This window comes from Oncorhynchus keta, chromosome 7, assembly GCF_023373465.1.
Source record: "Oncorhynchus keta strain PuntledgeMale-10-30-2019 chromosome 7, Oket_V2, whole genome shotgun sequence".
In the NCBI taxonomy this organism is placed as follows: Eukaryota; Metazoa; Chordata; class Actinopteri; order Salmoniformes; family Salmonidae; genus Oncorhynchus; species Oncorhynchus keta.
In genome coordinates this window covers 20,443,399-20,515,487 of record NC_068427.1, presented here as the reverse complement: position 1 = coordinate 20,515,487, position 72,089 = coordinate 20,443,399, and the positions used below count along the sequence as shown (strand labels likewise).

At 44.0% G+C, this 72,089-nt stretch overlaps 1 pseudogene; it reads right to left on the bottom strand.

Moving 5' to 3' along the window:
* Positions 1-14,027: 14,027 nt before the first annotated feature.
* LOC118385815 (UDP-glucuronic acid decarboxylase 1-like) lies at positions 14,028-65,366 on the bottom strand (annotated as a pseudogene).
* Positions 65,367-72,089: the final 6,723 nt, after the last annotated feature.

The following is a 72,089-nucleotide window of genomic DNA, read 5'->3' as shown; positions in this document are numbered from 1 at the left end:
ACTGTGTCTTTTCTCTGTTGACCGTTTTTGTTTTTGGGGTGAATATTGAATTGAATGGCCTCCAAAGGCACACTTACAGGCATCCTATATGATAAGTAGGTCCGCTGAACCTGTATTGTGCAGGAAAAGTCTTATGGATTCCTTAGTTTCTTTTTAGTGTCAGTCAATAAATCCTGGTCAAATATCCCCGCCCTCGTGGAATGTCTGTCATAGTTACATGGAGGGCTATAAGCTGTTGTTCTGATTGCATTCGATCCTCAATCCATACTCTTTTCACTTTTGGCACCATAGAAAAGGATACCGGAAAATAATCAATCCGACTAGCTTGATGAAGCCTCCTGAAAATATATCTTTAGAGATACAGGTTTTTCAGCCTCCATCGATTCCAAATGTCCTTAATATTCGTAATCTCTTCGAGCACCAGATGGTGATAGTTGGTAGTATGATTGCCTTTACGTTCCATTGACGTACTTCAAATTGCATTGTAGTCCCCTATCATTATAAAAGAGTTATTTGTATCTTGGAGACTAATTGTATTATTATAAATGTTTTCAAAGAATCAATCAGCAGTGTGTTCAGCTCCCATTCCCAACCACTGCAGAGTGAATGTCAGCACTATGTGTCCTTGCTCTGTGCAGTCAACTCCTATAATTAGTGTTTATGAAAGTGTCCTGTCTAGGGCTGGTGATGCCTACTGAGACAGATGAAACACTTCTAAAGTATAGGCCTATATTGATCATTTGTCCTAGCGTGATAGGCCTACCTCTTGTTTTCTTTTTCTTTTGCAGAAGGAAAGGAAGAAGTTAGCCCTCTCAGGGTCAATAATGTAGTGAGGTAATATTTGACATGTAAGATATTATATATACCTCACATGTGACTCGTAATAACACTAAGCAATTAGTACATTACATTAATCATCTTTATCTGACTCCATTTAACATTGTACCAGGCATACGCTTAAGCTACAATAGCTTAAGCTATTCAAAGAAACCATGGCTTACACCATAGCTCATATGAGAGAGAGAGAGAGAGAGAGAGAGAGAGAGAGAGAGAGAGAGAGAGAGAGAGAGAGAGAGAGAGAGAGAGAGAGAGAGAGAGAGAGAGAATTAAAGAAAGAAAGAGTATCTCACCACAGCAGTTCGGGAACAAAAATAGAGAGGGGCAATGAATCTAAGACCCGTTTATAACATCTAAGTTGTAAGGGATTCAAAATCTGAGTTGTTGACCAATCGCATTACTGTAAAGTTAACCTCTAATCAAATATCAGACTTGTAAAGACAACAGGTGTGACAGTGGAGGTTGTATCTCATCAGAATGCTGAATACTTAAGACAACAGGATTTTTTTTGACATCGTTGGATATTTTCTTCATCTGCTTAGACAGTTTCTCATTGCCAGCGCAAATTGCCTCTCAACTCACTTTAGTCGAGTCAGCAGCTACTTGGTCCATGGCCGCGTTATTTCGTTATTTTTGTTTGTCTCTATTTCTTGACCTAGTATTTGCCTTAACATGCAGTTGCCAACTTAATGTTTCAGTTCTTTCTTAACTTTAGAGTCAAGTTCTTTCCTATTTAAGAGGCATATTTTAGTAGAGGGAATGCTAAACGGATCACTTTCACCTGACTACCTCATGGTCGCCCCTCGTCATCTCTGTACAAATGCTTCTTGCAATGTGTCAAAAAGCCATATAAAACAGTTCAATTAATCATTAAAGAGTTATTAAACACCAATTTAAATACCAGCCATGAACCCAAAGCCTTGAATGAAGACTATGATTCATTAATTAGTATCATCAGGCAGGCTACTGCTTGGCTGGAGTTAAAGACTGCAGTCCACCAGCCCTGGCAGGGTTAGTTTGAGCAACCTTGGTCTGCACTTCTAAACAATGGCTCTGTCTAAGTCTCAGGCTGACATCCTGGTGCCAGCCTCTCCTAAAGGCAATAAACAGTCTTCTGACAGACCAGATAGAAGAGAGAAATGGCAGGATGCTTAGTTTCCTATCTCTCATGACTCATGCCAGTCTCTGTGTGTCTGTCTGGTCTCTGTGTCTCATCCAGTCTGTGGGCTCTTTCTCTGTCCCCACAAAGTAAATATACAGATGAATAAATCTGTTAAATCTTCTAATATTGCTGTCGGCTGGTGTCAAGGGCCCGTCTGGATACAAAGTGTGAAGAGTTCTGGACTGGCTGTGTATGTCACGCCCTGATCTGTTTCACCTGTCCTTGTGCTCGTCTCCACCCCCTTCCAGGTGTCGCCCATCTTCTCCATTACCCCCTGGGTACTTATACCTCTGTACTCTGTTCGTCTGTTGCCAGTTCGTTTTGTTTCATCAAGCCTACCAGCGTTTTCCCCTCTGTTCCTGTCTATTCATTCTTCCTGTTTTTCCCGGTTTTGAGCTTTTCTGCCCACCCTGACCCTGAGCCTGCCTGACATCCTGTACCTTTACCCCACTACTCTGGATTACCGATCTCTGCCTGACCTGACCCTGATCCTGCCTGACGTCCTGTACCGTTACCCCACTACTCTGGATTACCGATCTCTGCCTGACCTGACCCTGATCCTGCCTGACGTCCTGTACCGTTACCCCACTACTCTGGATTACCGATCTCTGCCTGACCTGACCCTGATCCTGCCTGACGTCCTGTACCGTTACCCCACTACTCTGGATTACCGATCTCGGCCTGACCTGACCCTGAGCCTGCCTGACGTCCTGTACCGTTACCCCACTACTTTGGATTACCGATCTCTGCCTGACCTGACCCTGATCCTGCCTGACGTCCTGTACCGTTACCCCACTACTCTGGATTACCAATCTCTGCCTGACCTGACCCTGAGCCTGCCTGACGTCCTGTACCGTTACCCCACTACTCTGGATTACCGATCTCTGCCTGACCTGACCCTGAGCCTGCCTGACGTCCTGTACCGTTATCCCACTACTCTGGATTACCGATCTCTGCCTGACCTGACCCTGATCCTGCCTGACGTCCTGTACCGTTACCCCACTACTCTGGATTACCGATCTCTGCCTGACCTGACCCTGAGCCTGCCTGACGTCCTGTACCGTTATCCCACTACTCTGGATTACCGATCTCTGCCTGACCTGACCCTGAGCCTGCCTGCCATCCTGTACCTTTCCCCCACTACTCTGGATTAACGACCCCTGCCTGCCTTGATCTGTCGTTTGCCTGCCACTGTTGCTGTAATAAACATAGTTACTTCAACACAATCTGCATTTAGGTCTTACCTGAAATGTGATAGTGTACTCTCTCTCTCTCACACACTCACAGTCTATTGTCTTTCTCTCTCTCAAATTCAAACTGCTTTATTGCATGAAATACAATTTGTAGATATTGCCAAAGCAATATAGTGGTACAGCATTTAGGAAAATACAGTACAATGCAATGAGGATAATGAAATACAGTTATTTTCAGTAGCAATAATAATAGTACATATAATCATCATCATCATCAATTCAAGACAAAAAGGAGATGTTTGTGGACTACAGGGAAAAGAGGACTGAGCACGCCCCCATTCTCATCTACGGGGCTGGAGTGGAGCAGGTTGAGAGCTTCAAGTTCCTTGGTGTCCATATCACCAACAAATTAACATGGTACAAGCACACCAAGACAGTCGTGAAGAGGGCATGACAAAACCTATTTCCCTTCAGGAGACTGAAAAGATTTGGCATGGGTCCTCAGATCCTCAAAAGGTTCTACAGCTGCACCATTGAGAGCATCCTGACTGGTTGCATCACTGCCTGGTATGGCAACTGCTCGGCCTCCTGCCATGAGGCACTACAGAGGGTAGTGCGTACGGCCCAGTACATCACTGGGGCCAAGCTTTCTGCCATCCAGGGCCTCTATACCAGGCGATGTCAGAGGAAGGTCCTAAAAATTGTCAAAGACTCCAGCCACCCTAGTCATAGACTGTTCTCTCTGCTACCGCATGGCAAGCGGTACCAGAGCACCAAGTCTAGGTCCAAAAGGCTTCTAAACAGCTTCTACCCCCAAGCCATAAGACTCCTGACCATCTAGTCAAATGGCAACCAGACTATTTGCAGTGCCACCCCCATCATCCCATCACCCCCTATTTACACCACTGCTACTGTCTGGATGCAGGAGCTGACAGCCCAGGCCGGTTACGACCAGATCCAGGACCTGGCCAGAACCTACTGTGCCCACTTATAGCCAGCAACCTGGGTTACCACAGCCCAGACCAAGACACAGCAGAATCTGAGGGGACTGCAAAATAAAGTTTGGGTCAAACAAAATCCTTAGAGAATATTTCAAATCACCACCTTTTCACCATTGTCTGACCATTGCATTGATAAAACTATACCCTGGAAATGTTTAGGATCAAGCATGCATGTGTGACAGTTTAGCTTCCGGCCCTCTCCTCACCCCTACCTGGGCTCGAACCAGGAACCCACATTGACAACAGCCACCCTCGAAGCATCGTTACCCATCACTCCACAAAAGCCACGGCCCTTGCAGAGCAATGGGAACAACTACTTCAAGGTCTCAGAGTGAGTGACGTCACCGATTGAAATGCTATTAGCGAGCACCACAGCTAACTAGCTAGCCATTTCACATCGGTTACACATGCACGAACACACAGTTAATGCTATACATCTTGTTAAAACTAATTGATGTTTGATAAAAAAATGTTCTTTGTCATTTAGTCAAAGCAGGAAAGTTTGCAAAGTAATTATCTTTGAACAATTTGATTCTCGTACATTCAGAACCTGACTTTTTGATGTAAAACGTCTGATCATGGCATGGCTTTCATGAAGTCTAATTTCACAGTGTTGATTGAGTTGGTTAGAGAGTAATGCTGGTGGACAGCAGAGGGGAGACAGGTGCTGCTGTCTCCCTCTAGGCTTCTGAGAGGAACGGAGAACTGAAACACAGTTCGTTGGACATCCGCCACCTATATCCTATCTTGGGCCTTGCAGAGCTACAGAGACGGAAGGAGAGACAGACGGAGATGGAGTTGGACCGGGCTAAAGTCGAATCATTCAAACTTAACGTCATCCTTAACCCTCCCCCATCTGCCTTGAAGTAATCACTGCTCCAACACACTAGATCAGTAGTTCAAGTGACAAAAGTAAAGAAGTGAAGGGCTCAGTGAATGTTATTGGAACAGGGCCCTATTCTGTGGACAATGTAACACAATAAAGAAATACCTTTAATCACCCTGCTCCAGACAAAACACGTGTGTTGTGGTTGTGTTGATGTATGATGTATGATGAAAGCACACAGCAGATACAGGAGCTTTGCATACCGATTTGGAGTAGTTATTTTTGCCCCTGCACAGATGTCATTCGTGTACATAATCCAACCTCGATACATCACACCTGTGATCGCTGACCTTCCAGTGACCCCTCCTTCCCAAGTCATTTTCTGAAGTTATTCCCAACTGTTCCCAATGTTATTCCAGAAAGCACTGGCCCTGGGTTCATATACAACAGAGGTCCTCATCAGAAGATTGCTTCCCCAACTCTGTTGTCGTACGGTACTACAGCAGAAATCCTCTCTGCTCCGCTGCCACAACATTGAATCTCATTTCATGGTGCAGTGTACTGGGAATGGAGCGTAAATCTCTACCCCCAGAGGGAAGCTGCAGTGTCCCCCAAGCTTTACTGTTCTTCGGGTGGCAGGTGCTGTGGTTGGACGGAGACTTGAGGCAAATCCAATGTCAGGTTGAGGGTTTGATGTGAAGAAAGGAGCGGTGTTTAATGAAAAGCCATCCTCCGCCCCTTTCATTTACTCTCCTTTATCACCCATGCAGCCCTTTCTCCTCCTCCTGTTCTGTCATCCTTTTATCTGTTCTCTAGATGTGCCATAGATATGCTGTACTACTGTATCACACACCTCAGGGGAGGTGATCTGTCGTGTGTGCGTGGGTTAGTGCACGCCTATGTGTCCTTGCTCGCTCACTCACAGCTCTGCGCGCGCGCGCGCGTGTGTGTGTGTGTGTGTGTGTGTGTGTGTGTGTGTGTGTGTGTGTGTGTGTGTGTGTGTGTGTGTGTGTGTGTGTGTGTGTGTGTGTGTGTGTGTGTGTGTGTGTGTGTGTGTGTGTGTGTGTAATTCAAACCAAACGTTTTCCAATCTCACTACAATATTAAATGAAAAGGAAAAAAAAACATCATATATTTTATCGCACAAATCCAGGGCCATCTGTTTTCCCTCAGGTGGATTTGTTCCATCTGCATAGAAATATGTGCCTGGAGATTCACATGCTCTGTTAGTGCAACCCCCTAGGAGAGAAGCTCATGCTTTTAGTTCAGGAATAACAAAGGTAACTACAGGGGGATTTCAGCATACTGAACAGATCTTTATTAAACCTGTTTACTCGCTAGCACACCTCCACACACATGACTGCGCCGTACAAAACCTTTCTGCAGCCTTCTATCTGCAGGGGAGGGGGGCTGCATTGAAAGGAGGTTGGTAAAACCAGCAGAAAGGAACGGTGCGGGGGGGAATGGTCTAAATCTTCTGGATGCACATCCTTCTTTTGCTGACTAATTGTCTTGAGAATGTGTGTGGGAACAGGGAGGGAGTGCAGCTCTAGTCAGGCAGGTTATTGTTGTGTTACTGTGTATGATGGGTTTATGTCTGGCTCAGACCATTGTTGTAAAGAGAGGGCGAGCACTTATTAAAGCTGCTTCTGAAGAAGAACCAACAAAAACTGGGATATGAGTCTGACACTTCTCATTCCTCTGTCTAGCTCTCTGCCCCCTGTCTATTTCCTCTCGTTCATTCGTTCTTTTGCTTTCTCTCTCTCTCTCTCTCTCTCTCTCTCTCTCTCTCTCTCTCTCTCTCTCTCTCTCTCTCTCTCTCTCTCTCTCTCTCTCTCTCTCTCTCTCTCTCTCTATAGTCCCTTTATCTTCTCTCTCCCCTTCCGTCCCTCTGGCCTTCTCCCTCGTCTCTCTGTCTCTCTCTGCCTTCTCCCTCGTCTCTCTGTCTCTCTCTACCTTCTCCCTCGTCTCTATGTCTCTCTCTACCTTCTCCCTTGTCTCTCTGTCTCTCTCTACCTTCTCCCTCGTCTCTCTGTCTCTCTCTACCTTCTCCCTCGTCTCTCTGTCTCTCTACCTTCTCCCTCGTCTCTCTGTCTCTCTCTACCTTCTCCCTCGTCTCTCTGTCTCTCTCTACCTTCTCCCTTGTCTCTCTGTCTCTCTCTACCTTCTCCCTCGTCTCTCTGTCTCTCTCTACCTTCTCCCTTGTCTCTCTGTCTCTCTCTACCTTCTCCCTCATCTCTCTGTCTCTCTCTAACTTCTCCCCCACTTTCTCAGTCCCTCATCTTGTAGCACTTTTGTGAGTGCTTTAGCCTGTGCCAGTTTCCCATGTCCCTGTCCAGCCATAGCAAGACAAGGAGCTGTTGTTTGCTGCTCCAAAACCAGTGGTGGAAAGTACTTAAGTAACTAAAAGTACTACTTAAGTCATTTTTTGGGGGTACCTGCACTTTACATTCCAAAATAAAATAATTTACTTTTTACTCCATACATTTTACCCTGACACAGAAAACTATTATTTGCATCTGAAATGTTTAGCAGCACAGGAAAATGGGCCAATTCATGTGCTTATCAACCCATCCTGCCTCTGATCAGGCGGACACACTAAACACAAATGCTTGATTTGTAAATTATGTCTAAGTGCTGGATTGTGCCCCTGGCTATCCATAAGTTAACAAATATCGATATATATATATGCTTAATATAAACAATTTGACATGATTTCTACTTTTGATACTCAAGTATGACAATTGGATACGTTTTACACCACAGTCACGCACGCACGCACGCACGCACGCACGCACGCACGCACGCACTCACTCACTCACTCACTCACTCACTCACTCACTCACTCACGCACGCACGCACGCACGCACGCACGCACGCACGCACGCACGCACGCACGCACGCACGCACGCACACACACACACACACACACACACACACACAGAGCAGAACAGAGCCTCAGGAGCATTTTCTGCATCTCTGAATCTCCCTTCTAGACAGGTCAGTGCCATGTCATTAACATTAAACCTTCAGTGGTAGTAGACTGTCTGGTGTGTTTGCATCTGCAATGCTTGCTGTCTATTGACTGACTGAGGATCAGTTAGGCCTACCACAGTTGACTGGGACTCATGCTGGTTTAATTAGCATTCATTGGCTGTGATGTTGTCGTGCACTGTCTTACCTTTGAAAAGTTGGGAAGGATTTTTAGAATGAAAAGAGTCATTTAATAGAAAAGATAAAAGGGATATTCACGGGGGTCTTCACAATCCGATGCCTCATTTCTGCTGGCAAATGTTTTTGTGAAGGTGTGTATAATGACAAGAACAGAGACGGAAAGATACATGTTTATGAGGAGAGAGAGAGAGAGAGAAGAGAGAGAGAGAAGAGAGAGAGAGGGCAACAAGAGTCTTCTGAACTAAAGCAGCTTTCTTAATGCAACTCAGTTTGAGAGAATGTTCTCTGTGTTGAGAGGTTTACCAACATAGCCGTGGTACCATGTGATAGAACCTTCTCCTCTGGTATTTGTTTGAATCATTTTAAGAGACAGAGAAAGAGCCTGAGATAAAAGATATTGAAGTTTACATAACAGCCAAGTCTTCGGAGTGTAGTAGACCCACATTATGAAAAGTAAAGGTCCATATGGTTGAATTACATAACCTGACAGATGTCTTGTAAAGGTCACATCAGTGTCACACTAAACTCTGTGACCTAAAGTTTCTCACCTTAAACTTTGAGGCCTAAAGGTGACCTACAGTTTTTGAATGTCATCAGTGGTGTAAAGTACTTAGGTAAAATACTTTAAAGTACTACTTAAGTCGTTTTTGTGGGATCTGTATTTTACTATATATAATTGGATAACTTTTACTCCACTACATTCCTAAAGAAAATAATGTACTTTCTACTCCATACATTTTCCCTGACACTCAAAAGTACTGGTTACATTTTGAATGCTTAGCACGACAGGAAACTGGTCCAATTCACACACTTATCAAGAGAACATCCCTGGTCATCCCTACTGCCTCTGATCTGACGGACTCACTAAACACAAATGCTTAGTTTGTAAATTATAGTGGTACTTATTTTTATACTTATTTTCCACCATAATTTGCAAATAAATTCATTAAAAATCCTACAATGTGATTTTCTGGATTTTTTTTCTCATTTTGTCTGTCATAGTTGAAGTGTACCTATGATGAAAATTACAAGTGGGAGAACTTGTACAATTGGTGGCTGACTAAATACTTTTTTGCCCCACTGTAACTATACCCAGGGGCATCATTTGGGTTCTTGCATTGGAATTATATTGAATTATGCTTATATCACGCTATACCACACTAAACACAAACGTTTGAATGCTGAGACCATTGAGTGCTTTTGACCAAGAAGTGACAGGCTGGCGCAAAATCTCTGCTGCAATCACGACTCCAACACCGTGATTAAGTTTGCCGACGACACAACGGTCATTCTTCTCTGCAGATCCTCTCAAGCTCTGTCAGATTGGATGGGGAGCGTCGCTGCTCAGCTATTTTCGGGTCTCTCCAGAGTTGTTCGATTGGGTTCTTCCTCGATCCTGACTAGTCTCCCAGACACTGCCGCTGAATAACATCGCCACAGCCTGATGCTGCCACCACCATGCTTCACCGTAGGGATGGTGCCAGGTTTCCTCCAGACGTTGGCATTCAGGCCAAAGAGTTCAATCTTGGTTTCATCAGACCAGAGCATCTTGTTTCTCATGGTCTGAGTCCTTTAGATGCCTTTTTTCAAACTCCAAGTGGGCTGTCATGTGTCATTCTGGCCACACTACCATAAAGGCCTGATTGGTGGAGTGCCGCAGAGATGGTTGTCCTTCTGGAAGGTTCTCTCATCTCCACAGAGGAACACTGAGGCTTCGTCAGAGTGATCATCTCTGACACCTCTCTGACCAAGGCCCTTCTCCCCTGATTGCTCAGTTTGGCCGGCTGGCCAGCTCTAGGAAGAGTCTTGGTGTTCCAAATGTCTTCTATTTAAGAATGATGGAGGCCACTGTGTTCTCGGGGACCTTCATTGCTGCGGAAATGTTTTGGTACACTTCCCAAGATCTGTGCCTCGACACAATCCTGTCTCGGAGCTCTACTGAAAGTTTCTTCAACCGGATAGGGCTTTGGTTTTTGCTCTGACATGCACTGTCAACTGTGGGACCTTATATAGACAGGTGTGTGCCTTTCAAAATCATGTCCAATCAATTGCATTTACCATAGGTGGACTCCAATCAAGTTGTATAAACATCTCAAGGATGATCAATGATAACAGGATGCCTGAGCTCAATTTCGAGTCTCATAGCAAAGAGTCTGAATACTTATGTAAATAAGGTATGTTTAGTTTTTTTTGGCAAAACAATTCTCAAAACCTGTATTCATTTTTTTATTATGGGGTATTGTGTGTAGATTGTTGAGGAATAAGGCTGTAACGTAACAAAATGTGGAAAAGGGAAGGGGTCTGAATACTTTCCAAATGGGGGGGGTCTGAGGCTGGCCCTGAGAGAGGTAAGAATTGAGAAAAAGATGTTAGGATTAAAGTAATAAATGATGGAGAAAGTTGTTTCCTCCTCAGTTTTGCAGACAGTTGACAGCACTGGGAAGACTGGAGCAACATCACATGCACACTAGCACTCAGTGCGCACAGGGAGCAGCGACGACATCATCACGTCATCCAAAAACATAGCAGACATGTTTAATATAAAGTGGTTATATCTCCGGCTGTGAGTGATGAAAAATACATTTGTCTTAGTGACAATCATTTGAATAATTCAATGGATGTTTTGTGCACAAAGGTGATGACTAAAGTATCTTATTAGAAATGTTCAAATCTGACTTCTCTATGTGACCGTGTATAGAAATTGTCTTTCAGGCGCTAGTTAAACTGCAGTATAGAAACCGTGCTTGGCCCCTTGCTTGACAGCTCCTGTAAGTCAGTTGGTAGGATTGCTTTAATTACTTCCTGTGTATATGTCATTTCCTGTTCCCTGGACTTGCCTCTCTGACAATTTAAACAATGTTGGTCTATACATAGTGTACCAGCCATCTTCTTCGAGTCATCTCCTCAACATCTGCTGAATCCCAAATCCACCCCATAGTGTCTTACCCACTAAGCCCTCTAGTAGATCTGAAAGGATCTGATGGGTATGAGAAACAAGTTAATTTCTTAACCCTCTAAAAGGCTGAGTATTTTCACCACTGGCACCTTTCCAATGTTTATGATCTTTTGAGTTGAGGTTGCGTTCTAACTACAGTTGAAGTCAGAAGTTTACATACACCTTAGCCAAATACATTTAAACTCAGTGTTTCACAATACCTGACATTTAATCCTAGTAAGAATTCCCTGTCTTAGGTCAGTTAGGATCACCACTTTATTTTAAGAATGTGAAATGTCAGAATAATAATAGAGAGAATGATTTATTTCAGCTTTAATTTCTTTCATCACATTCCCAGTGGGTCAGAAGTTTACATACACTCAATTAGTATTTGGTAACATTTCCTTTAAATTGTTTAACTTGGGTCAAATGTTTTGGGGAGCCTTCCACAAGCTTCCCACAATAAGTTAGGTGAGTTTTGGCCCAGTCCTCCTGACACAGCTGGTGTAACTGAGTCAGGTTTGAAGGCCTCCTTGCTCGCACACGCTTTTTCAGTTCTGACCACAAATTTTCTTTGGGAGTGAGGTCAGGGCTTTGTGATGGCCACTCCAATGCCTTGACTTTGTTGTCTTTAAGCCATTTTGCCACAACTTTGGAAGTATGCTTGGGGTCATTGTCCATTTGGAAGACTCATTTGCGACCAAGCTATACCTTCCTGACTGATGTCTTGAGATGTTGCTTCAATATATCGACATCATTTTCTTTCCTCATGATGCCATCTATTTTGTGAAGCGCACCAGTCCCTCCTGCAGCAAAGCACCCCCACAACATGATACTGCTACCCCTGCTCTTCACGGTTGGGATGGTGTTCTTCGGATTACAAGCCTCCCCCTTTAAACCTCTAAACATAACAATGGTCATTATGGCCAAACAGTTTATTTTTGTTTCGTCAGACCAAGTACGATCTTTGTCCCCATGTGCAGTTGCAAACCGTAGTCTGGCTTTTTTATGGTCGTTTTGGAGCAGTGGCTTCTTCGTTGCTAAGTGGCCTTTCAGGTTATGTCAATATAGGACTCGTTTTACTGTGGATATAGATACTTTTGTACCTGCTTCCTCCAGCATCTTCACAAGGTCATTTGCTGTTGTTCTGGGATTGATTTGCACTTTTCGCACCAAAGTACATTAATCTCTAGGAGACAGAACGTGTCTCCTTCCTGAGCAGTATGACAGCTGTGTGGTCCCATGGTGTTTATACTTGCATACTATTGTTTGTACAGATGAACGTGGTACCTTCAGGCGTTTGGAAATTGCTCCCAAGGATGAACCAGACTTGTGGAGGTCTTCAATTTTGTTTCTGAGGTCTTGGCTGATTTCTTTTGATTGTCCCATGATGTCAAGCAAAGAGGCACTGAGTTTGAAGCTAGGCCTTAAAATACATCCACAGATACATCTCCAATTGACTCAAATTATGCCAATTAGCCTATCAGAATTGTTTAAAGCCATGACATCACTTTCTGGAATTTTCCAACCTGTTAAAGGCAGTCAACTTAGTGTATGTAAAATTCTGACCCACTGGAATTGTGATATAGTGAATTATAAGTGAAATAATCTGTCTGTAAACAATTGTTGGAAAAATTACTTGTGTCATGCACAAAGTAATGTCCTAACTGACTTGGCAAAACTATAGTTTATTAACAAGAAATTTGTGGAGTGGTTGAAAAACTAGTTTTAATGACTCCAACCTAAGTGTATGTAAACTCCCGACCCCAACTGTAGGTCGTTGTGTTCTTTCCCTCCCCAGAGACTGGAGATGGACCTGTCCTACTGAATGGACCACACACAGTCCAACGATCAGGGTCGTCAGCACCATTATGACGAGAAATCTCCCATTGGATCCAGAGACAGAGGGGCAAGCCGTCATGGAGCCAATGTCAACTATGACTACTACTAACTCCACAGGCTCGCAGTCTCACTCCCCAAACTGAACTTCTCTCTTTATCTCCCCTACCTCTAACAGCAACAGCAACCTCTACCTTACACCTACTACCATAACCCCAATGAACCACTCTCCTCCTCTACTAACCTCAATCGACCTCCCGCTCCTCCTCTACTAACCCTAATGAACCTCCCTCTCCTCCTCTACTAACCCCAATGAACCTCCCTCTCCTCCTCTACTAACCCCAATGAACCTCCCTCTCCTCCTCTACTAACCCCAATGAACCTACCTCTCCTCCTCTACTAACACCAATCAACCTCCCTCTCCTCCTCTACTAACCCCAATGAACCTCCCTCTCCTCCTCTACTAACCCCAATGAACCTCCCTCTCCTCCTCTACTAACCCCAATGAACCTCCCTCTCCTCCTCTACTAACCCCAATCAACCTCCCTCTCCTCCTCTACTAACCCCAATCAATCTCCCTCTCCTCCTCTACTAACCCCAATGAACCTCCTTCTCCTTTTCTACTAACCCCAATGAACCTCCCTATCCTCCTCTACTAACCCCAATGAGCCTCCCTCTCCTCATCTACTAACCCCAATGAACCTCCCTCTCCTCCTCTACTAACCCCAATCAACCTCCTCTCCTCCTCTATTAACCCCAATGTATATCCCTCTCCTCTACGAACTCCTTCTCCCACATCTCCCCAGCCTAACACTAATCTAATGACCCCTGCTCCTGCTAAACATCTGTCTCTCTTCTTCATATCACTTTGCACCAGCTGTTGTTGTGTGATGTTTGTATTGTGCATGTATTGTTTGTTTGTGTATGATCTTTGGAGGATCAGTGTAAATAAAGACTTATCGCTCAGCTCAGCCTCACATTATTGACTAACCTCCTCACTCCCAGAATAGCAACAGTGATGCCAAGGTTTTAGAAGTAACCCATGGGAGACATATTATTGGAAATATTTTTATTAAAATAGCATCTTCACCTGAAATTAATTATATAAGATTTCCGGATTTCCATTTTGACAGTAGAGCTTTCACAAAGGATACTCGGATAGAACCACAACACGCTCACAGTGACGCAGAAACACACTCCTGGTGTGTGTTTGTGTCCAGGCAGACAGCTCACTGAACGGCACCAGGGCAAATGCAGAACGGGGGGCAAAGCACAACACTGAGGCTCACTGTCCTTCACCCCTCCTCTCCTCCAATGTACAAATGGTTGGAATACAAAGCAGTATTTTACTTAAGAGACAGGAAACAAGAAAGATAAAATAGATAACGTCAAACAAACAAAACATAACAGACACTGCACAGAGTAGATAACGCAACAAAACACAAGCCTGCTCTTAAATATAAAAACATTTCTATTGACAAAAAACCCAGAGTGCAAACTGGATTCTGATCGTTGTCATGTTTGTGATTCCTATTCTTTCATTCAGGCATGTCTATCTGCCTGAAAATAAATCTCCCACAGTAGTGTCTCTATGGTGGGACAGTTTGAGTTCTCATGTCACAAACGTCACAGCAAAAAAAAGAAGATACAGGACATTTATATGTTGTCTTTGTCTTCGCTCCTCTGAGGAGGAGGGTCCTGAGTCCTCCAGTGACCCAGCAGCCTATGGGGATGACGTGAACCTTGACCCCCTGAGCTCAGTTGTGGTGTCTGGGTTGTCCTTTCTTCTGGCGGGCTGCCTTGGGCTTGGGGATGTACTGGTTGTTAGCCTGGTGCTCCAGCTCCCGGCTGAAGTACTGGATGGTCTTGTTCAGGCCTTCCTCCAACGGTACCTGGCAACACAGCAACATACACATGAACACACACATATATAGACACATACACTACATGACCAAAAGTATGTGGACACCTGCTCCTCGAACATCTCATTCTAAAATCATGGCCATTAATATGGAGTTGGTTCCCCTTCTGCTTCTATAACAGCCTCCACTCTTCTGGGAAGGCTTTCTACTAGGTGTCGGAAACATTGCGGTGGGGACTTGCTTCCATTCAGCCACAAGAACATTAGTGAGGTCAGACACTGATGTTGGCCGATTAGAACTGGCGTTCCAATTCATCCCAAAAGTGTTCGATGGGGCCAGTCAATTGTCTACTTCAGTTTATTTTAGTAAATACTTAAACATTTTTTGTCTTAAAACTGCATTGTTGGTTAAGGGCTTGTAATAAGAATTTCACTGTAAGGTCTACACCTGTTGTATTCGGCGCATGTGACAAACAAAATTGGATTGATTGATTGATAGTGAATGTTGCAAAAAAGGACAGATGATTTTTACGCACTACGAGCTTCAGCATTCGGCGCTCCCATTCTGTGAGCTTGTGTGGCCTACCACTTCACGTTTCCACTTCACAGTAACAGCACTTCACAGTAACAGCACACGTGACTGGGGCAGATCTACAATAGCAGGGCAGAAATTTGACGAACTGACTTGTTGGAAAGGTGGCATCCTATGACGGTGCCACATTGAAAGTTACTGAGCTCTTCAGTAAGGTCATTATACAGCCAATGTTTGTTTATGGAGATTGCATGCCTGTGTGCTCGATTGCATGCCTGTGTGCCCCTGTCCGCAACGGGTGTGGCTGAAATAGCCAAATCTACCGATTTGATGGGGTGTCCACATACTTTTGTATATATGGTGTTTATGCACAGAAACACACACGCACAATATCACATGCACATCCAAGCGTACGTAAAACACAAACAATCATAGTAGTCTCAAAGAACATCACCTGGGGATCCCCTATATCCAACCCCCAGACAGTGTCAAACTACATCCCCCATAATGCACCACCCCTCCACCTCTCTGGGCAGTGTGATGTGACAGCAGTGCATTGAGTAAATGGTGAATCACTGGTGAGAGTGAGTGACAGGCATGTTTCAATACTGAGTGGTATTATATACTCACCAGATAGTTTATTAGGTATACCCATCAAGTACTGGGTCGGTACCCCCTTTGCCTCCAGAACAACCTGAATTATTTGGGGCATTCTACCTGGTGTTGCAAATGTTCCACAGGGATGTTGGTCCACGCTGACGCGATGGCATTCATGCTGGGAACAGCCCGTTCCATTTCATCCCAAAGATGCTCTATTGGGTTGAGGTCTGGGGACTCCATAGGCCACTCAAGTAGACTGAACTCACCTTCATGTTCCAGGCAATGTTTTTCAACTCCTCAATTGTCCAGTGTTGGTGATCCCGTGACCACTGGAGCCGCTTCTTCTTCTTGTTTTTAGTGGACAGGAGTGGAACCCGGTGTGGTCGTCTGCCGCAGTAGCCCATCCGTGACAAGTATTGAGTTGTGCGTTCAGAGATGCCGTTCTGCACACCACTGTTGTACTGCACCGTTATTTGTCTGTTTGTGGCCCGCCTATTAGCTTGCGCGATTCTTGCCATTCTCATCAATGAGCTGTTTTCGCCCACAGGACTGTGGGCCCAGACCCTCGTCGTGCCTGAAAAACCCAGTAGGACAGATGTTTCTGAGGTACTGGAAGCAGCACACATGGCACCGTCAATCATACCACGCTCAAAGCTGATTAGGTCACTCGTTCTCACCATTTTGTTCAATGGAATAGTAACTGAATGCCTGTCTGCCTGCTTTATATAACAAGCCACGGCCACGTGACTCACTGTCTGCAGGTGTGGTGTACCTAATAAACTGTCCGGTGAGCGGTTGTATACCTCCCTCAGTGTACTGTGTTTTCATTCATGTCATATAAAATATGTTCAATGTTTAATACAATATGTACAGCCAACCCTGTGTGAGCTATGACACAGCAATTCACTCCTTTGACATTACGCACAAGTCTGATGGAATATTGTTGTGTGTAGTAGTGTGATCGAATGCATTGAGAGTATGTCTGTCTAGCCGCATGAGTGTATGTGTGTGCATGCAGTCGTGTGTGTGTGTGTTTGTGTCTAGCGTGAGTCTGTATCTAGTGTGTGTGTGCGTGCGTGCGCCTGTGTGTGTGTCTAGCATTGGCATGTGTGTTTATGTACTGACCACAGGTTCCCAGCCTTAGCATCATCTTGGCTTTGCGGATGTCGGGCCGTCGCCTCTGAGGGTCGCCCTGCCCCTCTGGAAGGAACTGGATCTGACTGCGGCTCACTGTGTGTGTGTGTGATTGTGTGTGGTGAAAAGTGGGAGGTAGAGAAGGATACAATTAGGTACAAGTCCAACCTAGAACAGCGGCAATCTATTATATTTTCAGAGAGAGGAAGAAAGCTTGAAAGAGAAAAAGTAAGAAAGATAAGGAGCAAGGGGAAGGATAAGGAAAAGTGTTGTTGCAGAGGGCTTGTCTATTGATCCGACACTCACCCACCAGACTCCTGATGAGCTCAGCATTTACATTACATTTACATTTAAGTCATTAAACTCCAATATGGTGTGTACTACTGTCACATCTCTAAACATTATGTCAGAGTGAACTGGCTGAATAGCTACCATTATGTAACTTCCATTGCCTGAGAGGTACTATAGAGAACCGTCTGAATAGCTACACAGCTCACAGTATGACTAAAACAACAATAGTCAGATATGTTAGTGTATTTTTTCTTTTTACTAATCATCATCCATTTGCTTTGACAATTCAAAAATATATTAAATTACACACAGATATAGATGATACCGTTATAATGTTTGGATTCAAGAGTAACGGACAAACTCACCAGGTTGACTGGGCTGCTGATGTTACTGTTCATCAACGACACCAGACCGTTCACGAGATCACTAGAGAGAGAGAGAGAGAAAGAGAGAGAGAGGGAGAGAAAGAGAGAGAGAGGGAGAGAGGAGAGAGAGACGTGACAGAGAGATTCATATCATCAGGCTGTGCGAGTGAACACAGATAGGCAGCAGAGAACAAATGTTACACCAACTGCCATGGAGCTAATATGACTACCTATACACTGGTCTACATAGCCCCTGTCTCTTCCCCTGGTACCTGGTCTATGTAGCCCCTGTCTCTTCCCCTGGTACCTGGTCTATGTAGCCCCTGTCTCTTTCCCTGGGACCTGGTCTACATAGCCCCTGTCTCTTCCCCTGGTACCTGGTCTATGTAGCCCCTGTCTCTTCCCCTGGTACCTGGTCTATGTAGCCCCTGTCTCTTCCCCTGGGACCTGGTCTACATAGCCCCTGTCTCTTCCCCTGAGACCTGGTCTACATAGCCCCTGTCTCTTTCCCTGGGACCTGGTCTACATAGCCCCTGTCTCTTCCCCTGAGACCTGGTCTACATAGCCCCTGTCTCTTTCCCTGGGACCTGGTCTACATAGCCCCTGTCTCTTCCCCTGGGACCTGGTCTACATAGCCCCTGTCTCTTCCCCTGGTACCTGGTCTACATAGCCCCTGTCTCTTCCCCTGGGACCTGGTCTACATAGCCCCTGTCTCTTTCCCTGGTACCTGGTCTACATAGCCCCTGTCTCTTTCCCTGGGACCTGGTCTACGTAGCCCCTGTCTCTTTCCCTGGGACCTGGTCTACGTAGCCCCTGTGTGTGTGTGTGTGTGTGTGTGTGTGTGTGTGTGTGTGTGTGTGTGTGTGTGTGTGTGTGTGTGTGTGTGTGTGTGTGTGTGTGTGTGTGTGTGTGTGTGTGTGTGTGTGTGTGTGTGAATGAGTGTGTGGACAAGGCGTGTGTGCTGATGATCCTGAACAGACTGGTGATTATAAAATTGTCACATTTGAATGGATGAGACAGAAGTGGAAACCAATGCGGGGTTAACACGTCTCAGAGTAATTAAGACTCATGAGCGCATTAGGCACGGCTTGTTAAGGACCCTGGTTTGCATATGAATTGAGAATGCTGACCCCTCATTTCTCCTCCTCCCCTACCCTGCATCAACAATTTCCTTTATTCATTAGGCTACTCCCTCCCCTGCTCCAGACACAGCGATTTATCATAGCGTCAGACATCGTTGTGGTGTGAGGAGGCCTGGTAGAGCCGTGATGCTGTTTCAGCATACTGAGGAGTTTGTCTCTATCTCTCTCTGTCTAGACGCAGACAGCTAATCTCTGATTATAGTGTGTGTTTGTTATTGTGTGTCCACAGGAGTCATGTATTCTCTTTAAACTAAGTTGCTGCCATCATCTCCCCTCAGCTCTCACGGGTCAGAGAGCCTATCTAGGTCTGGGTCTGGTGTTTGGGTCTGGTATCTGGGGCTTCAGTGGTCCATCAACAAAGCAGTCCACTGGCTGTTATGCCAGAAGAGTCACAGGATGAGCTGAGTGTACGAGGGGAAGCAAGTCAGAGGTTTATTACGGCACATCCATAACACACTGTCAATCTCCTAGGCTCGCATTCTATTAACACAAACTCACTCCAACACATTAACACACTGGTGCAAGCACGTACATGCTCTCTCTCACTCTCTCCACACGCACACACACACACACACACACACACACACACACACACACACACACACACACACACACACACACACACACACACACACACACACACACACACACACACACACACACACACACACACACACACACACACACACACACACACACACACACACACACACACAATAAAACTCTCACAACCATCACATTGGGAAAAAGGCAGCGCTCACTACAACGGCTTTCAACCAACTTTAATGTGGACATCTTTGCCAACCTCTGAGGGTTGTACGGAACACCATTAAAGCCAGAGTTATTAGCCTGGTTTGTGAAGTTCTACTGAGAGATATAAAACAGGATGGAACAGAGAAGCTAACATCATACAGATAATATACAGACAGACACGTCCATCAGAGAGATCCAACACAACACAAAGACACACAGAGGAAAGGAAGACCAAAGGACCATGCGGATGGGATGAGTGAATGCTTGCATGTGTGGTTCTATAAATGTCAATATGTGTGAAAGAGAGAGAGAGAGAAAGGGAGAGCATACGTGTATATTCTACTACAGTATCGTAAAGTGGGAGCGGGTGTGTGTGTGTGTAAGCCCCCAAGGCTAGGTTAATATATCACAAGCGGCCAAACACAGCATGTCACGTCTGTCAGTTAGAAAAGCGAGTAGGTGGGCAGTCCCTATAGCACCAAAGAGGCTTTGGGTGGAATTAGAACTCGGGGAACACAGTCTTTGTCGACGGGAGATTAAAACCCAGCCAGCAACAATCTAGCAAAACAACATTTACCTTTGTCTGCTTATTTATCCCAGGGCCAGAGAAGTACTGTCTGGAAACCAGGCTCACATTATGCACACCTTGTAGCCGGAAGGAGGATCAAAACCAGACCTAATGCAGCGGACATTTTAACACTCCCATTATATCAATTGTGAATGAATTTGAGGCTGTCTAAAACCATGCATCCCCTCCAGGTACACCAAACTGAACCAAACTCCACTAAATAACCTACTTTTGTCGATTTCTCCTTCCCTACGTTTGTCTCCGAGTCTACAGTGATATTGGGAATTAGTCATGGGGAAACATTTATACAGTTACACATCTGGATATTCTTTTTTACGACATATCATATCGTTTTGACAATATCGCAATATTATTTCTGCGCTAGTTGGCTGTACCTGAACAAAAACTCCAGTACCTTTCCTTCGTAGCTTGTCCTCCATCTTCTAAAATAGAGAGACAATTTGTGTACAGCGCTTTTATTTCCATGACTGATCAGAACTCGTTCTCATCCAACTGCAGCAGACGTGCGCTGAACAACATGTTTGGAACATCGAGTCGCAGTAAAATCACAGCCACCAAACGCAATACATATAGAATCGTGAGAATCGCAATACATATCGTATCGGCACCTAAGTATCATGATAATATCGTATTGTGAGGTCCCTGGCAATTCCCAGCCCTATTGCTAATGCCGAGTGTCTCCGGTGTTGTTCTCACAAACAGGTTTTAAAGAAGAGTCTAACATGATAAAACAATTGGATTGAATACTATCTGCGAAAGTATTCGGCCCCCTTGAACTTTGCGACCTTTTGCCACATTTCAGGCTTCAAACATAAAGATATAAAACTGTATTTTTTTGTGAAGAATCAACAACAAGTGGGACACAATCATGAAGTGGAACGATATTTATTGGATATTTCAAACTTTTTTAACAAATCAAAAACTGAAAAATTGGGCGTGCAAAATTATTCAGCCCCCTTAAGTTAATACTTTGTAGCGCCACCTTTTGCTGCGATTACAGCTGTAAGTCGCTTGGGGTATGTCTCTATCAGTTTTGCACATCGAGAGACTGACATTTTTTCCCATTCCTCCTTGCAAAACAGCTCGAGCTCAGTGAGGTTGGATGGAGAGCATTTGTGAACAGCAGTTTTAATTTCTTTCCACAGATTCTCGATTGGATTCAGGTCTGGACTTTGACTTGGCCATTCTAACACATTATTATTATTATTATATATTACTAACACCTCGATATGTTTATTTTTGAACCATTCCATTGTAGATTTTGCTTTATGTTTTGGATCATTGTCTTGTTGGAAGACAAATCTCCGTCCCAGTCTCAGGTCTTTTGCAGACTCCATCAGGTTTTCTTCCAGAATGGTCCTGTATTTGGCTCCATCCATCTTCCCATCAATTTTAACCATCTTCCCTGTCCCTGCTGAAGAAAAGCAGGCCCAAACCATGATGCTGCCACCACCATGTTTGACAGTGGGGATGGTGTGTGTTCAGTGTGATGAGCTGTGTTGCTTTTACGCCAAACATAACGTTTTGCATTGTTGCCAAAAAGTTCAATTTTGGTTTCATCTGACCAGAGCACCTTCTTCCACATGTTTGGTGTGTCTCCCAGGTGGCTTGTGGCAAACTTTAAACAACACTTTTTATGGATATTTTTAAGAAATGGCTTTCTTCTTGCCACTCTTCCATAAGGCCAGATTTGTGCAATATACGACTGATTGTTGTCCTATGGACAGAGTCTCCCACCTCAGCTGTAGATCTCTGCAGTTCATCCAGAGTGATCATGGGCCTCTTGGCTGCATCTCTGATCAGTCTTCTCCTTGTATGAGCTGAACGTTTAGAGGGACGGCCAGGTGTTGGTAGATTTGCAGTGGTCTGATACTCCTTCCATTTCAATATTATCGCTTGCACAGTGCTCCTTGGGATGTTTAAAGCTTGGGAAATCTTTTTGTATCCAAATCCGGCTTTAAACTTCTTCACAACAGTATCTCGGACCTGCCTGGTGTGTTCCTTGTTCTTCATGATGCTCTCTGCGCTTTTAACGGACCTCTGAGACTATCACAGTGCAGGTGCATTTATACGGAGACTTTATTACACACAGGTGGATTGTAATTTATCATCATTAGTCATTTAGGTCAACATTGGATCATTCAGAGATCATCACTGAACTTCTGGAGAGAGTTTGCTGCACTGAAAGTAAAGGGTCGTTCCACTTCATGATTGTGTCCCACTTGTTGTTGATTCTTCACAAAAAAATACAGTTTTATATCTTTATGTTTGAAGCCTGAAATGTGGCAAAAGGTCGCAAAGTTCAAGGGGGCCGAATACTTTCGCAAGGCACTGTACATTACAACGTTTTTAACTTACTGCTTGTGCACATTGATCTACAATCAATTTCTAAATGACTTCAAAGACAAGGTTGGGCTAGCTGCAGAGACAGGGTCTAGTGTGCCTGTGTGTGTTTATGCGCAAGAGAGTGTGTGCCCGTGCCTGGAAGCATGAGCACGAGCGTGTGAGTGTGTCCGTCTGTGCATGCGTCTGCTTGCACGTGTGTGTCTTGGCCACTGTGATCAGCAGCGTGAGGTCCCTGTAGCTTGCTGCATAGAGAGAAATGTAGTGTTGTGACCTTTGTGTTAATGCCACTGAAGTTCACCAGGCTGAGTCACTAACAACCACTATGCTCCTATTGGGAAGAGAGTACAACTGGCTCCCTTCTCACCAGCCATCCATCAATATAGACCTTTTTCTCCACAGTTGTTCTTTCTTTCTTCTTTCTTTTACCAGAAAAGAGACGAGGGAAAGGCGTTGTCGTTTCCTCTCTCACTCTCAACATCATCCACCTCCACAAGATGACATCAGTTTACCCCAAAGAGGACAGGGTAACAAAGTCTGGATCACTCGTTCTGTCATGTCCTCCAAACTAAATTACCTCAGAGAGAAATATTCTAAATCCCTCATACTAATCCTCTGTCACAAGCCCAAGCCTAACTGCTGAATCATTTTGCTGTTAGTTTGAATGAAGACGTACCAAGACATGTACACTTACTGTATTTCCAACTAAATGTATTTGTCTCACCTTTTATTTTGTTTGGATTATTATCTTCCTTTTGGAGCAGCCTTGTTTAAACTCCTGCTATCTCGTATATTCTTTCCCCATTACCACACTAAAGCTTGAGAGCTCGCTGACAAAATTGTTTTTTTGCTGTGCGATTGTGTCTGGAAGTTTGTACTGAGCAAAATACCAAATTGGCAAAATAAAACAGATTCCAACGAAGAAAGGAATTATGCTAAAATAATTAGCAAAACCCTCCGGTGTTATTATTCAAAGTGTTTCCTGCAGGGAAGTTGTAACTAACCGAGAGACCGAGGCCCTATAAATAAAGACAAAATAATAACAGAACTACGCTGGAGGCATGAATTCAGATTAAACCAAAAAACGCTTCAACAAATGAATACCTTTGGGTTCATTGATGAAATACACAGACAATGCTGTAAGCACCTGTATTGATGAGAAAACATTTCCCCACAGATCACAGTTAAACTAAGCAGGGCTAAAGGGCAAGACAACATTCATGGATTACACTGTCAACTCACTCTTTAGTTTACTGCACCTCCTGCAAGAAAAACTATCCTTAAAGCAACAAGACAGTACTCAAATTTAGCAGCAGATTAGAGAGAGGAGAGACAGAGACAGTCCACAAAAATAAATAAAAGAAAGTGTGCATGAGAAAAAGAGTGCCCATTCCACCCGCCACTTGACACAATCATATAAAAAGGTCCACATCTCCCCCTCAATTTCTCAGGGTGTCAATTGTTCCACTGAGAAGAGATATGAGTGACATCACCTCAACCGAATCAGCTCGGTCAGGTGCTAAAGTATCGGAGTTGTCGTTGTCTCCCTCCGGCCCTCTGAGGCCTCGGCCGTGTGGGTGAAATGCACCCTGGAAAGTGATGAGAGGTCTGCTGTCTTGACTTACTGCTAGACAGAGAGGAGGTGGTGATGATGTCCTCAACGTGGGACAGGCTCAGTAGCCGTTCATCCCGAAAGGTGTTCGATGGGGTTGAGGTCAGGGTTCTGTGCAGGCCAGTCAATTTCTTCCACACCGATCTCAACAAAACATTTCTGTATGGACCTCGCTTTGTGCACAGGGGCATTGACATGCTGAAACAGGAAAGGGCCTTCCCCAAACTGTTGCAACAAAGTTGGAACCTCTGCAATGTCATTGTATGCTGTTGCGTTAAGATTTCTCTTCACTAGAACTAAGGAGCCTAGCCCGAACCATGAAAAACAGCCCCAGACCATTATTCCTCCTTCAACAAACATTACAGTTGGCACTATGCAAATCAAATCAAATGTTATTAGTCACATACACATGGTTAGCAGATGTTAATGCGAGTGTAGCGAAATGCTTGTGCTTTTAGTTCCGACCATGCAGTAATATCTAACAAGTAATCTAACAATTTCACAACAACAAAGGAATTAATAAGAATACGTACATATAAATATATGGATGAGCGATGGCCGAACGGCATAGGCAAGATGCAGTAGATGATATAGTACAGTATATACATAGGAGATGGGTAATGTAGGGTATGTCAACTTTATTTAAAGTGGCATTGTACAAAGTAACTAGTGATACATTTATTACATCCATTTTTTAAATGATTAAAGTGGCTAAAGTTTTGAGTCAGTATGTTGGCAGCAGCCACTCAATGTTAGTGATGGCTGTTTAACAGTCTGATGCCACTCCAGCCGACGCTTGGCACTGCGCAAGCAAAAAAAGAAACATCCTCTCACTGTCAAATGCATTTATTTTCAGCAAACTTAACATGTGTAAATATTTGTATGAACATAACAAGACTCAACAACTGAGACATAAACTGAACAAGTTCCACAGACATGTGACTAACAGAAATTGAATAATGTGTCCCTGAACAAAGGGGGGCAAAATCAAAAGCAACAGTCAGTATCTGGTGTGGCCACCAGCTGCATTAAGTACTGCAGTGCATCTGGTGCAGTCCATGAGGGCTCTTCGCTGGCCATGACAGAACACTGGCATTCCTGTCTTGCAGGAAATCACGAACAGAACGGGCAGTATGGCTGGTGGCATTGTCATGCTGGAGGGTCATGTCAGGATGAGCCTGCAGGAAGGGTACCACATGAGGGAGAAGGATTTCCCTGTAACGCACAGCGTTGAGATACTGTTACACACCGCCCCAGACCATGACGGACCCTCCACCTCCAAATCGATCCCGCTCCAGTCCTCGGTGTAACGCTTATTCCTTCGAAGATAAGCGCAAATCCGACCATCACCCATGGTGAGACAAAACCGCCACTCATCAGTGAAGAGAACTTTTTGCCAGTCCTTTCTGGTCCAGCGACGGTGGGTTTTTGCCCATAGACAACGTTGTTGCCGGTGATGTCTGGTGAGGACCTGCCTTTACAACAGGCCTACAAGCCCGCAGTCCAGCCTCTCTCAGCCTATTGCAGACAGTCTGAGCATTCCTGGTGTTGCCATCCTGTACCTGTCCCGCAGGTGTGATGTTCGGATGTACCGATCCTGTGCAGGTATTGTTCCACGTGGGCTGCCACTGTGAGGACGATCAGCTGTCCGTCCTGTCTCCCTGTTGCGCTGTCTTAGGCGTCTCACAATACGGACATTGCAATGTATTGCCGTGGCCACATCTGCAGTCCTCATTCCTACTTGCAGCAAGTTCACGGAGATGAGCAGGGACCCTGTGGGCATCTTTCTTTTGGTATTTTTCAGAGTCAGTAGAAAGACCTCTTTATTGTCCTGAGTTTTCATAACTGTGACCTTAATTGCCTACCGTCTGTAAGCTGTTAGTGGCTTAGCGACCGTTCCACAGGTGCATGTTCAGTCATTTTTTATGGGAAACAGTGTTTAAACTCTTTACAATGAAGATATTTGGATTTTTAAGAATTATCGTTGAAAGAAAAGGGTCCTGAAAAAGGAATGTTTCTTTTATTTAATTTTAATTTTATAGTGTATGTCTGTGTGTGTCACGACTTCTGCCGAAGTCGTTGCCTCTCCTTGTTCGGGCGGTGCTCGGCGTTCGACGTCACCGGTCTTCTAGCCATCATTGATCCTTTTTTCATTTTCCATTGCTTTGTCTTGTCTTCCCACACACCTGTTTTCAATCCAATTCATTACCTGTTGTGTATTTAACCCTCTGTTTCCCCTCATGTCTTTGTCAGAGATTGATTTGTTGTCAGTGTAGTGTTATTGTTTGTATAGGTGCGCGTCGGGTCCTCGTACCCATGTTTTGTTTGTTTGTACATTTATTGTTATGGAGCATACTCTTGGAACTTTATTAAAAGACTCCATATTTACACTCCATTTGACTCTCCTGCGCCTGACTTCCCTGCCACCTATTACACCTATGCATGACAGTGTGGGGTAAGTCTGTGAGGCATGTTTATGAGATAGGTATGTGAGTTAAGTCTGTGAATTATATGTATGGGGTAAGTCTGTGGTAAGTGTATGAGGTAAGCCTGTGGTAAGTGTATGAGGTAAGTCTGGTAAGTGTATGAGGTAAGCCTGTGGTAAGTGTATGAGGTAAGCCTGTGGTAAGTGTATGAGGTAAGCCTGTGGTAAGTGTATGAGGTAAGCCTGTGGTAAGTGTATGAGGTAAGTCTGGTAAGTGTATGAGGTAAGCCTGTGGTAAGTGTATGAGGTAAGCCTGTGGTAAGTGTATGAGGTAAGCCTGTGGTAAGTGTATGAGGTAAGCCTGTGGTAAGTGTATGAGGTAAGCCTGTGGTAAGTGTATGAGGTAAGCCTGTGGTAAGATAAGGTGAGGAAAGTCAGTCATGTGTAGTAACGGTGGGTTACAATATCATGCTTTTCCAAAAGATGGAACATGACTGATTTTGAGGGTAATTTTATTCAATAACACCTTTTGAACAATTGCTACATCCCCTTTTAAAAAATGTTAAGGCTACTTAGTGCAGTTCCTGTGTTATTTTAGGAATAAAATATCAACCTGTGTCTTGACCTGTGAACGGAACTCAGAGGGTAGATCGAGTTTTGGTCGGTTTCGACCAAATCCACAAAATGTGCTGATTCACAGACTATGGAAGTCATTTAGCAAAGTCTGGCTAAGTCTTAGGAAGTGGATGAGAGAAGAGGAAACTTAGAAGAGAGGTCACGTGAAGGTCCTAGCTCCCCCACTGTTTATGCAAGCCTAATTAAAGCCATTCAGGTTCCAGGTAATGTTTGCTCGGAGGAGATAGGAGAGCTTCAAATACCCATCTGCCTCTGATCGCTCCCTTTCTACAGTGCAGCATGTGTGTTGTGTTGTGAGATGATCAGATGGCACCGTCGATGAAAGCAGGCCTGATTAAATTATCCCCCCAAAATCATTCTCACACACAAGCACAGCAATCGGCAAAACCTCTTTGAAGACGGCGGATGTGGATGAGGTGGTGTATTTGTGATGAAAAGAGAGAGATAGCGGGGGTGTTAGTATTGTATTCCATGACCTTTGTAAGTAAAGCAAATCTAACTTGTTTTTTCCCCTCCAAACACTCGTGGCCAGAGCTCACATGACCAGCCAGCCGCATGTCCATTGCCTCCAGATTCTTGCGAGTGTTACTACGTCGGCATATCCAGGCCCCTCCACCCAAGGCCGAGTCTGCGTTAGAAATACCTTGACCTTCATTCCTAGAAAGCATTATTAAGCCCATCAAAGCTTGGGGATGATTCCCTCCATGGTTATCCAACACTTCCTTAGAGGAGAGAGCATGCTTAAAGGTCTGGGCCTATAGAGCACATAATAAAATAACACTAACACATACTGCCACAATTTTTCCCTTACAGACAAACACCTTTTCTACTGAGCAACATTTTGTTTCTTCAAGAGAGAGTGCCCTTTAAGCTACTCAGTGGGCGGTCTGTCTTCCGCCTTTATCCACTAAATACAGAACTTGAATAAAGAAATCTTATGCAATCTGTCAAATACATTCACAGAAACAGCATGCAGAGATTCACAGACACAAACGGAGAGCAAAAATGGAGAGCAAATTAGAGACGAACAATGTGTGTGAAGTGTTCAAATACCATTTCAAATATTGAAATTACTTCATTCATTACTACATTTTGAAGTATTCTGATATTTTTCATTTGAAAAGACAAGTAGTTGAATATTGGAATGTACTGTATGTGGAAATATAGTTGGAAAGTATTGGCATGTATCTGAAAATACTCACATGCATTTAACTCAGGTACTGTATTTGAAATAAGTATTTGAAAATACTTGCAAATAGTAGGCTACTTATAGGAAATTATTGAAAATACTTTCAAGTAGCCTATTTCCAATGGAAATACACAAAAAAGAATACAGATGAACCCAGGCATGGTGTGAAGTGTGTTCAGTCAGGCTTAGCTCACATACTGGAAAGCCCTCGTCTGGGATCCGCTACCAAACACCTATAAAAAACAAGGTGAAATGAAACATAATAAGAATGTTATTGTCATGTCCACCATGTGCAGAGAAAAGTAGTAGATGCTGAATCATAGAGGGAGGGAGAGAGATTCAAGTCAGTCTGTCCATCTGTCAGACTGCCCAGAGAAAAATGAGTGAGAGTGAGCGAGTTGTTGAGAAGTGATAGTAACACTAAAAGGGGTAGAGTGTGTGAGAGCAGAAATATCGGTGAGGGACCAGTAGCGTCAGAGGAAAAGTGAGAGTGAGCGAGATAGTAACCGTGCTAGTAGTAGTGGACGTACGGTGATGGCCTCTCCCTGTAGAGCCTGCAGTATGAAGTTTCTGACCACGCGGCCATCATTCATGTTCATCCGGGAGCCAAAGGTGTTAAAGATGCGTGCCACCCTCACCTCCACTCCTTCCGGTGGGCACAGGGAGAGGAAATAAAGGGGTGAGAATAGAAGTACACAAATCCTACCATGGCACAGGACAAAAGAGGGGGGTTATGGTTAGTGTCATAGGGCTACCCTAATGTACCCACTCTACCCCTTTTAGTGTTACTATCACTTCTCAACAACTCGCTCACTCTCACTCATTAATGTACCGATGAAACAACTGGATAGGTTGAGGATATTAAGTCATTAATGAGTTATTGTCATGTAATTACCATTTTACAGTACATTTCTAATACCAGGTGAAGAGCAGACCATAAAGTAAACCAATGTAACCAAATAGACTGAAAGTCAGAGTTGAGAGTAAAACTACAGGCTCTGTGGCTTCATCAGACTAGTCAAATACCGAATGGATATGGAGGATTAAAACCACCAGGCACAAAATTCATACCCTTTCTGAACCTGTTTACAGAACATTAAAGACAGGCACACACGATCAGATCATTAAGTCAGGATAAAACATCTTAAACTCTGATGGCATTTTCCAAATGACGCATAATATTGTATACTACTCTCATAACATACATTTTGGTTTCAAAACTATAAGTTCTACAAACACATGAATTAGTACTGAGAGAAAAGGTAAGAACTGTGGGATTCTGATAAAGGATAATGTGACTACTACAGAGCCTGAGATACAACAGGCCAAAAACCCCTGATTCCACATGTGTTATTTCATAGTTTTCATGTCTTGAAATAGTAAAACTAAAGAAAAACCCTGGAATGAGTCGGTGTGTCCAAACTTTTGACTGGTACTGTACACAAGACCCAGACAGGTGAAGAAACTTCAGACTTATTTTACCATTCCCCTTTCCTATCATGACATTGCCAGCAGTAAGATATGAGTTAGATTTTCAAAAAAAAGTCCTGCAGCTTTCAAATGATATGTCACTTTATATCTTCTAGAAAACATTTTTGGAGGGTGGGGTTCCACCCAAACACGCTGGACCCGGTACTGCGTCCAAAACAACCATTCAGAGTTTTACAGATTAGGAAAACATTTGTTTTACCGATCTAACATGCTAGCGCCATTTGGCATTTTGTTTTTAAAGTCAATAGAAAAAAAGATGTCTTCACAGGATTTCCTCCAGAATCTGTTGTTCGCCATCTGATGCAAAGTCTATTGTGATCTGTGTACACCAGAGTATTTAATATACGTAAACAGAGAACATCATATTCTGGGGATTGAGGGATTAGCAACATCGACTGTTGGGATCGGACGAGCGCTGGTGTGCGCACGCACGCACGCACGCACGCACGCACGCACGCACGCACGCACGCACGCACGCACGCACGCACACACACACACACACACACACACACACACACACACACACACACACACACACACACACACACACACACACACACACACACACACACACACACACACACACACACACACAGCTCCATAGGACACCAGATCCTATGTTGTTCCAGAAAGATGTTTAAACAAATTCAGGATTTCCTGAACATATCCATCTTGTCTTAACCAGATGAGGAAGTCTGGGCTCCAGAGCGGCTGCTTCTCGATGAAATGAATAAGCTAAGCAAAGTGCAGATGACCTCTCAACTGGCGCGTGCACGTAACATTGAAAAAGTCCTCACGTCGTTGACAGAAAAAACACAATCTACACACAATACCCCATAATGATAAAGCAAAAACATGGGGCGGCAGGGTTGCCTAGTGGTTAGAGCGTTGGACTAGTAACCGAAAGGTTGCAAGTTCGAATCCTGAGCTGACAAGGTACAAATCTGTTGTTCTGCCCCTGAAGAACCCACTGTTCCTAGGTTGTCATTGAAAATAAGAATTTGTTCTTAACTGACTTGCCTAGTAAAATAAAGGTAAAATAAGCATTCAGACCCTTTACTGTGTTGAAGCACCTTTGGCAGTGATTACAGCTTTGAGTCTTTTTGGGTATGACGCTTGGCACACCTGTATTTGGGAAGTTTCTCCCTTTCTTCTCTAAAGATCCTCTCAAGCTCTGTCAGGTTGGATGGGGAGCGTCGCTGCACATAGCTATTTTCCGGTCTCTTCAGAGATGTTCGATCGGGTTCAAGTCGGGCTCTGGCTGGGCAACTCAAGGACATTCAGAGGCTTGTCCCGAAGCCACACCTGCGTTGTCTTGGCTGTGTGCTTAGGGTCGTTATCCCGTTATAAGGTGAACCTTCGCCCCAGCCGGAGGTCCTGAGTGCTCTGGAGCAGGCTTTCATCAAGGACCTCTCTGTACTTTGCTCTGTTCATCTTTCCCTCAATCCTGGCTAGTCTCTCAGTACCTGTCGCTGAAAAACATCCCCACAGCATGCTGCTGTCAACACCATGGTCTGAGAGTCTTTTAGTGCCTTTTGGCAAACTGCAAGCGAGCTGTCATGTGCCTTTTACTGAGGAGTGGCTTCCATCTGGCCACTCTACAATAAAGGCCTGATTGGTGGAAAGCTGCAGAGATGGTTGTCCTTCTGGAAGGTTCTCTCATCTCCACAGAGGAACTCTAGCACTCTTTCAGAGTGACCATCGGGTTGTTGGTCACCTCCCTGACCAAGGCCGTTCTCCCCTGGCTGCTCAGTTGCCTGGGCGGTCAGCTCCAGGATGAGTCTTAGTGTTTCAAAACTTCTTCCATTCAAGAATGATGGAGGCCACTGTGTTCTGGGGGACCATCAATGCTGGAGGAATTTTTTGGTACCCTTCCCCAGATCTTTGCCTCGACACAATCCTGTCTCAGAGCTCTACGGACAATTCCATTTGACCTCATGGCTTGGTTTTTGCTCTGACATGCACTGTCAACTGTGGGACCTTATATAGACAGGTGTGTGCCTTTCCAATTAATGTCCAATCAATTGAATTTACCACAAGTTGTAGAAATATCTCAAGGATGATCAATGGAAACAGGATGCACCTGAGCTCAATTTCGAGTCTCGTTGCGAAGGGTCTGAATACTTGTGTAAATACAGTATTTCTGTTTTTGCTTAGTCATTATGGGGTATTGTGTGTAGATTTGAGAAGAAAAATTCATCCATTTTAGAATAAGGCTGCAACGTAACAAAATGTGGAAAAAGTCAAGGGTCTGAAAATTTTCCGAAGGCACAGTATATGCTCAATAATTTTTTCCCTTTGTAAAGCACGGCAAACAATGTATGTTCTGATGTCAAGTGAATTTTCCAAGAAAGGACAGGCAATAGTGACAAAAAATAATCTGATTGGCCAAGATATTATTGGCCCATATTTATTCGCTGCTATGATCAGGCTCTCTTTCCAGAGCCAGAGTTCTGGAAAAATCTTGGTAAATCACTAATCAATACCCCCCTGGTGAGCAAACAGACAAAACGACTACAATCACAATCACACGCAAACAAAAACACATACACATTGAGCACACATACAGGCACTGTATGATTTCTCGGCCAGGTTCGGAGAGTTAGACCTACTACAGGGCTTTGCACCATCCCAACACTAACACACCAGTCCTGGGCTAAAACAATATTCAGTAGCTCTTCAGGCATTGGACACCCCAATGGCCCACAATCTTAAACTATCCCTGCATGTAAAATGCTGACCTAATCTAATGGATGGATAGATCCTTCTGCAATCTTCCAATGGTGCATGAGTTGTTCCTAAGTGATAACCAATCGATCACACAACCCAGGTTGCACACAAAGTGAGTACATGTTGATCTGATGGTTTCTCTAACTAATCCACACAAAAGCTTCTACAAACTGTGTTTGGACTCAGGAGATTGACCCTTGTACAATGGATGGGTCTAACCCTGAATGCTGATTGGCTTGAATGCGGTTTTAACCAATGTCTATTCCACAAGTTACCACCCGCTAAATCTATGACGTTAAAATGCCAATTTATTCTGTTTAATCTGACTGCGCAATCCACTGTCTCATCAGCCCAGCCAGGCACTATATAAACTTGATCTCCACTATAAAAGGCATCTAGACATTATCTCACATTTCTTTTAGACTAAAATGGAGTTTTCAACTGCAGAGATTTGTATAAACCTTGCTGTCTGTTTCTCCGGCATTTGCAACATTGTTTCAATATTCAAATTTGATCTCCTGCCGTCCCATAGTAACGAACGTGTCGGGAGTCAGGACGAAAAAGAAAGGCAGTCAGCATTACTCAGCCAGTCGAAATCATGAATCAGCTTACATCATTTTTATGGAATTATACAAAGAAATATCAATAGAATAGTGCAGCTAATTTGCAGTCTTTCCAGCTTCAGTTTGAAGTGATTGTGTTGGCTGTGTTGTTGGCTAGCTCCTCTGAACAACAATGTCCTGACGAGAGAGCACATTTTCTTTGCCAGGCGAAATCGCACTTCATTAGCTCATTGTTATGGATGTGTCCAAATAAATGTAACCAGAAAACAACTTTAAAAAATGCAGCTACTATGCTGTTATTCTGGCTGCACGTGTCGTGGAAATATTCGGCCAATAATACTTCTCAGATACCGGAACTTGTGAATTCAAATAGACTTTATTACAAGGTAACAAGCCAAGCTGGCCCATGGGCCAACTAAACTTTCCAGTCTCAGCACTCTCCTTTTATACAGTTTTACCCTTACATAACACATCAATCACTCCACTTTATGTAAATGATTAATACAATCTAACCTTATGCCACCATTATCTTTCAGTCTCACTTCTGAGTTATTTACGCCCAGATGATTGTGGACTACAGGAAAAGGAGGACCAAGCACGCCCCATTCTCATCGACGGGGCTGTAGCGGAGCAGGTTGAGAGCTTCAAGTTCCTCGGTGTCCACATCACCAACAAACTAGAATGGTTCAAACACACCAACACAGTTGTGAAGAGGGCACGACAAAGCCTATTCCCCCTCAGGAAACTAAAAATATTTGGCATGGGTCTTCAAATCCTCAAAAGGTTCTACAGCTGCAACATCAAGAGCACTGGTTGCATCACTGCCCCAAAGAACTGGAAAATCCCCAAACACGTGACTGTAAGTTAGCCGTAGTTGGCTAGCTAACAAGCAAGGGTTAAGAACGTTTGCTTGTTAGTATGACCATGGAATATTTAGAACGTTTCTCTGGCAACCTAACAGACAGAACGAACGACCAGCCGCCTTGGGTAGAAACCCTAGATTTGTGTCGGGACTATATCTTGTGGAAGGATGAAATAAACTCAGCAAAAAAAGAAACGTCCCTTTTTCAGGACCCTGGATTTCAAAGAGAATTAGTAAAAATCCAAATAACGTCACAGTTCTGTATTTTAAAGGGTTTAAATACTGTTTCCCATACTTGTTCAATGAACCATACCAAATGAATGAACATGCACCTATGGAACACCAGGAGTGCACAATCCCTCCAACAGTGCTCAACCTGTCCGCAATAGGCTGAAAGATGCTGGACTGAGGGCTTGTAGGCCTGTTGTAAGGCAGGTCCTCATCAGACATCACTGGCAACAACATCACCTATGGGCACAAACCCACCGTTGCTGGACCAGACAGGATTGACAAAAAGTGCTCTTCACTGACGAGTCGCAGTTTTGTCTTACCAGGGGTGATGGTCGGATTCACGTTTATCGTTGAAGGAATGAGCGTTACAAACGAGGCCTGTACTCTGGAGTGAGATCGATTTGGAGGTGGAGGGTCCGTCATGGTCTGGGGCGGTGTGTCACAGCATCATCGGACTAAGTTTGTTGTCATTGCAGTCAATATCAACGCTGTTTGTTACAGGGAAGACCTCCTCCTCCCACATGTGGTACCCTTCCTGCAGACTCCACCTTGACATGACCCTCCAGTATGACAATGCCACCAGCCACACTGCTCGTTCTGTGCGTGATTTCCTGCAAGACAGGAATGTCAGTGTTCTGCCATGGCCAGGAAAGAGCCTGGATCTCAATCTGATTGAGCACGTCTGGGATCTGTTGGATCGGAGGGTGAGGGCTGGGGTCATTCCCACCAGAAATGTCCGGGAACTTGCAGGTGCCTTGGTGGAAGAGTGGGGTAACATCTCTCAGCAAGATCTGGCAAATCTGGTGCAGTCCATGAGGAGGAGATGCACTGCAGTACTTAATGCAGCTGGTGGCCACACCAGATACTGACAGTTACTTTTGATTTTCAGGGACACATTATTCCATTTCTGTTAGTCACATGTCTGTGGAACTTGTTCAGTTTATCTCTCAGTTGATGAATCATGTTCATACAAATATTTACACGTTAAGTTTGCTGAAAATAAACGCAGTTAACAGTGAGAGGATGTTTGTTTTGGTATGAATAAATTAATCCAAATAATGTTTTTAATAAAAATATGTCAATCATTATTTGAATATTTTGTTGTATAAAAGTGATAATGCCCTCGAAGCCGGCTTCTCTGACATCGACCAATCGTGAAATGCAAATTAATAACTTAAATATCATACAATATAATTTTCTGGATTTTTGTTTTAGATTCCATCTCGCACAGTTGAAGTATACCTATGATAACAAAATGACCGACCTGTACATGCTTTGTAAGTAGGAAAACCTGCACAATCGGCAGTGTATCAAATACTTCTCCCCACTGTATGTGTCCTATAGAGAAAACAAACCAGATCCACACACATCGTTATCACCACCACAGACTGAACTTACACGATACACTAACTAAATATATTTTTTTGGGGATTACACAATTAAAAACAGTATAAAAACACTCAAACACAAGGCCACACAACACACACAAGATGCCTACACAACCAAAAACGCACATAGGCTATCAATTCTGCCTGGTTACATCACCTTTATAACAAGGACAGTCGCCCCCCTTTTCATCTCCAAAGCGACAACTTCAATGAGTCCTATTTTTAGTGTTAAAACATGAATAAAAACATGAAGACCTTATGAAACAGGCTATCTTGAAGATGTAGAACAGACTGGTAATATATACTGTATGGTAAACAAGGACATAATAAGGACAGAGTGGACTTCCTGGAAAGGAAAACAGCTGAAATAGGAGGGGCAAGCGCTAAATAAGTTGGGTAAAGAATAAAAGAAAGCATGTGTGCGCATGGCAGGGTGTGTGTTCATTCACAAGGCTGTAAATAGGGTCTAATGAGACCTTGAAGTCAGAAAGAGTCATGAAGAGAGGTGCCTTAGAGAAAGTGTGTGCCCTGGTTGTGGAGGGCTCTTTATCTCTCAACACAATAGATGAGGGAGATAATTGTGTTCTGCTCTGTGTTAGAGGAACGCCCTGGGTGATTCCTAATCTTCCTCATAATTACAAGTAATCCTTTATGACGCACGCACGCGCACACGCGTACACACACAGGGGTATAATGGAAGCAAAAAAAGCGCTATTAAGATAGTCCATGCTTAATAACAACAGAGAACACAAGGCATCAGGGAGACTCACAGGATTAAAGGATGAACAGTGATGATTTAGTGAATAACTTACAATAATTTAGTGAATAATCCCAGCGCTAGTCAAGCGGGTTACAAAACAAAGGAAAAGCCCTCAAGGCGCTGAGGAGACAGTCATGACACCTTGGCCGAAACGTGACCCTTTCACCTGAGTTAAATTCTTACAATATCTACAAATAGCTGGGTAATTACTTAAAGGGGAAATCTGCAGTTGCTAAGCATTGACACGATTTGTCATTTTGAATTATGTAAAGTGTGGAAGAGGTGAAAAAAAATATTGTTTTCTATCAACAATGACAAGCCAAGTCTGACAACATGGATGGAAAATTACTGAGCATAGTAGCGGACTATATTGCTACTCCTATTTTCCAAATCTTCAATCTAAGCCTACTAGAGACCATGAGCCCTCAGGCCTGGAGGGAAGCAAAAGTAATTTCACTATGCCAAAATAGTAAAGCACCTTTACTGGCTCAAATAGTCGACCAATCAGCCTGTTACCAACCCTTAGTAAACTTTTGGAAAAAATTGTGTTTGACCAGATACAATGCTATTTTACTGTAAACAAACTGACAACAGACTTTCAGCACACTTATAGGGAAGGATATTCAACAAGCACGGCACTTACACAAATGACTGATGGTTGGCTGAGAGAAATGGATGATAAAAAGGTTTGTGGGGGCTGTTTTGGTAGATTTGAGTGCTGCTTTTGACATTATCAATCATAGTCTGCTGATGGAAAACATATGTGTTATGGCTTTTACACCCCCTGCTATATTGTGGATAAAGAGTTACATGTCTAACAGGAAGCCTCTCCAATATAATCCAGGTAGAATCAGCAATTCCCCAAGGCAGCGTTCTAGGCCCCTTACTTTTTTCAGTCTTTACTAATATGCCACTGGCCTTGAGTAAAGCCAGTGTGTCTATGTATGTGGATGACTCAACACTATACACGTCAGCTACTACAGAAAGTGAAATGACTGCAACACTTAACAAAGAGCTGCAGTTAGTTTCAGAATGGGTGGTAAGGAATAAGACAAATATTTCAAAAACTAAACGAATTGTATTTGGGACATATCATTCACCAAACCCTAAACTTCAACTTGTAATAAATAATGTGAAATTGAGCAAGTTGAGGTGACTGTCATGATCAGTTTACATGTTGATACAACAGTAGCTAAGATGGGTAGAAGTCTGTCCATAATAAAGCGCTGTTCTGCATTTTTAACAACACTATCAACAAGGCAGGTCCTATAGGCTCTAGTTTTGTCGCACCTGGACTTCTGTTCAGTCGTGTGGTCAGATAGCCCTTAAATGTACACAAAGAGCTAACATTAATAATATGCATGTAAATCTCTCATGGCTCAAAATGGAGGAGAGATTGACTTCATCGCTACTTGTTTTTGTAAGAAGTGTTGACATGCTGAATGCACTGAGGTGTCTGTTAAAACTACTAGCACACAGCTCGGACACCCATGCATACCCCACAATACATGCCACCAAAGGTCTCATCCGTCAAGAACAGATTATGGGAGGTGCACAGTACTACATAGAGCCATGGCTACATGGAATTATTCCACATCAGGTAACTGATGCAAGCAGTAGAATCAGATTTATAACTGCCTTAAGTTGTTGGACCCCAGGAAGAGTAGCAGCCAATGGGGATCCTTAAATAATACAAATACATACATTTTTGGACTTATAAATACATGCAATGTACCCATTGATTTTTGAAGTACATAACTTATGAGCTTAGTTCAACAGTTATACCTCATCAGTGTCACGGCTGTTGAAAGAACTGGACCAAGGTGCAGCGTGGTGAGCGTACAGGGTGACGCCGACAAAACAATACAAAACAAACCGTGAAGCTTAAGGCTATGTGCCATCAAACAAAGTTAACTTCCCACAAACACAGGTGGGAAAAAGGGTACCTAAGTATGGTTCCCAATCAGAGACAACAATAGACAGTTGTCCCTTATTGAGAACCATACCCGGCCAAAACCTAGAAATAGAAAATCATAGAAACACAAAACGTAGAATGCCCACCCCAACTCACGCCCTGACCAAACCAAAATAGAGACACAGTATATCACAAAAGTGAGTACACCCCTCACATTTCTGTAAATATTTGAGCATATCTTTTCATGTGACAACACTGAAGAAATGACACTTTGTTACAATGTAAAGTAGTGAGTGTACAGCTTGTATAATAGTGTAAATTTGCTGTCCCCTCAAAATAACTCAACACACAGCCATTACGCCTGTACTCTCCCACCACCTGTTGGATCGGAGGGTGAGGGCTAGGGCCATTCGCCCCAGAAATATCCGGGAACTTGCAGGTGCCTTGGTGGAAGAGTGGAGTAACATCTCACAGCAAGAACTGGCACATCTGGTGCAGTCCATGACGAGGAGATGCACTGCAGTACTTAATGCAGCTGGTGGTCACACCAGATACTGACTGTTACTTTTGATTTTGACCCCCCTTTGTTCAGGGACACATTATTCCATTTCTGTTAGTCACATGTCTATGGAACTTGTTCAGTTTATGTCTCACTTGTTGAATCTTGTTATGTTCATTCAAATATTTACACATGTTAAGTTTGCTGAAAATAAACGCAGTTGACAGTGAGAGGATGTTTCTTTTTTTGCTGAGTTTAGTTGCTCCTGCTGTCTTTATAGTATAGTTTATGTATTTGATTGATAAGCACTATTTTTAGTTCCTCTGTGCCTGTCGTCTGTGTGATTGCTGCTTGCGGTCTCTACCCTGTGTATTTACAGTGTACAAGGCCAGACGAAAGGTGCAGAACAATTCCTTTTGACACAACTAGAGGGAGGAGAATAGGAACACAGAGTACCAAGAAAAAACACAGAGTACCAAGAAAAAACACAGAGTACCAAGAAAAAACACAGAGTACCAAGAAAAAACACAGAGTACCAAAACAGATGGAAAAATTGTCTCAACTGATGGAGGTGCCTGTCATGCTGTGGCCTAAAAGCCTTCCTTTCCCAGTCACTCCAAATACCATACTTGTCTGTCAGGGTAAACTCTGCCCTGGGTTTCACCATCACAGCGCAAGGCAGAGAGAGAGATATGTTTTTTCTCTAGGGGGAGGAGAGAACATTTCATTCTCTCAGAGAGATAGAAAGAGAGGAGTGGATGGGGTCATGACATGGATGAAAATACTTTCGATACACTTCTGTTAAAGGTTGTTTTGTTCCACAGCTTTTAGAACCTGTAGTCTGAAGTGGTGCAGTGTGTACACACATGGACAAAACCCTGTCACGGTGGTAACAGCGATAAGGTCTGAGGTCTTGGCTTTTTTATTGGCGGTCTATTTACCTCGCTGTTTGTTTGCCTGATTGCCTCTATATGCAGAGTAATGATTGTGAGGCCAGACATTAAAGGTATGTGAAAACACCACACAGACAGATGACAGGCTGTACATACAGACAGGAAATAAAGTGGTGGGCAGGAAAGAGACAGGGGGAGGAATAGAGAGGAATGGAAGTGGGGGGAGTTTAGGAGAGGGGATGAGGGACAGAGTGGAAAAGATGATTCCAGATCTGACAAAGAGGAAAGGAGGTGAGAGTGAGCAGAGAAAGAAAGTAAAAATTATAAAATGTTATGTTTTTCAAGAGTAGATGAGAGGAGAGAAGAGAAGGGAAGAGGAGAGTAGAGAAGGGAAGAGGAGAAGAAAGAAGAGGCGAGAAGGGAAGAGCAGAGTAGAGTAGAGTAGAGAAGAGAAGAGAAGTAAAGAGGAGAGGAGAGGATAGAAGGGAAGAGGAGAGAGGCTCAGCTGGGTGTGATGTGGACTAATGGTAAGACAATCTGACAGGCCAGAGGGGGGTCTGGATAGCAGCATGTCTGTCATCATGTGATTTCATTCAGCTTATTGAAGGCTGGATATCAGTGGCGATGTGTGTGTGTGCGTCTGTGTGAGTGCATGAGAGGCCTGTAGACATGAATAGCATATGGATAGTGATACAGATTGCTTATAAACCACCCACAGCATTTATAATGTGATGGTAGGATATGAGGGAGGAGAGAGGAGAGAAAAAGAGAGGGGGGAGGTGGTGAGAAAGGAGGGATAGTTTCAGGGTTTATGTGCATATTTATTCAAGCATGTAAAACAAGGAGGTGAAAAACAACACCAGGCAATTGAAAGCATTACTAGTTGACGGGTATAGAGAAAAAAACATTATTAAGGACATTCTGTAAATAAATAAAATACATCCAATAAATTAACTCTGATTAATTAGCATGCAACCCCCTTACGGATACTCACCCATTATATCACACATCACACACAATAAATGTTTAACATAAATAATGTTTGTATCATGTTTTGTGCTGCTACCATGTTGTGTTGCTAGCATGTTATTGTCACGTTGTGTTGCTACCATGGTGTGTTGTCATGTGTTGCTGCCTTGCTATGTTGTTGTCTCTGTAGGTCTCTCTTTATGTAGTGTTGTGTTGTCTCTCTTGTAGATCATGTATTTTCAGAGATACCCACAGGACTATCACTCCGTAGAACTGACATCTGTAGCCATGAAATGCATTGAAAGGCTGGTCATGGCTCACATCAACACCATCATCCTAGACAGTCTTGGGCCCACTCCAATTCGCCAACAGATCCACAGATGACGTGTCCCACCTGGACAAAAGGAACATCTATGTGCGAATGCTGTTCATTGACTATAGCTCAGCGTTCAACATCATAGTGCCCTCCAAGATCATCACCAAGCTCAGGACCCTGGGACTGAACACCTCCCTCTGCAACTAGATCTTGGACTTCCTACCTGCCTGGCTCCAGATGCGGAGGGTAGGCAACAACACATATTCCATGCTGACCCTCAACACAGGAGCCCCTCAGCAAACATGTGCTCCTCAGTAAAGGGCACATGACAGCCAGCTTGGAGTTTGCCAAAAGACGACTAAAGGACAATGAGAAAAGACAATGAGAAACAAGATTCTCTTTTTGATAAAACCAAGGTCTGAATGCCATGCATCACGTCTGGAGGAAATCAGGCACTGCTCATCACCTGATCATTACCATCCCTACGGTGAAGCATGGTGGTGGCAGCATCATGCCGTGGGGATGTTTTTCAGCGTCAGGGACTGGGAGACTAGTCAGGATCGATGGAAAGATGAATAGAGCAAAGTACAGAGAGATCATTGATGAAAACCTGCTCCAGAGCACTCAGGACCTTAGATTGGGGAAAAAAATTCACCTTGCAACAGGACAACAACCCTGAGCACACAGCCAAGACAACGCAGGAGTGGCTTCGGGACAAGTCTCTGAATGTCCTTAGGTGACCCAGCCAGAGCCTGGACTGGAACCCGATCGAACATCTCTGGAGAAACCTGAAAATAGCTGTGCAGCAACGCGCCCCATCCAACCTGACAGAGCTTGAGAGGATCTGCAGGGAGAATGGGAGAAACTCCCTCAATACAGGTGTTCCAAGCTTGCAGCGTCATACCCAAGAAGACTGTAAGCTGTAATCGCTGCCAAAGGCACTTCAACTAAATACTGAGTAAAGCGTCTGAATACTTATGTAAAATGTGATCCTTTTTTCATTATACATTTGCAAAAATAAAAAATAAACAGTTTTTGCTTTGTCATTATGGGGTATTGTGAGTAGATTGATGAGGGGGAAAATGTGTTTTAATTAATTTTAGAATAAGGCTGTAAATTAACAAAATGTGGAAAAAGAGGTCTGAATACTTGTATAAAGCCAATGTAATCGTTGCTCATTGTGTATTTATTCCTCGTGTTATAAGTTTTCAATTTTTCTCTCTGCATTCTTGGGAAGGTTTGTAAGTAAGCATTTCACTGTTTGTCTACACCTGTTGTTCACAAAATATGTGACAAATAAAATGTGATTTGATTCAAAGCAACTGCTCTCTATCCCTCCTGACTGCACAGCTTCTGTTTTTTCTGTGAGAGCAAAATTGTAAGATTTCTATAAATACTGATATTATTATTGCATCAAATGGTTATTTTATACAACAGAACAGGGGGGTCTTAAACACTCATCTGTGTATTTTACTGAGAATGGGCCTCTGGAAGATGTAATGCTGACAGAAGATTTACGATGTCTTTGGTTGATTAACCTAACAAGACCGCATTCCATAGCATGAGTTGGTGTTTCTGTGCAGAGGTACCAGGGTGGAGATGGCTCCAGTATGGAGTAGGGGGTCAGAGCCTGGTTTCTACACAATGAGAACAGTCTTTACAGCAGATACTGTCTGCTGTGCATTATTAGGATAGGGTTACCTAGGATAGGGTAAGTAAGGGTAAGTAATCCTTCTCCCCCCCCCCAACAAGATTTAGATGCAAGTGGCTGTTCCACTGGTTGTCATAAGGTGTATGCACCAATTTGTAAGTCGCTCTGGATAAGAGCGTCTGCTAAATGACTTAAATGTAAATGTATTAGTATCTTTCATATGAATCTTAACCTTGTGACCCATACATCTGTTGTTAGTCATGAACATCCAGGAGGATGGACTTTACTATTAAATGCTGTGGCTCAAAACCGCTCATTGGGCTCTCAACTAATCACCTACAGGGGGGTCGTTGACAAGCGCCATTACTGCAGTAATTAAATAATAAAGTTGACTTGTTTTTAAGAAATGTAAGTCTCTCCTTTTGATTAGAATAACTCCATGACATTTCTCTCCCTCTCCGTGTCTGCCCCACACAGACCAGACAAGTAGAAGCGCAATGGTACAACTTCCTAAACCATCGCAGACTTTGGGCTAGATCTGATTTATCTCTAGAGAAACTGTGATTGGAGCTTACAGGAAAAAACGAAATAAATAGATTTCAAATAATTGAACCGATGTCGGTCAATTCGTTGATTAAAAACCGAAAAATAACCACTAAGCACTAGCATGCATAAAAGTATTTTCATCCAACAGAAATTATGAACAGAAAAACAAAGATTCTTTATGTTAGACGTGACTCTAAACCTATAATGTTAGCCAGCTAACTAGCTAGGTAGAGTGGCTAGCTAGCTGATCTGTTACATGTACGTGCTAACGTATCATCACGCAGGATACGTTGTGTCGAGCTTGGTGGAATGCTAATGCACTTCAACCAATAAAAATGTGTGGTGAGCCAAGCCGACCGGTGCCACGGTGAGCGGTACTTGAAACGGTAGGGGTCCAACCAATAAAAAAAACACACCGCTCCTATTCAATGTCTGGTCAGAGTTTAACCACCACCTAATCTAACCAATAGAGACCACCCTGCGACCACCCAGAGACATGCGTCTTGCCAATCATCCTCTATTATGTGGTATGGAGGTAGAGAAACATGCCTCCCCCTCCTCTTCCCAACCTATACTCAACTTGTTTTAAATGTCAACACATTTCAATGAAAGGGGGTCGGTTGACAGGTGCAATTTGCGATATTAAAATTCCACCTACCTCCATGATGGACAGCTGCCTAATGAGGGACGGGCTCGTTCTTTGAATTTTCCCCGAGTTAGCGATGAGATGGATGGCGGGACGAGATAAAAAATACCACCAGCCGGACATGAAAGGCAAGAACAAACAATGGAATGAGATTGCCAAAAGCTGGTGTCAGCCAGGAGGGAGAGAAAGTGGAATATTCATCTATTAATCTAAAAGAAGGTGTGCAAATAGCAGAGTAAGAATAAGGGTCCATCTGTCCATCCATCACACCGTAAATAGCACATGTGGATCAAATTGAGGAAATAGTAGATGTGTCAAGTCACCCAGACAACGGAGCACAGTCAGTATACATCTAACACACAACTGCATCTCTTTTACACACCCTTTCACTTACACACACACACACAAACCTTGTGTGATTGAGTTCATGAGGGTTGGTGGTGTGAGAGCCTTTTCATCTCCACAGTGTTGTTCTCCTGGCCTCAGTGATCTGTCTTGGTGACCTGTTTGGTTTAGTCAACTCACTCTGCCCTCAGATCGACTTATCCTCTCTGGATGACACTTTCCCGCTCTTTCTCCCTTCTTCCCTACTTCCTCCAGCTGATTCAGCCTGTTTACAGTGTTAGAGTTAGCTTCCATTCATGGAGGTAGGGCTGATTGAGCTAAAAGAACTGATGAGAAACAGAGATGTGACAAACAGAGAGGGAGGAGGAAGAGGACGGGGAATATGAAGAGGGAGAGAGGAAGGAGGAATAGGAAGACAAAGAAATAGAAGAGAGAAGTAGCCCTCGGAGAGTATGGTATAGGAGGATGGGTCCATTACAGCCCTTTCATCCTAGAATATAGTTATATTTTTTCCCTTTTTCAATTTGTCCAGCTCTTCAGATAGCTTTGCAGGGACATCCCCAACTCAAATCATACACAGTGACGCAAACTCATCTGAATGTCACTCAAAAATGTGGATGGGGAAGTCATGCAAGGAGAGAATTTTGTCTGCGGAAAAACAAAACTTTAAAAGCACAAGGAAATAACATAAATTGATTGCCCCCTGTAGGTCTGTCAGCTCAATGCATAGTACAATACACTTCCATCACAATTCATCAAATGCATTTACAAAATAACCATACATCTCATAGCCTGGGTGGTTTACTGCACACTTTATGCCACAAGAAATCATGGGAAAGCCGTCCAGCACTCACACACACAAAAACCTGGATCGGGGCAGGCAGGATGTGTGTGTCGACAGAGGTGTTACACATTTAATATTTCTCCTCTGTGCGGTAGCTGGTAAAGGAACCAGCTGGTAAAGGAACTACAGTAATACCAGCCACATTGGGGATACCATTCTATAAACAAAACATGTTTAAATAAGGAGAGAGAGCTTTTAATTAAGCAGATAGAGGGAGACAGATAGAAAGATAGAGAGTCACAGCAATATCTTTTGTATGATCTCTTATACACTATTTCATGCCCGACTGTTGGAAATTTGGCATTCCTGGATATACCCCCTACATTGTGATCACTGCATCTAATGGGTACGGATGCAGCTTTAGAACAAAGTTATACAGCATTAGTAAAAATGTGATCTATACATGTGGATGATCTTGTTCTTGTAGTGTTTGTAAACACAGTGGTAGGTTGATTAATAACCTGAATCAGATTACAGGCACTGGTTACACTGAGAAGCTTCCTCTTGAGCGGACAGCTTGATGAAAACCACTTAATATTCAGGTCCCCAAGAAAGTAGACCTCTCTGTTTTCATCACTAAACATACACTAAGCATTTCACACATATTATGTAGATACTGACTGTTAGCACTTGGTGGCCTATAGCAACACCCCAAAAGAAAAGGCTTTAGATGTGCCAAGTGAACCATTCCCCCCCTACCTCCACCCCCCTTCCCTCTGGAAGGCTGCTGCCACTCTGTTGTTATTTTCACTTCGTCACTTAAATAACTCTACCTACATGTACATATTACCTCAATTACCTCGACACCGGTGCCCCCTGTATATAGCCCCACTATTGTTATTTACTGCTGCTCTATAATTATTTGTTATTCTTATCTCTTACTTTTTTGGTGGGTATTTTCTTACAACTGCATTGTTGGTTAAGGGCTTGTAAGTAAGCATTTCACTGTGACAAATACAATTTGATTTGATGCATACGAAAACACGATAACATTCGCACTACACACATACATACACATGGATTTTGTATTGTAGATACAGTACCAGTCAAAAGTTTGGACACGCCTACTCATTCCAGGGAGACTGCGTGAATCAGGCCTTCATGGTTGAATTGCTGCAAAGAAACCACTACTAAAGGACACCAACAAGAAGAAGAGACTTGATTGGGCCAAGAAACACGAGCAATGGATATTAAACTGGTGGAAATCTGTCCTTGGGTCTGAGTCCAAATTTGAGATTGTGTAGTTCCCACCGTGAAGCATGGAGGTGAAGGTGTGATGGTGATTTGCTTGTGACACTGTCAGTGATTTATTTAGAATTCAAGGCACACTTAACCAGCATGGCTACCACAGCAATCTGCCTCAATACACCTTCCCATTTATTTTGCGCTTAGTGGGACTATCATTTGTTTTTCCAACATGACAATGACCCAACACACCTCTGGGATGTGTAAGGTTTATTTGACCGAGAACAAGGGTGATGAGGGCTGCATCAGATGACCTGGCCTCCACAATCAACCGACCTCAACCCAACTGACATGGTTTGGGATGAGTTGGACCACAGAGTGAAGAAAAAGCAGCAAACAAGTGCTCAGCATACGTGGGAACTCCTTCAAGACTGTTGGAAAAGCATTCCATGCTGGTTGAGAGAATGCTAAGAGTGTGCAAAGCTCGGGGTCTGAGTTGGGGGGAAATACAGACAGACAGACAGACAGACAGACAGACAGACAGACAGACAGACAGACAGACAGACAGACAGACAGACAGACAGACAGACAGACAGACAGGGGTAAGTCACCAAGAATATAGCCACCTGTTCTGTATAATGCTAATTCCACTGAAACAGAATCCACTCATATGCATTACACAGGCAATGAGTAGTCGTTGTTCAGGATGTAAAATGAAATCATTCTTGCAACTGTCTGAAATGTACTCCACATAAAGAGTAAACTAAATAATGTACATCGACTAAAAGCCATGCTTAGAGAAAATAGTAATTTTGTGAGAAGCGGCACACACATACACAGTTAAGTGAGAAGGGTTTACCAAGAAAAACTTAGTGTGTGTGTAGCTCAATACTGTGTGGTGTACACAGCTAACCTTTTTCACAACAAGGCAACAAACTAAAGCACACATTCAGACCAACTAAAACACACACTCAGACCAACTAAAACACACTCAGACCAACTAAAACACACACTCAGACCAACTAAAACACACTCAGACCAACTAAAACACATTCAGACCAACTAAAACACACTCAGACCAACTAAAACACATTCAGACCAACTAAAACACACACTCAGACCAACTAAAACACACACTCAGACCAACTAAAACACACACTCAGACCAACTAAAACACACACTCAGACTAACTAAAACACACACTCAGACCTACTAAAACACACTCAGACCTACTAAAACACACACTCAGACCAACTAAAACACACTCAGACCAACTAAAACACACACTCAGACCTACTAAAACACACACTCAGACCAACTAAAACACACTCAGACCTACTAAAACACACACTCAGACCAACTAAAACACACTCAGACCTACTAAAACACACACTCAGACCAACTAAAACACACACTCAGACCAACTAAAACACACACTCAGACCAACTAAAACACACACTCAGACCTACTAAAACACACACTCAGACCTACTAAAACACACACTCAGACCAACTAAAACACACACTCAGACCTACTAAAACACACAGTCAGACCTACTAAAACACACACTCAGACCAACTAAAACACACACTCAGACCTACTAAAACACACTCAGACCTACTAAAACACACACTCAGACCTACTAAAACACACACTCAGACCAACTAAAACACACACTCAGACCTACTAAAACACACACTCAGACCTACTAAAACACACACTCAGACCAACTAAAACACACACTCAGACCAACTAAAACACACACTCAGACCTACTAAAACACACACTCAGACCTACTAAAACACACACTCAGACCAACTAAAACACACACTCAGACCTACTAAAACACACACTCAGACCTACTAAAACACACACTCAGACCTACTAAAACACACACTCAGACCTACTAAAACACACTCAGACCAACTAAAACACACACTCAGACCTACTAAAACACACATTCAGACCAACTAAAACACACATTCAGACCAACTAAAACACATATTCAGACCAACTAAAACACACACTCAGACCAACTAAAACACACACTCAGACCAACTAAAACACACATTCAGACCAACTAAAACACACACTCAGACCAACTAAAACACACACTCAGACCTACTAAAACACACACTCAGACCAACTAAAACACACTCAGACCTACTAAAACACACACTCAGACTAACTAAAACACACTCAGACCTACTAAAACACACACTCAGACCTACTAAAACACACTCAGACCAACTAAAACACACACTCAGACCAACTAAAACACACACTCACACTACTCGGGGGAGAAAATGAATGGGAGTTTGTGGGTGAGTTACAGTAAATTAGGTCAGTCTTACTGATGTGCTTTTGTGTCAAACTGTAGCCCAAATCTAAGTGATGAGGGACAGAGAGAGACACTATGCTCAGGTCCCTCAGGAGAGTCTCTCTCATACACACTTAAAAGCATCTTAAAAGCAATACAGTAATTGGTTCCTCAGTGCACTGTTTTCTTTATCCAGAGACATGGCGAGTGGAGCTGTGCATAGTTACAAAGAAATACCATGCAAGCAAAAACCACACAGCATCAACATTCCCGGGTACAGTCACTAAAAGTTACTGTTACTACTGTGGCTAAAGTTACTGTACGGAAGGACAACAAAACAAAGTTAATTTGCATAAGAAAGTGACATGTTGACGAACTTTAACTGGGTCTTAAGGGGATTCACAGTCACCATAACTCCATGACTAAAATTAGCATTGCCGTTAACGTTACAGTACGTTTTTATCAAAACTCCTTAACGTGATTTACACTTATATCAGTACACTCGTAACAACCTAAGCATGATGAAACTTCTACTCGATCAAATAAGCTTCACCTATCTAAATAGCAGTTCACTTTTATCCGAACCAAATTTGACACACTCATTGCACCCCATACAAAAATTCCTCACTTGGTCTGCTATATTTGCGAGGACAGATTTTGGACAGAGTCGACCTTCTTGCTTCACCTCTTCCTCTCTGGCATAGCATACTGTAGCCTAGAGATCAATAAGGGGCCAGGCGGAAGGCTCTGGCAATAAGTGGTCAACTCTCTAGGCTACACTGTCCATTGCATCTTAGCCGCTCTGTCACTGCTCATCCATGTATTTTATACTTATATATTCTTATCTCATTCCTTTACTAGATTGTGTGTATTAGTTTATATTAGCTGTTAGATACTGCTGCACTGTTGGATCTAGAAGCATAAGCATTTCGCATTCACTCGCAATAACATCTGCTAATCATGTGTATGTGACCAATAAAATTTGATTAGATTTTTTAAATATACATATGTATAATGTAGATGTAGCCCCAGGAAGACCATCACCCACCCCTCACTAACTCTGCCACTGCTGCTAAAATAAATCCTTGGGGAAACACCGTCAGGTGGACAGAGAGGGAGACGAGGGGGAAATAGTGAGAGAGTGCATCGGAGGATTGACAAAATCAATCATTTCCTTTGTGTATGTGTGTATGCATGCTCATGCATGCATACAGTTGAAGTCGGAAGTTTACATACACCTTAGCCAAATACATTTAAACTCAGTTTTTCACAATTCCTGTTTTAGGTCAGTTAGGATCACCACATTAATTATAAGAATGTGAAATGTCAGAATAATCGCAGAGAAAATGATTTATTTCAGCTTTTATTTCTTTCATCAGATTCCCAGTGGGTCAGACACTTACTCTATTAGTATTTGGTAGCATTGCCTTAATTTTTGCCCATTCCTCCTGACAGAGCTGGTGTAACTGAGTCAGGTTTGTAGGCCTCCTTGCTCGCACATGTTTTCTGACTTCTGACCCACTGGAATTGTGATACAGTGAATTATAAGTGAAATAATCTGTCTGTAAACAATTGTTGGAAAAATGACTTGCGTCTTGCACAAAGTAGATGTCCTAACCGATTTTGCAAAACTATAGTTTGTTAACAAGAAATTTGTGGAGTGGTTGAAAAATGAGTTTTAATGACTCTAACCTAAGAGTATGTAAACTTCCGACTTCAACTGTACATGCGTATTCAGGGTGTTTGTGGAGATAGCCAGGTAGCCTGGAGACCCGTTTACCCTGCTGACCTTGCTCTGGCTCTGGTCAGGATTGGACAGGGCTGATATAGCAGGCAGCAGGCGTAGCACAGCCCAGACACAGCACAGCCCAGACACATTATCTTACCTCCCCAGAGACATCTCTCTGACCTGTGGCTTGAACTAAACTTGCCACAATAACAATAGCCGCTGCCTCACCACTTAAATGTACACAGAACACCAGTATGTGTCAGGGAGAGAAAGATTATGTGCCGCCGTTGGGTTGTAATACTGTGAAATATGGTGTTACACTGCTCTGGCCATGTCTAGTAAAGCCCTGTGAAATATGGTGTTACACTGCTCTGGCCATGTCTAGTAAAGCCCTGTGAAATATGGTGTTACACTGCTCTGGCCATGTCTAGTAAAGCCCTGTGAAATATGGTGTTACACTGCTCTGGCCATGTCTAGTAAAGCCCTGTGAAATATGGTGTTACACTGCTCTGGCCATGTCTAGTAAAGCCCTGTGAAATATGGTGTTACACTGCTCTGGCCATGTCTAGTAAAGCCCTGTGAAATATGGTGTTACACTGCTCTGGCCATGTCTAGTAAAGCCCTGTGAAATATGGTGTTACACTGCTCTGGCCATGTCTAGTAAAGCCCTGTGAAATATGGTGTTACACTGCTCTGGCCATGTCTAGTAAAGCCCTGTGAAATATGGTGTTACACTGCTCTGGCCATGTCTAGTAAAGCCCTGTGAAATATGGTGTTACACTGCTCTGGCCATGTCTAGTAAAGCCCTGTGAAATATGGTGTTACACTGCTCTGGCAATGTCTAGTAAAGCCCTGTGAAATATGGTGTTACACTGCTCTGGCCATGTCTAGTAAAGCCGTGTGAAATATGGTGTTACACTGCTCTGGCCATGTCTAGTAAAGCCCTGTGAAATATGGTGTTACACTGCTCTGGCCATGTCTAGTAAAGCCCTGTGAAATATGGTGTTACACTGCTCTGGCCATGTCTAGTAAAGCCCTGTGAAATATGGTGTTACACTGCTCTGGCCATGTCTAGTAAAGCCCTGTGAAATTTGTGAAATGGACCTGGCACTCACTCTACATGCTGGGTAAAACGTGTGTGTGTCTTACCTCCATACACCTCAGACGTAGAAGCCAGCAGTAGACGGGCTCCCACGCGCTTCGCCAACCCTGGGGACACATAAGACAAAGGCAATAAGACCCAGAGCCAAAAAACCTGGAGAGAGGCAGAATAGATCAATCAAACCCAGAGCCCGTCCTGGGGAGAGTCACAGTCACAGATCAATCAAAGCTAGCGTGGAGCCTGGGGAGAGAGTCAGGCCGGAGTAATCAAACCAGTCATCACATCTGTGGAGAGGCAGACAAGATCAATTCAACTCAGAGTGGATACTGTGGTGGGACAAAGCAGAGAGATCAGAGCAGAATTAGTATGGGAGGAGAAGTTGGGAGGGGTAATCAGACCAGAGCAGTGGGACTGGAACCAGATAAACTTTCTCATACACTTACACAGTGTCCAAGATCTGTATATGCCAACTCCTCAAACTATACAAGTTGGCGAAAGCACAGCTGAGCACAGACCGAGCTGGCACCGAGCTTTCACTTGGAAAGAAAGACTTCAAAGTCTGTGGAGAGAGGAACCTAGGCATATGTACAGTGCATACAGAAAGTATTCAGACCACTTGACTTTGTCCACATTATTTTACCTTATAGCCTTATTCTAAAACGGGTGAAATGAAAAAAAAATCCATATCAATTTACACACACAATGCGAAAACAGGTTTTTAGATTTTTTTTCTCTCTCAAATGTATGATAAAAAAAACAACTAAAATATCACAAGTATTCAGACCCTTTATTCAATACTTTGTTGAAGCACTTTTGGCAGCGATTACAGCCTGAAGTTTTCTTGAGTATGATGCTACAAGCTTGGCACACCTGTATTTGGGGAGTTTCTCCCATTCTTCTCTGCAAAGGCAAGCCTAAATCAGTTCAGAAGTAAAATGTGGCTTAACAAGTCATCTAATAAGTTATATGGACTCACTCTGTGTAAAATAATAAGGGTTGACATGATTTTTGAATGACTACCCCTTCCTCTGTCCCCAATACACACAACATATAAGGTAAGGTCGCTCAGTCAAGTATTGAATTAAGCACAGATTCAACTACAAAGACGAGGGAGATTTTCAAAACTTTCAAAGAAGGGCAGTGATTGGTAGATGAGTAATAATAACAAAACAGACATTGAATATATCAACAACACAATAATGACCTAAATGACAAAGTAAAAAATAAAATAAAAAACATACGGAAAACATGCATATGTTGGTACAACATGGTATTAAAGTAACATTGCAACAAAAGAAACATGGCAAAGAAATACACATTTTGGTCTAAATGCAAAGCCTTATGTTTGGAGCAAATCCAACAGCACGTCACTGAGTAACTGCCTCGTTATTTTCAAGCATGGTGGTGGCAGCATCATGGAGCAGTATGGGTAGGCAAAGACTGGGGAGTTTTTCAGGATGAAAAGAAAAGGGATGAAGCTAAGCACAGGCAAAATCCTTGAGGGAAACCTGCTTCAGTCCCCACCTGACACTGGGAGAGGAATTCACCTTTCAGCAGGACATTAACCTACAACACAAAGCCAAATCTACACTGGAGTTGCAAGGTTAGCGGCCAAGTTACAGTTGAAGTTTTACTTAAATTTGCTTAAAAATCTATGGCAAGACTTGAAAATTGCTGCCTAGCCATGATCCCAAACACCTTGACAGAGCTTGACGAATTTTGAAAAGAATAATGGCCAAATATTGCACAAAACAGTTGAGACTTTCCCAAGACTCACAGCTATAATCGCTGCCAAAGATGTTTCTAACATATTGACTCAGGGGTGAATACTTATCTACTTCAGGTATATTAGTGTTATATCTTTCATTCATCTTTAAAAATATATATTACTTATCTTCCACTTAGACATTACAGTATTTTGTGTAGATGATAGATTTCTCATTTTTTTTGTCAATCTACTCAAAAGAACCCCTTCTTTACCTGACTGTCTGTCTGTACACATTGACGAGCTGACAGTAGTACCTGCGGGGCCCATGCTGGTAGTCTAGTCTTTAATGATCTTGCTATCAGAGTGAATAGAATGCAACCTTATCAGTCAGTTTAAAATGTCACACTTACGCCTTGAAAGAGCAAACCGGCACATGTTGGGTTGAGAAGGAATGTGAGGAGAATGTTGGGTCATTGAGTCAATCAGATGCCATTGCCGTGGGTGACGGTATGACTCCCCCCCCTCTGTTGACCCCCACATGACACCTGGGTTCTCCTTCTCCGTGGCGAAGTAAGATATTTGAGCATGTTAACCCTCGCAAGGCTGCTGGCCCAGACATCATCCCTAGCCATGTCCATGTCCACGTCCTGAGAGCATGCGCAGACCAGCTGGCTGGAGTGTTTACAGATATATTCAATCTCTCCCTATCCCAGTCTGTTGTCCCCACATGCTTCAAGATGTCCACCATTGTTCCTGTACCCAAGAAAGCAAAGATAACAGAACTAAATTACTATCGCTCCGTAGCACTCACTTCTGTCATCATGAAGTGCTTTGAGAGATGAATCAAGGATCATAAATCCCCTCTACCTTACCAGACAACCTATGCCCACTTGTTTACCACCCCAATAGATCCACAGACGATGCAATCACCATCGCACTGTACACTGCCCTATCCCATCTGGACAAGAGGAATACCTACCATTCTATGTAAGAATGCTGTTCATTGACAATAACTCAGCATTCAACATGATAGCACTCTCCAAGCTTATCATTAAGCTCGAGGCCCTGGGTCTGAACCCGCCCTGTGCAACTGGGTCCTGGACTTCCTGACGGGCCACCGCCAGGTGGTGAAGGTAAGCAACAGCACCTCCACTTCGCTGATCCTCAACACCGGGGCCCCACAAGGATGTGTGCTCAGCCCCTCCTGTACTCCGTGTTCACCCATGACTGCGTGGCCACACACGCCTCCAACTCAAATCATCAATTTTGCAGACGACACAACAGTAGTAGGCCTGATTACCAACAATGACGTGACAGCCTACAGGGAGGAGGTGAGGGCCCTGTGAGTGTGGTGCCAGGAAAATAACCTCTCACCCAATGTCAACAAATCAAAGAAACTGATTGTAGACAGGAAAAAGCAGAGGGAGCACCCCCTTATCCACACCGACGGGACCGCAGTGGAAAGCTTCAAGTTCCTCGGTGTACACATCACTGACAAACTGAAATGGTCCACCCACACAGACCGTGTGGTTAAGAAGGCGCAACAGGGCCTCTTCAATCTCAGGAGGTTGAAGAAATTTGGCTTGGCACCTAAAACCCTCACAAACTTTTACAGATGCACAATTGAGAGCATTCTGTCGAGCTGTATCACTGACTGGTACGGCAACGGCACCGCCCACAACAGCAGGGCTCTCCAGAGGGTGGAGCGATCTGCCCAACGCATCACCGGGGGCAAACTACCTGCATTCAAAGACACCTTCAGCACCCGATGTCACAGGAAGGCCAAAAAGATAATCAAGGACAGCAACCACCCGAGCCACTGCCTGTTCACCCCGCTATTTTCCAGAAGGCGAGGTCAGTACAGGTGCATCAAAGCTGGGACCGAGAGACTGAAAAATAGCTGCCCTATATACATAGACTTGAAATCACTGGCCACTTTAATAATTGGAACACTAGTCACATTAAAAATGTTTACATATTTTGCATTACTCATCTCATGTATATATTATATTCTATTCTACTGTATCTTAGTCTATGCCGTTCTGACATTGCTCATCCAAATATTTATATATTCTTCCTATACTTTAGATTGTGTGTATTGTTAGAGATAACTGCACTGTTGGCGCTAGAAACACAAGCTTTTAGCTACACACGCAATAACATCTGCTAAACACGTGTATGTAACAAATAAAATTTGATTTGATCTGATGACCTCTGTGGAAGGGGTCACCAACCCTTGTCCTGTAAGCAAACTGGTGGCCTTGAGCTGATCTCATGTCTCTACTCTGCTGTGTGATGGGAGAATGTGAGCTCAATTCAACCACTAGCACATAGGCAGACAGAGGAGGAAGATCGTCTGCACTTTGTGGAGGAAGCAAGATGGGGAGGGAAAATACAGGGAACAGGCCTGTTATATGTACATTTTCGACCCCCTTTTTTCGTTTCTAAAAGGTGTTAGGTGCCAAGCCAAATTGTTGGAAACAATTGTTGGAAAAATTACTTGTGCCATGCACAAAGTAGATGTCCTAACCAACTTGTCAAAACCATAGTTTGTTAACAAGAAATTTGTGGAGTGGTTGAAAAAGACTTCCACTGTATGTATGCACTACCACGCACACCTATAGAGAGAGAGAATCAGTTAATGACAATAATAAAATAAAAGTCTATTTGACAAGCACGCAGAATACAACAGGTATACAGTGATAGGCTTACTTACAAGCCCTAACCAACAGTGCAATTTTTAAGTAAAAAATAGGTATTAGGTAAACAATAGATAAGTAAGGAAATACAAAATAAAAATAAAACAGTAAAATGACAGTGAAAATAACAGGAGCGAGGCTAAATACAGGTGGTACCGGTACAGAGTCAATGTGCGGGCCACCGGTTAGTCGGACTAATTGAGGTAATATGTACATATAGGTATAGTTGAAGTGACAATGCATAGATGATAAACAGAGAGTAGCAGCAGTATAAAAGAGGGGGTTGGCGGGTGGCGGGACACAATTCAAATAGACCGGGTAGCCATTTGATGAACTGTTCAGGAGTCTTATGGCTTGGGGGTCAAAAGCTGTTGAGAAGCCCTTTTGTCCTAGACTTGGCGTTCCGGTACTGCTTGCCATGCGGTTGCAGAGAGAACAGTCTGTGACTGGGGTGGCTGTGGTCTTTGACAATCTTTAGGGCCTTCCTCTGACAACGTCTAGAGTAGAGGTCCTGGATGGCAGGCAGGTTAGGCCCAGTGATGTACTGGGCCGTACGCACTACCCTCTGTAGTGCCTTGTGGTCGGAGGCCCGAGCAGTTGCCGTACCAGGCAGTGATGCAATCCGTCAGGATGCTCTTGATGTTGCAGCTGTAGAACCTTTTGAGGCTCTGAGGACCCATACCAAATCGTTTTAGTTTCCTGAGGGGGAATAGGCTTTGTCGTGCCCTCTTCACGACGGTCTTGGTCTGTTTGGACCATTCTAGTTTGTTGGTGATGTGGACACCAAGGAACTTGAAGCTCTCAACCTGCTCCACTACAGCCCTGTCGACGAGAATGGGGGCGTGCTTGGTCCTCCTTTATATGTTGTCCACAATCATCTTCTTTGTCTTGATTACGTTGAGGGATAGGTTGTTATTCTGGCACCACCCGGCCAGGTCTCTGACCTCATCCCTATAGGCTGTCTCAGTGTTATCGGTGATCAGGCTAACAACTGTTGTGTCGTCTACAAACGTAATGATGCTGTTGGAGTCGTGCCTGGCCATACAGTCGTGGGTGAACAGGGAGTCCAGGAGGCGACTGAGCACGAACCCCTGAGAGGCTCCAGTGTTGAGGATCAGTGTGGCAGATGTGTTGCTACCTACCCTCACCACCTGGGGGCAGCCCGTCAGGAAGTCCAGGATCCAGTTGCAGAGGGAGGTGTTTAGTCCCAGGGTCCTTAGCTTAGTGATGAGCTTTGAGGGCTCTATGGTGTTGAACGCTGAGCTGCAGTCAATGAATAGCATTCTCACGTTGGTGTTCCTTTTGTCCAGGTGGGAAAGGGAAGTGTGGAGTGCAATAGAGATTGCATCATCTGTGGATCTGTTTGAGTGGTATGCAAATTAGGGTGGGTCTAGGGTTTCTGGGATAATGGTGTTAATGTGAGCCATTGCCAGCCTTTCAAAGCAGTTCATGGCTACAGACGTGAGTGCTACGGGTGTGTAGTCATTTAGGCAGTGCTCTTAGTGCTCTTGGGAACAGGGACTATGGTGGTCTGCTTGAAGCATGTTGGTATTACAGACTCAATCAAGGACATGTTGAAAATGTAGAACGATTTAATCTTAGTCCTGTATTGGCGCTTTGCCTGTTTGATGGTTCATCTGAGGGCATAGTGGGATTTCTTATAATCTTCGGAGTTAGAGACCAGCACCTTGAAAGCGGCAGCTCTAACCTTTAGCTCAGTTTGAATGTTGCCTGTAATCCATGGCTTCCGGTTGGGGTATGTACGTACAGTCACTGTAGGGACGATGTCCTCGATGCACTTATTGATAAAGCCAGTGACTGGTGTGGTGTACTCCTCAATGCCATCGGAAGAATCCCGGAACATATTCCACTCTGTGCTAGCAAAAAAGTAATTTAGTTTAGCATCTGCTTCATCTGACCACTTTTGTATAGACAGAGTCACTGGTGCTTCCTGCTTTAATTTTTGCTTGTAAGCAGGAATCAGGAGGATAGAATTATGGTCAGATTTACCAAATGGAAGGCGAAGAAAAGCTTTGAATGTGTCTCTGTGTGTTGAGTAAAGGTGATCTAGAATTTTTTTCCACTCTGGTTGCGCATTTAACATGGTGACAGAAATGAGGTAAAACTGATTTAAGTTTCTCTGCATTAAAGTCAAATCAAATCAAATCAAATTGTATTTGTCACATACACATGGTTAGCAGATGTTAATGCGAGTGTAGCGAAATGCTTGTGCTTCTAGTTCCGACAATGCAGTGATAACCAACAAGTAATCTAACTAACAATTCCAAAACTACTGTCTTATACACAGTGTAAGGGGATAAGGAATATGTACATAAGGATATATGAATGAGTGATGGTACAGAGCAGCATACAGTAGATGGTATCGAGTACAGTATATACATATGAGATGAGTATGTAGACAAAGTAAACAAAGTGGCATAGTTAAAGTGGCTAGAGATACATGTATTACATAAGGATGCAGGCGATGATGTAGAGTACAGTATATACATATGCATATGAGATGAATAATGTAGGGTAAGTAACATTATATAAGGTAGCATTGTTTAAAGTGGCTAGTGATATATTTACATCATTTCCCATCAATTCCCATTATTAAAGTGGCTGGAGTTGGGTCAGTGTCAATGACAGTGTGTTGGCAGCAGCCACTCAATGTTAGTGGTGGCTGTTTAACAGTCTGATGGCCTTGAGATAGAAGCTGTTTTTCAGTCTCTCGGTCCCAGCTTTGATGCACCTGTACTGACCTCGCCTTCTGGATGATAGCGGGGTGAACAGGCAGTGGTTCGGGTGGTTAATGTCCTTGATGATCTTTATGGCCTTCCTGTAACATCGGGTGGTGTAGGTGTCCTGGAGGGCAGGTAGTTTGCCCCCGGTGATGCGTTGTGCAGACCTCACTACCCTCTGGAGAGCCTTACGGTTGAGGGCGGAGCAGTTGCCGTACCAGGCGGTGATACAGCCCGCCAGGATGCTCTCGATTGTGCATCTGTAGAAGTTTGTGAGTGCTTTTGGTGACAAGCCGAATTTCTTCAGCCTCCTGAGGTTGAAGAGGCGACCAGGCCACCAGGAGCGCCACCTCTGGGTGAGCGGTTAGGTTATTTCCTTATACAGCTAACTCAGTGCGGTCTTAGTGCCACCATCCGTCTGTGGTGGTAAATATTATCAGCAGCGTAAAAGAGGGGGTTGGCAGGTGGTGGGACACAATGCAAATAGTCCGGGTAGGCAATTGATTACCTGTTCAGGAGTCTTATGGCTTGGGGGTCAAAAGCTGTTGAGAAGGCTGGGTTTATGCACAGCACTTTGAGATATCAGCTGAAGGGCTTTATAAATACATTTGATTTGATGAGATACTCTACTTCATGTGAGCAAAATCGCGAGACTTCCTTAGATTTCCTGCACCAGCTGTTGTTTACAAATATGCAAAGACTGCCCCCCCCTTGTCTTACCGGAGTGTGCTGTTTTATCTAGCCGGTGCAAGCTGAATATTTTCCATGTCGTCATTCAGCCACGATTCGGTGAAACATAAGATGTTACGGTTTTTGATGTCCCGTTGGTAGGATAATCTTGACCGTACCTCGTCTAATTTATTGTCCAACGATTGTATGTTGGCAGGCAAGTAATATTGATGGTAAGGGCAGATTTCCCACTCGCCGTCAGCCGATCCCTACGAGGCACCCTCTTGCCAATGACGGGGATTTCGGCCTTGTGGGGTGTCTGAAGAACATCCTGTTTCTAGTAGAAAAGAACATCTTAGTGAATGATGTTGCTACTGCACTGGAAGGATGTTATGACCAGGCGCTACCGCACTGGAAGGATGTTATGACCAGCTGGTACTGCACTGGAAGAATGTTATGACCAGCGCACTGGAAGGATGTTATGACCAGCTGGTACTGCACTGGAAGGATGTTATGACCAGCGCACTGGAAGGATGTTATGACCAGCTGGTACTGCACTGGAAGGATGTTATGACCAGCGCACTGGAAGGATGTTATGACCAGCTGCTACTGCACTGGAAGGATGTTATGACCAGCTGCTACTGCACTGGAAGGATGTTATGACCAGCTGCTACCGCACTGGAAGGATGTTATGACCAGGCGCTACTGCACTAGAAGGATGTTATGACCAGGCACTACTGCACTGGAAGGATGTTATGACCAGGCGCTACCACACTGGAAGGATGTTATGACCAGCTGGTACTGCACTGGAAGGATGTTATGACCAGCTGGTACTGCACTGGAAGGATGTTATGACCAGCGCACTGGAAGGATGTTATGACCAGCTGCTACTGCACTGGAAGGATGTTATGACCAGCTGCTACCGCACTGGAAGGATGTTATGACCAGCTGGTACTGCACTGGAAGGATGTTATGACCAGCGCACTGGAAGGATGTTATGACCAGCTGCTACTGCACTGGAAGGATGTTATGACCAGCTGCTACCGCACTGGAAGGATGTTATGACCAGCTGGTACTGCACTGAAAGGATGTTATGACCAGCGCACTGGAAGGATGTTATGACCAGCTGCTACTGCACTGGAAGGATGTTATGACCAGGCGCTACTGCACTGGAAGGATGTTATGACCAGGCGCTACTGCACTGGAAGGATGTTATGACCAGCTGCTACTGCACTGGAAGGACGTTATGACCAGCTGCTACTGCCCTGGAAGGATGTTATGACCAGCTGCTACTGCACTGGAATGATGTTATGACCAGCTGCTACCGCACTGGAAGGATGTTATGACCAGCTGGTACTGCACTGAAAGGATGTTATGACCAGCGCACTGGAAGGATGTTATGACCAGCTGCTACTGCACTGGAAGGATGTTATGACCAGGCGCTACTGCACTGGAAGGATGTTATGACCAGGCGCTACTGCACTGGAAGGATGTTATGACCAGCTGCTACTGCACTGGAAGGACGTTATGACCAGCTGCTACTGCCCTGGAAGGATGTTATGACCAGCTGCTACTGCACTGGAATGATGTTATGACCAGCTGCTACTGCACTGGAAGGATGTTATGACCAGGCACTACTGCACTGGAAGGATGTTATGACCAGGTGCTACCACACTGGAAGGATGTTATGACCAGCTGGTACTGCACTGGAAGGATGTTATGACCAGCTGGTACTGCACTGGAAGGATGTTATGACCAGCGCACTGGAAGGATGTTATGACCAGCTGCTACTGCACTGGAAGGATGTTATGACCAGCTGCTACCGCACTGGAAGGATGTTATGACCAGCTGGTACTGCACTGGAAGGATGTTATGACCAGCGCACTGGAAGGATGTTATGACCAGCTGCTACTGCACTGGAAGGATGTTATGACCAGCTGCTACCGCACTGGAAGGATGTTATGACCAGCTGGTACTGCACTGAAAGGATGTTATGACCAGCGCACTGGAAGGATGTTATGACCAGCTGCTACTGCACTGGAAGGATGTTATGACCAGGCGCTACTGCACTGGAAGGATGTTATGACCAGGCGCTACTGCACTGGAAGGATGTTATGACCAGCTGCTACTGCACTGGAAGGACGTTATGACCAGCTGCTACTGCCCTGGAAGGATGTTATGACCAGCTGCTACTGCACTGGAATGATGTTATGACCAGCTGCTACTGCACTGGAAGGATGTTATGACCAGGCGCTACTGTACTGGATGGATGTTACGACCAGCGCACTGGAAGGATGTTATGACCAGGTGGTACTGCACTGGAATTCTTCAGTCACAAGATACAATATTGCCTTGGATTCCACCAGGCCAGCCTATTCTCAAAGGCATGCAGACTTTATCCTAAAGGATACTCAGGCAATCTGAAGAGAAGTCTGAGGATCATAACACACACACACACACACACACACACACACACACACACACACACACACACACACACACACACAGTTGAGTTGAAGGGTGTCAAATTCTACAAATGTATCATATGAAGTACTTACAAATGTATTCCATGTAAAGTAGCCTATATCCCGCATAGCAGTTTCTCCAGAGGCTTGGGCTGTCATGTGTCATGGCGACATCTGAGAGTTGAGTATAATGAAGACAAAAGCAAGGAGATGTGAGGTATGCACAGAGGAGGCTGAACAGAAAAGTAGCATGAGAGAGAGAAGGCCATGCAGCATTGAAAGAGAATGTTTACGCATATCTTAAGTTGAATAAGATAAGAATACAATAAATTGAATATCCAAGCAAAGGAGCATGACTAATTAATAACTTATTACTAAAACTATGGTTGCATAATTCTGGGAACATTCAATAAATTCCCTGGTTTTCCAGAAATCCTGGTTGGAGGATTCTGGATTTCCTGCTTATTCCCTCCTGATTCCAGGAATAATCCAACCAGGATTTCGTGGAAAACAGGGAATTTATTGAAAGTTCACAGTATTTTACATCCTTAAGTAAAACTATAGAAAGGTAATGTCCACTCAATGTTTTCAGCTCCCAAGATCTATACACTCACAGGTATATGCAGAGATGAAATCACACACGCACATCCATATCCCTGTGAGGTCTGTCACCTGACAAAGGCCGAAGATGTTTTTCCATTATAATCCACCAAAACAAATATGAGACATTGTTTGAGATTTGCGGTCTCTGCCATTCAGGAGAGTTGACGTACCCATGTCACCTGTGTCTACCACTGTTCCCTACACCAAAACCTCTCTCTGCCCTCGCTCAAAACCCCCAATGAACTTCTGTCAAATCAACCATTTCACTGTCCCCCAATCCCTTACTCACACCTCTCTAACCAGTTTCCTCCACCACTTCTTTTCACCTATCTTTATCCACTGTAATCCCTCACCCACCTTTAGGAACTCAGAAAAAGTAACTGCTGCTATCGCAACAGCTAATGGGGATCCTAATAAAATACTAAAATAATACATACAGTACCAGTCAAAAGCTTGGACACACCTACTCATTCAATGGTTTTTCTTTACTTTTACTATTTTCTACATTGTAGAATAATAGTGAAGACACCAAAACTATGAAATAAAACATTGAATCATGTAGTTACCAAAAAAAAGATTGCCTTAGCCTTGCACACTCTTGACATTCTGTCAACCAGCATCACCTGGGATGCTTTTCCATCAGTCTTGAAGGAGTTACCACATATGCTGAGCACTTGTTGGCTGCTTTTCCTTCACTCTGCAGTCCAACTCATCCCAAACCATCTCATTTGGGTTGAGGTTGGTGATTGTGGAGGCCAGGTCATCTAATGCAGCACTCCATCACTCTCCTTCTTGGTCAAATAGCCCTTACACAGCCTGGAGATCTGTTGGGTCATTTTCATGATGAAAAACAAATGATAGTCCCATTAAGCTAGAACCAGATGGGATGGCGTATCTCTGAAGAATGCTGTGGTAGCCATGCTGGTTAAGTGTGCCTTAAATTCTAAATAAATCACTGACAGTGTCACCAGCAAAGCACCCCCACACCATCACACCGCCTTCTACATGCTTCACGGTGGGAACCACACATGCAGAGAGCATCCGTTCACCTACTCTGCGTCTCATCAGACCAAAGGACAGATTTCCACCGGTCTAATGTCCATTGCTCGTGTTTCTTGGCCCAAGCAAGTCTCTTCTTATTGGTGTCCTTTAGTAGTGGTTTATTTGCAGCAATTAGACCATGAAGGCCTGATTCATGTAGTCTCCTCTGAACAGTTGATGTTGAGATGTGTGTCTGTTACTTTAACTCTGCGAAGCATTTATTTGGCTGGCAATTTTATGAACTTGTCCTCTGCAGCAAAGGTAACTATGGGTCTTCCTTTCCTTTGGCAGTCCTCATCAGAGCCAGTTTCATCATAGCACTTGATGGTTTTTGCGACTGCACTTTAAGAAACAAAAATTCTGGAAATTTTCCAGATTAAGACATGAAGGTCAGTCAAAGTAATGATGGACTGTCGTTTCTCTTTGCTTATTTGAACTTTTTCTTGGCATAATATGGACTTGGTATTTTACCAAATAGGGTAATCTTCTGTATACCACGAGTACCTTGTCACAACTGATTGGCTCGAATGCATTAAGAAGACATGTCCTGTTAATTGAAATGCATTCCAGGTGACTACCTCATGAAGCTGGTTGAGAGTGCCAAGAGTGTGCAAGCTGTCATCAAGGCAAAGGGTGGCTATTTTGAAAAATCTCAAATATATTTTGATCCGGTTAACACTTTTTTGGTTGCTACATGACTCCATATGTTTTACTTATTAGTTTTGGTGTCTTCACTATTATTCCACAATGTAGAAACTAGTGCAAATAAAGAAAAACCCTGGAATGAGTAGGTATGTCAAAATTTGACTGGTACTATATTTTTAAATACTACCTCTCATCTCCTTTGTCCTTTGTCCTATTCTTTCATTCCATCCCTTCTCTTCTCCACCGTGCCTTTCATCTCCAACCCCGCTGGCCCCTCTCAACATCCCCACAACAGTGGCCGAAACTGGTTGCAATGACGTTAAGATTTATTGGTTAGGTTGCGTAAGGACGATTTATCAATGTATTTTTAGCAACAAGAAAAATATGTATTTATCTGGTTAAAAAACAAATCTGACCAGATAACATCCTAAATATGACATATTTCCCTGAACACCTTTATCTGGTCATGAAAAAAGACATCTATAACAAATGTTGCCTGCTCGGACAGAGCTTTCAGGTCACAATGGTCTGCTGTGAAAAGCTGGTTACAAGATCACTGGTGTCACTGACAGAATAAGTTGAAGTGAAAATGGAAGGCAGATGGTGAAAGGGTAGAGAATGGTTTACTGTGTTATGATCTATTCCCCATGCTTTAGGCGTACACATACAATACACAAACACACTCGCAGGCACATGTATGTATGTGTGTGTGTGTGTGTGCGTGTGTTGACACTATCTTTCAGGGACATCGAGCACCATTTTGACATGGGACATTTCCAAGATGAAGAGGTGTGTAGTCAGCTAGTGGAATATCTTGTTCTTGTTAGATCCTCATCAACATGATGGAAAACTCCAACTTTGTCTGTGAGCTGTATGTGCTCTGAATGAATGTTCTGTTTACATCATGTGGTGCATGTGGTTGTACGAGTTGTGTGTGCATGTGCGCACAAGTGTGTGTGTGTGTGTCCACTTACCCTCGATGTAGAGCCACGTCGTGGTTGATGAGCTCAAAGTTCTTGTGGCCGATCCAGTGCTCCACGTTCCTCTTGCGGCCCGTGAAGAAGTTGTCCACCACCGTTACCTCGTGGCCATCCATCATCAGCTTATCAGTCAGGTGGGAGCCCACGAAGCCCGCCCCTCCCGTTGTCTGAGTGAAAGAGGGTTACACCATGAGAGAGGAATGGGGTGGGTAGTGATGGGGGGAGAAAGAGAGCCCACGAAGCCGGCCCTGCCCATGATCTAGGGCCCTCAAATTCAAATTTGGATCTCGAAGCCAGTTCCACTGCTTCGTTTTTTATTGCTTCTCACTAAGGGTTGAATATTAACTTAAAATACAATAAATAACTTTGGAGATCTAACTTGAGGGAGCATTACTTGAGAGTATAAGATCATTAGTACAGCTTGAGGTAAATAGAAAGCTGTTGACATAGAGATTACGTCAGCACCATTCCAGTAAGATAGACCTGCCTTGAATCATATGCACAATCCCCAGTGTGCCTTCAAGCTAGTTGCAGCTAGTTGTCCATCAAAGAGGATGTGTAATGTGTTTGGATAAGGGTCTAGCATCCAACCAACCAGACAGACACTACAGACCTGTCCTAAAGTTGAAGTATCAGCTGGTTGGCTGACTGAGGGCAGGAAGAAAGAAGGAGAGGAATAAAGGCTGAGTAGAGGAGGGGGAGAGGGCGCTGTGGAACAGATTCAAGCTTTAAGTCCAGGAGTGGGATCTCTGAAATAAGAGAGGAATGTTTGTGTGTGTGTTCAGCATTCGTGCATGTGTGCATGCATTTGGAAACACTCACCAAAATCCTTTTCCAAATCCTTTTCTATTTCTGAGAGAAACTGGAAATCAAAAGAACGATTCCAGGAGCGAAAGCTTTAATAGGAAGATGGTACATTAATGCAAATCAAAGAAATGGAATCCATCTAGAAGTAACGTGTGAGTATCATGTTGATTGTGCTGATGAGAGCTGTAAGGCTATTGGGCATATTATACGGAGAGCAGAGTCACATTACAGAACAGTAGCGGACTTCATTAAGGATATCATTGGGGCTTATTCTCAAGCTTGGTCCATCTGGCCTAGGGGTTTACACTGTGTGATTATGGCAGGGAGCAGAATGTGTCATGCATGGGAAGGGCAGCAACGTTGTTGCCCTCCATATCCCTTAAGAAGTAAGACTGTGTTGTGTTGTGGCAGTTGGAAAAACCACATAACCAGAACTGGAATCCTTTCCTCCTCTGGGGAATGCTAATGGCTGATTGAGTTGGAAGTGGGATTACAATATCAAACAGTTTCCCTCTTTCACACACACACACCACATTGTAAATATTGATTGAGTGATTAAACAAGCAAAGAATATGATCCAAATTGTATTCCTTTAATTTACTAATCCAAGATGGCGCAGCAGTAAGACGTGGTTGTTTTCGTCCCATGTAAATATTGTCTTTTTCTGGGGGTTTTGTGTACATCGTAATCTCTCTTCGAATGAAGTATACCTTCCTGCAACCCGCCTCACCCAATGTGGTACGGATCAGCATTTTTTTTTTACCTTATAACTGGAACCTCCATCAGCAGCTAGCCAGCTAATTAGCTACTCGCTATTTAGTCATTGTTAGCCTCTGCTAGCAAATCAAATCAAATGTATTTATATAGCCCTTCGTACATCAGCTGATATCTCAAAGTGCTGTACAGAAACCCAGCCTAAAACCCCAAACAGCAAGCAATGCAGGTGTAGAAGCACGGTGGCTAGGAAAAACTTCCTAGAAAGGCCAAAACCTAGGAAGAAACCTAGAGAGGAACCAGGCTATGTGGGGTGGCCAGTCCTCTTTTGGCTGTGCCGGGTGGAGATTATAACAGAACGTTCATACGTTCAAATGTTCATAAATGACCAAAATGGTCAAATAATAATAATCACAGGCAGAACAGTTGAAACTGGAGCATCAGCACGGCCAGGTGGACTGGGGACAGCAAGGAGTCATCATGTCAGGTAGTCCTGAGGCATGGTCCTAGGGCTCAGGTCCTCCGAGAGAGAGAAAGAAAGAGAGAAAGAGAGAGAGAATTAGAGAGAGCATACTTAAATTCACACAGGACACCGGATAGGACAGGAGAAGTACTCCAGATATAACAAACTGACCCTAGACCCCCGACACATAAACTACTGCAGCATAAATACTGGAGGCTGAGACAGGAGGGGTCAGGAGACACTGTGGCCCCATCCGATGACACCCCCGGACAGGGCCAAACAAGAAGGATATAACCCCACCCACTTTGCCAAAGCACAGCCCCCACACCACTAGAGGGATATCTTCAACCACCAACTTACCATCCTGAGACAAGGCCGAGTATAGCCCACAAAGATCTCCGCCACGGCACAACCCAAGGGGGGGGGGGCGCCAACGCAGACAGGAAGATCACATCAGTGACTCAACCCACTCAAGTGACGCACCCCTCCTAGGGACGGTATGAAAGAGCCCTAGTAAGCCAGTGACTCAGCCCCTGTAATGGATCATATTATTTGCTTGTTTAACAACGAAGCGGTCTTTACCTTTAGCTCGGACTTCTGCCGCTTTCGCCTGGATAGCCCGGATAATACCTGCCAGTCTGCCAATCACCGGATGCCTGCCGCAAGCTCTGGACCATTACACCGGATCTTTGCAGCTAGCTAGTTTCTACAGAGTGGCTATTGTGGCTAACACCCTTGTCCAGAAGCATGCACCAGTTAGCCTCGAGCTAGGCCCATCTCCCAGCTAGGAAACGAAGTACACCAACTACAACACTTCTCTTGCCAAATGTCCTGGACCCTTTGTCGGCACGGAGCCCCGCCGATCCATCAAGACTGGTCTGCTGGTCTGCTGACGTAACTCGGCCGATGTGTTCTAAACCGGCCTCTGCGTCATGGATGTTTGGTGATGATCCATCTGCTAGCCCCGGCCTGCTAGCTCCCTGAACGCCATTTCTCCCGCTCGCTCAACGTACATTTACATTTACATTTAAGTCATTTAGCAGACGCTCTTATCCAGAGCGACTTCCAAAATTGGTGCATTCACCTTATGACATCCAGTAGAATAGTCACTTTACAATAGTGCATCTAAATCTTAAAGGGGGGAGAAGGATTACTTATCCTAACCTAGGTATTCCTTAAAGAGGTGGGGTTTCAGGTGTCTCCGGAAGGTGGTGATTGACTCCGCTGTCCGTAGTAATCGACGACCGAACGGTTCCGTTTCATCTATTGCTGCTCATTGGACCCTATGATTACTCGACTACACAGCCGATGCCTGCTGGACTGTCCATTAACATGGTACTTAATTTTGTTTATCTGTCTGCCCCAGCCCCAGCCTCAGGACCTGTGTGTAGCTAGCTGACCCTCTCTGCCCATTCATCGCCATTTACCCTTTGTTGTTGTCTTAGCTGTTTACCCGTTGTTGTCTCACCCGTTGCTGTCTTAGCTCTCCCAATCAACACCTGGGATTGCTTATGCCTTTCTCTACTGTCAATATGCCTTGTATTCTGTTGTTTAGAGCAGCTCTCGTTGTTTAATTTTACTGCAGAGCTTCCGGCGCCGAAAGAGATGACTGCCTCACTTCACGTTCCTAGTAAACTATGCAGTATTTTGTCTTTTTACGTGTTATTTCTTACATTGTTACCCCAGCTAATCTTAGGTTTTATTACATACAGTCGGGAGGAACTACTGGATATAAGAGCAACGTCAACTCACCATCATTGAGACCAGGAATACGACTTCCCCGAAGCGGATCCTCTGTTTTGCCCACCACCCAGGACAATGGATCAGATCCCAGCCAGCGAACCAAAACAACAACGCCGTAAAAGGGGCAGACGAAGCGGTCTTCTGGTCAGGCTCCAGAGATGGGCACATCTCGCACCGCCAATGTCCAGTCTCTTGACAACAAAGTTGATGAAATCCGAGCAAAGGTAGCATTCTAGAGAGACATAAGAGACTACCGTTCTTTGCTTCAAGGAAACATGGCTCACTCGAGACACGCTATCGGAGTCGGTACAGCCAGCTGGTGTCTTCACGCATTGCACCAACAGAAACAAGCATATTTCTGGTAAGAAGAGTTGCGGGGGGGTATGCCTTATGATTAACGAGACGTGTTGTGATCATAACAACTTACAGGAACTCAAGTCCTTCTATTCACCTGACTTGATTCCTCACAATCAAATGTCGACCGCATTATCTACCAAGGGAATTCTCTTCGATTATAATCACAGCCGCATATATTCCCCCAAGCAGACACATCAACGGCCCTGAACAAACTTTATTTGACTCTATGTAAACTGGACACCACATATCCTGAGGCTGCATTCATTGTAGCTGAGGATTTTAACAAGGCTAATCGGAAAACAAGGCTCCCTAAATTCTATCAGCATATCGATTGTGCTACCAGGGCTGGTAAAACCCTGGATCATTGTTATTCTAACTTCCGCGATGCCTATAAGGCCCTCCCCCGCCCTGCTTTCGGAAAAGCTGACCACGACTCCATTTTGTTGCTTCCAGCCTATAGACAGAGACTAAAACAGGAAGCTCCCGCGCTCAGGTCTGTTCAACACTGGTCCGACCAATCTGATTCCACGCTTCAAGATTGCTTCGATCACGTGGACTGGGAAATCTTCCGCATTGCGTCAAACAACAACATTGACGAATATCACCGATTCGGTGAGCGAGTTTATTAGCAAGTGCATCGGTGATGTCATACCCACAGCAACTATTAAAACCTACCCAAACCAGAAACCGTGGATTGATGGCAGCATTCACGCGAACCACTGCTTTTAATCAGGGCAAGGTGACTGGAAACATGACCGAATACAAACAGTGTAGCTTTTCCCTCCACAAGGCAATCAAACAAGCTAAGTGTCCATATAGAGACAAAGTAGAGTCGCAATTCAACGGCTCAGATACAAGAGGTATGTGGCAGGGTCTACAGTCAATCACGGATTACAAAAAGAAAACCGGCCCCGTCGCAGACCAGGATGTCTTGCTCCCAGACAAACTAAACAAATTATTTGCTCACTTTGAGGACAATACAGTGCCACTGACACGTCCCGCTACCAAAACCTGCGGACTCTCCTTCACTGCAGCCGACATGATTTTTTACACCTCCTCTGTTCCTCTGGTGATGTAGAGGTTAACCCAGGCCCTGTGTGTCCCCAGGCGCTCTCATTTGTTGACTTCTGCAACCGTAAAAGCCTCCTCCCTAAGTTTGTTTTATGCACTGCTTTAGCACAATCCGCCAAACCTGATGTGCTAGCCGTGTCTGAATCCTGGCTTAGGAAGGCCACCAAAAACTCTTAAATTTCCATACCCAATTACAACATTTTCCATCAAGACAGAACTACTAAAGGGGGTGGAATTGCAATCTACTGTAGAGATAGCCTGCAGAGTTCTGTCATACTATCCAGGTCTATGCCCAAACAGTTCGAGCTTCTACTTTTAAAGATCCATCTCCAGAAAAAAGTCCCTCACTGTTGGCGCTTGTTATAGACCCCCCTCAGCTCCTAGCCATGTCCTGGACACCATATGTGAATTGATTGCCTCCCATCTATCGTCAGAGTTCGTACTGCTAGGTGACCTAAATTGGCATATGCTTAACACCCCGGCCGTCATACAATCTAAGTTAGATGCCATCAAACTCACACAAATTATCAAGGAACCTACCAGGTACAACGCTAAATCTGTAAACATTGGCACACTCCTGACCAACTTGCCCTCTAAATGCACCTCTGCTGTTTTCAACCAGGATCTCAGCTATCACTGCCTCATTGCATGCCTCCATAATGGGTCCGCTGTCAAATGAACACCCCTCATCACTGTCAAACGCTCCCTAAAACACTTCTGCGAGCAGGCCTTTCTAATCGACCTGGCCAGGATATCCTGGAAGGATATTGACCTCATCCCGTCAGTCGAGGATGCCTGGTTGTTCCTTAAAAGTGCTTTCCTCACCATCTTAAATAAGCATGCCCCTTTCAAAAAAATGAACTAAGAACAGATACAGCCTTTGGTTCACTACAAACTTGACTTCCCTTGACCAGCAAAAAAACACTGTGGCGCACTGCGGTGTACTGCACTAGCTGCAATAGTCCCCGCAACATGAAACTTTTCAGGGAAGTCAGGAACCAATACACACAGTCAGTTAGGAAAGCAAAAGCTACCTTTTTCAAACAGAAATGTTCATCCTGCAGCACTAATTCCAAAACGATTTGGGACACAGTAAAGTCCATGGAGAATAAGAGTACCTCCTCCCAGCTGCCCAGTGCACTAGGAAACACTGTCACCACAGAGGCTAGGAAACACTGTCACCACCGATAAATCCACAATAATTGAGAATTTCAATAAGCATCTCTCTACTGCTGGCCATGCTTCCACCTGGCTACCCCAACCCCAGCCAAAAGCTCTGCACCCCCCACAACAATTGGCCCAAGTGCCCCCTCCCCCGCTTCTCCTTCGCCAAAATACAGAGAGCTGATGTTCTGAAAGAGCTGCAAAATCTGGATCCCTACAAATCAGATGGGCTAGACAATCTGGACACTCTCTTTGTAAAATTATCAACCGCAATGGTTGCAACCCCTATTACTAGACCGTTCAACCTCTCTTTCGTATTGTCTGAGATTCTCAACGATTGGAAAGCAGCCACGGTCATCCCCCTCTTCAAAGGGGGAGACACTCTAGACCCAAACTGTTACAGACGTATGTCCATTCTGCCCTTCCTTTCTTCGAAAGCCAAGTGAACAAACAGATCACCGACCATTTCGAATCCCACCGTACCTTGTCCGCTATGCAATCTGGTTTCCGAGCTGGTCACGGGTGTACCTCAGCCACGCTCAAGGTCCTAAACGACATCATAACAATGATCAACAAAAGACGGTACTGTGCAGCCGTCTTCATCGACCTGGCCAAGGCTTTCGGCTCTGTCAATCACCGTATTCTTATCGGCAGACTCAACAGCCTTGGTTTCTCTAATGACTGCCTCGCCTGGTTCACTAACTACTTCTCAGATAGAGTTTAGTGCGTCAAATCGGAGGGCCTGTTGTCCAGACCTCTGTCAGTCTCTATGGGGGTGCCCACAGGGTTCAATTC